Raw genomic sequence first — 68,899 nt, forward strand, 5'->3', positions numbered from 1 at the left:
ACAAGGTCCTGGGTTTGATCCCCAGTGCTGGGAAAAAAAATTCAGGGCTCACCTAAGTTGTAGCATGTATACTTCATTCTTGTTTACGGCTGAGCAATACTCCATTGTGTGGGCACACCTCATTTTGCCGATCTACTCAGCAGTCGGTGAGCATTCAGGCTCGTTCTATCTTTTGGCTCTCACGAATAATTCTCGTGTGGGGTTGCTGGATCACATGGAAACTACAGTTCACAGTTCGTGTACCCACAGAGCGTCACACCATTCAGCATTCCCAGTGGTGTCCGAGGGGCTGGATTTTCCCCACACTCATCGACATTCCTTTTTATTATTCTCGATTCCATCTTACCCTTGCCCATCCCGGTGGTGTGAAGTGTTTTCATTTGCAGGGTCTCATCATTGGCCACGTGTGTATCTTCTTTGGGAAAAAGCCTATCTAAGGCCTTTTTTCACTTTAAAATTGTTGGCTTTTATTGTTGAATCGGAAAAGTACTTTGTATGATTATCTCCCATTTTGTGTGAATTATCTTTTCTTTCTTTTTTTTTTGCAATAGTCAGGTTTGAATTCAGGGCCTTCACCTTGAGCCACTGTACCAGCCCTTTTTTGTGATGGTTTTTTTTAGCTAGGGTCTTGCAAACAATTTGCCTGGGCTGGCTTTGAACTGTGAGCCTCCTGATCTATGCCTCCTGAGTAGCTAGGATTACAGGCGTGAGTCACTGACACTTTTTAATTTTGTTGAAGTTTGTTATAGTTTGGATCTTGAATATTCCCCAAAAGCTAAAGGCTTGGACCCCGGGTGATGCTATTAGAAGATGATGGAACTTTAAGGGTGGGGCCTAGGGGGAGGTCCCTACTTCACTGAGTAAGAAGGGGATGATGGGGCTCTGGTCCTTTCCCCTTCCTCTTCTGCTCCCAGCTCATGATGAGGTGAGTGGTTTTGCTCTGCCTCTTGCTTCTGCCTAATGTGCTACCTCACCACAGGCCCGTAGGCATGAGGCCAAATAACTGTGCAATATGAACCTTTTCTCTTTATAAGTTGACCTCAGGTATTTTGTAATGGTGACAGAAAGCTGACCAACACAAAGTTCAATGTATCTATTTTTCATGGTCTTTTTGTATAGTTTTTAAACTTACAGTCTCTATTATGTTTCAGATATAGAGTAAAAAGGACAATTGAATTGAAACCACATAAATCTGCTACCAAGAATTCATATGACCATTTGACTTGCCACTTCAGTAACTGAAGCTGGAGGTTGGTGCTTTGGAAGCGGGGGTCACCCTGCCTCCTTCCCACTCATCACAAGGACAGGTGTTCTTGCCATGTAACACCTGGACTCGGTGTTCTTCACCCACTGCCCCCTCTCTCCTGCATCTCTAACTTCCTTCTAAGAGTTCTTTCTTAGCAATAGTTAAGCTCAACCAAACCTTCCCATCTTAAACACCTTCAAGTCCTCCCCACCCCTGGTATCCTTTCTCGTTCTTGCTTGCTTTTCTCCAGCTAGCCTCTGTGCCTGAAGTGCATCATGGGTAGTCTACCCTCACCTCCCTCCTTGGAAAACCTTCAAGGACTTCCTGTTTCCTGAGCTCTTCTCCTAGGAACGGCTCACGGACATGGGAAGGCTTCTATCTTCTTGAAAAATACCAGCACCTCTTACAGTACCTGCCACTCAGCAAGAACCCGATAAATGAAGATGACAATGGTGGTTGTCACATTCACCCATGACAGGGTACCAGGAGGGAAAGAACAATTCTGACAGGGTTATGACTATGAGGTTCCCTTTGGCACCCCCAAAGCTGCCCTCTGTCACCTCCTCATCTTGAGAACATTTACTTTTCTAGATTCTGTACCCAAGGGTCATTCTTTCCATTCGGTGAAATCTTGGCTATTTGTGTGACTTTGGGGATGGGCACTCCTTGGCAAGAAATGGTCTCTTCCATTGGCACTGGGGCTCTCCCCCCATTTTTGGTCTCCTCCTTGAAACTTAACAGATCCCTCCTCTGCTCAACCAGGACATCTTACATTCGTAACACCATAGCTCTCAAAGAGACCTGGGTACACTCTAGTCCAAGCCCTTGCAGGGGGCCCTCGAAGAGAGGTAAGGGAGGAATTGGGGAGGGAGACCAACATTTACTGATGTCCTAGTTTTGCTGGCAGACCCAGCCTGGCTCCTGGATCTCTATAACTTTGTCATCTCAAAGCGGGGAGACCCCAGATTCAGGAAAATGGATGCTGCTTTCTAACTTTCCCATCTGATACTCCTGTGAGAGTTTTCGGAGCACTCCCTAATCTGCAACCTGCAAAGGAGAAGGGAGGAGAAGCTGACCCAAGACAATAAATGTTTACTACACACCCACACAGCTGGGGACATAGCCCTCCCCAGTGGTGCTGAGGGGAGGGTGGAGGATAAGGGTAGAAGAGCAAGAACAAAAAAATTCATCTTGGAAAGAGGCAGCTGGCAGACAGGTCAACATGAGATCTGTGGGCTTGCATTTGAACACCCTCTGCAGGCTGAGAAAGGACGTGATGGTTTGCTGGCGGTTGGTGGAGAAGCCAGAAGCCTATGGGCCCCATCTTGCTCCGTAATATTTCGTGACCCCCTTGAAAGCTGAACTTTCCCCCAGCGTGGTCGTCCTCTCTGGCCCACTGCTGCGAAAGCTCCTTGAGTGTGCAGACGTTGTTATCGGAAAACTGGTCCCCTGGTCTCAATGCCAATTCACAACTTACAAATAAGGAGAGTAGGGTTTTGAGGAAAAAGAAATAAGGTTTATTATACGTCAGACAGAGGACAGGGAGCGTCAACCTCTCAAAGCACTGTTGCCCCAATTCTGAGAGAAAATGCCTGCCTTTTAAAAGGAAATTCCTGGGCTCAGCTTGACTGTGTGACCAGATGCGTGTCTATCACAGCCACAGGCCTTGGTTCTCCAGGTGTCCAGTGCCACTTCTCTGAAGTTGTGTGTCTTGGCTGGCGGTGTACTGCTGTGGTGGTCGGAGAGATAAGGGGTAGAGAGCTGCCTGGTCTAATCGGAGAGCAAAGGAAGTTAATCTTTGTTACTGGATTCTCCAGCAATCAGACGAAGAGAGAAAGAAAGTTAGTTTAATCAAGAAACAGAGTAAACTGACGATCAGGCAAGCTGGCTATCCAAAAAGTTTTTTCTTCTTTTGTGCCACTCTGCCTAGGAAGCTCCCCCACTCCTTTCAACAGTCTCCCTCTGGGTTTCAGGTTTCCTTAGCCCTCTGTCCCCATCTTGATCTCCTCACTCCTTCTGCCTCCTCCTACCTAGGCTGCTGCTCTGAGATACCCATGACTCCCACCTCCCTCTGCCCAGGTGACCTCACTTGGCAGCCACACCTGTGTAGCCAGCTGCCCAAGTCTTCAGAGCTGAATGGTGCAAAGGCCCCCTGAAGTTCAGTCTTGGAGGAACTTAGGATCAGCCAGTAGAGGCATCTCAAAACTCAGCTACCTCCCCAGCCTCCAGTAGTCTGCTGTCACTCAACCCACCTCCACCGGGCTTCCTCCATCACTCCAGGTTCCATCAAAACGCCCAGTAAAACCCTCCACGGGCTCCCCAGTGCCTGTGAAGTAAGCTCCAGGCTCTTTAAGCTGAGGTGGAAGCTGATTTACAAGTTTTGGGGAAAAAGAATGGATTTCTTTGGTTGGGCCACTCGGGGAGTAAAGCCAGCTCTGCCTTGTGGGAGACATTCTCGAGTTTTCCTGGAATCTGACGGGGTCAGTCAGAGCGAGGAGGTCAGGTTGCCCCCTAATGAACTGGCTCCCCAACCCTGAACTGCTCAGAGTCCTGGAGGGCTCCAGAAACAATGCTACCTTTAGGACCTGGAGGATACGAGTGTGAGGGGGTCACCCTCCCCACCCCCAGCGAAGTCTGCACCGGAACTGCTCTAATGGGAACCAGCAGACCGCGCGCTCCGGGAGGGCTGCGCGCCCGGTGTGGGATTCCTGTAGACCTCAGTGGGTCACCCAGCCGAGGGATCGTGGGGCTGGTGATGACGGGGGAGGAGTGAACCTGACCTCCCCCGGAGCTCACAGACCCGGCCTTCAGCCTCCCACCGGCTCCCGCCCCAGCCCCAGCGGCCTCGTGGCCGCCCCTCCCCTTGGAGGGACTTCGATAGAATTCGGGGTGCGCGCGATTTCCCAGTGAGGGCGATCTCAGGAGTAGCCCTGTCGCGCCTCCACCGGGGGGACCGTCCCCAAGTACCTGGACCCTTCCGTCCACCTGGTCCTCCCTTGTCCCGACCCTAGGTTCTGGAGTCAGCACCGGCGGGTGTGACAGGGGGCAGAGCTCCGAGGCGCAGCTTGGGGAGTCCGGAGGGTGGGGGTGGCACGTGGAGCTGTCCCCTGGGCGGGATCGGGGGCGGCGGGCGGAGGTCAGCCCCGGGGGACGGCGAGGGAGGGCTGCGGCAGGGGCGCTGGCGCGCAGCCAGAGGAGTGGGAGGGGACAGGTTAGGGGGTGGCCTCTGAGGAGGAGCCAGGCTGCACTGTATTGTTCCGCGCCAGGTCGCTCCGAGCGCGCGGCACCGGCCCGGGAGGGCGCGCGGGGCGCTCGGCTTCCCGGGTTCCTCTGTCCACTCCGGTCTCCGTGGGCGCGAAAAGAGGGGGCGCCTCCCTGCGCGCCCCGAGACGCTGCTGCCCCGCCGGCCGGGTGGGGTGTGCGTGTTCCGAGCGGGTCCCGAGAAGGGGCGGTGTGCGCCCGCGCACCTGGGGCTCTCAGTCGGTGGGGGCGCCCCCCCCCGCGGGGCCTGCGGGCACGGGGGCCAGTGGACGGCGGAGAGCTAGGGTCCCAGGCGACCGTCCGCAGGAGCGGGGCGTCCCGGCCCCCTGCGATGGCCGCGGGCAGGCCCGGCCCCATGGAGCCGCCGAGCGGACGCAGGACACCCCTGTCTTGTGGGGTGTAGTTCCTCTCGGCTAACCAGGCCAGCGGGATGGGGGGCAGCGGGTCGGCCCTGAGGGTCTGCGCCGACCACCGCGGGGGCATCAACTGGCTGAGCCTGAGCCCCGACGGGCAGCGCCTGCTGACGGGCAGCGAGGACGGCACGGCCCGGCTCTGGAGCACCGCGGACGGCCAGTGCTGCGCGCTCCTGCAAGGTAGCGACCCTCCCTGGCCTGTTGGCCGTCTGCCCCAGAATGTGGACCTCACTCCTCCGCCCGCAGACCCCTTTCTGAGAGTGTAGCCCCTGCGATCCCACACTGTCCTGGAGGAGCAGGGTGAGGAGCCGGGGGTGCTGGGGTGCGGTGGGCTCAGGGGCTGCGGCTGAGGCCAGGTCGTTGGTCAACGGCTGCACCATTAGAAAACAGAAAAGAAGTCACACCTATACCCTTCCCAAGAACGACTTCCTGTGTCACTGCCTGACCTGGCCACCTTTAGAAAGACATTTTCTCCAGGGCCACTGTGGTGACAATGTTGTGTCTTTTGGGTGCCTTCACGTTGTTTACCCACGTACAGACACGAAACTGAGGCTTGAGATCAGGATCTTGCCCAGGGCCCCACCGCCACTGAGGGGTGACGTTGAAATTTGGACTCATTCCCTCTTGTCCACTACCTTGACCAACTCTGTGGCCTCATCGCAGCTGTGTCAAAAGGAAATCATGAAGGGTGTGGTTGATCCCAGTTTCTTAGGGTGTTGATGTGTGTGCATGTTTGTGGCGGAGAGGAAGTATGGAGTGTCACATGCAGTAACAAATGTAACTCCATGACACTTTTATTGGCGCCTATCTGTGTTCTCATTCTGGGGAGAGTATCTTCTGAGTTCAGTGTGGATTTGGGGGTCCCTCCCAGCAGTGTCCCAATGACAGCACCCTGAAGAGGCAGCGGGGCCTGTGCACTGGATACACCTCTTAATCACAGTGGCTTTTTCTCCATAATCAGCAAATCCTGGGTGGCCTCATGCAGCCCTTCTAGCTGGGATAAGATGTTAACCTCAAAATTGGCTGATCTTAACACTTGGTTTCAAGCAAAAGTTTTAGGTAGCTATTTCAGAGCCCAGTAGGGACCAATGTTGGATTCCCAGTTACTTGGGATTTGGTGTGGATAACAGTAAATTGGCCACAAACCAATACACATGCCTTCCCTCTTCCCCAGTCTCACACACTGACAGGCACCCACATAGGAAGAGAAGAGCTGAGGTCTGTTAGAATTTTTAAATCCAGCTTGTATTGCTTCTTAAATATAAGACCAACTGGAGGGGTTTCAGAAATGCAAATTCTTGGGCTCCAGCGATCCCCCAGGAACAGAACCCTGGAACTGGCATTTCTTTTTCTTTTTTTTTTCCCCTCTGCCAGACCTGTATTGTGTTGGGTATTTTCAAGATAGAGTCTCGTGAACTATTTGCCTGGGCTGGCTTCAAACGGTGATCCTCCTGATCTCTGCCTCCTGAGTAGCTAGCATTACAGGTGTGAACCTGGTATGGAACTAGCATGTCTAACAGGCTTTCTGGTGACTCTGATGCACAGCCCACCCCACATGTCAGGTGGAGTTCTCCGCCATGGAGCTCCAGGCTTTTCCAGGCCGACTGTGGCCTGGTGGGCACTGGCTTGCTCCAGCTCTGGAGTCCAACCAAGCTTCCAGGATCCACCCTCATGCCCAGCTTTGTGTCTAGCATCTGCATTGATGGCTCTGACAGCTACTTGCCCCTGTAAGGCACTGCCATGCTCTTTTCCAGTGAGGGGTCTGAGTTGCCCTGGTTGAAGGCCATCCCCACTGGAGGAAACTTGAATGGGAACTCTGCTTGCTTCTGTTCTTACGAAGGTTGGCATTTCAAAACTTTTCAAGGACAGAGGGGACAGAGGTAGCTTTTCTTTATCCTACTTATAGATTTCACTTGCAAGAGTCACCATGGGTATGCCGTAGTCCTTTGTGTGGCCCCCAAGGAAAGCATGGTCTTGCCAGCCCTTCCTTCTAAAAGATTTTTTTTCTCAGTGAAATATTAGTAAGATGTGCGCACATTTGTTTCATACCTCACATTTTATAAATGTACATTCTGGTACTTCTTTATTGTGTGGTTAATCCTCACAACTGAGTTTAGATGGAATTTATACCAGTTTTATGGATGAGAATGGGGAGGTGCAGACTTATTTACTGACACACAGCCAGTATTTTCTACAGTGAGTATTTTCTAGATACCTCCCTTAGGTGTGGCCTCAACATTTCCCGCCACCCCACAGTGCATAGCGCACTATGGGACTTTTCCAAGGTCATATGGACTGGTCATGGCAGCCTGCCTGTGTGGATGCTGCTCTTACTGGGACACTGCTGCATGGGAAGTTGTGCCCAGGCCATGTGGCCAGCCAGAGGCAGTTCCAATCCCTAGGTTCTGCCTTGCAACCCAGGCATCCTTCCTCTTGTGAAGGGTGAACCCTTGTACAGCTCCAGGCCCACAGAAACCTCCAAATTCAAGCTTGTTGGTTGGCCAGTCCTGGATCTGCTGGGCAGAGTGGCCAGGACTGACAACGCATCATGCACTTTTCCTCTGAAGACAGTTTTCTTTCTCCATTCTCGAAGCAGAGGCAGTCAGGAGCCAGAGGCTTTGCTGGGTATCTTTGGGACATTTGTGCAAGGGGTGGGATGGATGGAGGCAACAGGGGTTGGTCCCCGGGGGGTGGCGGGGTTTGCCAGGCAAGTCGTAGCTCTTCCTGCAAGAGCTACAGTTTCGTAACTGGAGTTAGTGGAGTGCAGCCTCCTCCTTTATCATTGCTGGTGGACAGATGGTCCTCTCCACAGGTCACTATTCCCCCTTAGCATACTAGGCTGGAGTAAGTACGTGACCAAGTACATGGTGTCATTCCTGTCACCATGTGGTTGTTGGAGTGATCAGTTGTTTTGCTGTCACCAGGAGGAAAAGAAGGCATTTTTTACATTTCATGCTGCATCCAATGCATATTCCGGTTGGGGTCCCCTGCAGCCCCAGTCTGGGCCACTTGTCCTGGGTGTGAGGAAGCAGCTGGGCCTCAGAGCTCGCTCAGCAAGGCCGGTTGTGTAGGAAGGCAGGCAAGGCCGCTGTCTGGGCAGGAAACCGGGGAGCTGCCGTGCGTTCTTTTGGATGGAACTGCATCTTATCTACATTCTTCATCCCTTTGAAAATATTTATTTTCAGTTTGGCGTTTATGCTTATTCTGCACAATTCCAACAGCTAAGACCGACCACTGTGGTCCCTGGAGGCATGAAGGACTCTGGGGCTGGCCGCCTTCTGGGGTGACCCCCTCCGGCCTGGGGCTGGCCTGTCTGGGATCGTGTGGAATCTGGGTTATGGGGGTCAGGGCTGTGCCACATGGTGGCGCCAGAAAGGGCCCTGCTTCTGGCTGGCTCTGACTAGAAGACAGAGAGAGGGCTGTGGGTCAGCCTGGCTCCAGTTCAGGGATGAGAACGCTTTTTACATTGAAACACTTCGGGGCTAGGACGCAGTTGACTTCTCGTCATTATTACCTCTTTTCTCCCAGGCTGTGTGAGCATTTACATTTTTTACTGATTTTGAATCTGATTTTTCTCTTTCCACGTGGTGTAAGGCGGTCCCAACACCTCAAGCCTTCAGCAGCCCTGGCTTGGTGGCTCACTAGCCACACTTAAGCTCCCCTGATTTTCTTGGTTTAATTTACAGCTCACCCCTGCATTTGACCTTCCTGCCATGTGGATGAGTTGTTAGCAGCTGGGCCCTCTTGGATTAGCCTCTCTTGGCCTCAGCCAGCCTTGGAACACAGTCCTTAGGGGGCCGTTTGAGGAGATACCTGTGCAAATCCAGTACCTGGTTGGCCTGGCACATGTTGGCTGCCCTCCGTGGGGTCTCCCCAGCCCTCTAGAGACCCCAAAGTGGCTCCACCTTGAACTCTGTGCTCAGCACCCCCTACAGCAGTTTGGAGGGTGGGAGAGAGATGATTTCAGGGAATGTTTGTTGACAATCTTAAAATATTTTATAAATTTTTTAGTATTGGCAGAAATCTGGGCTCTCACATTTGCCCTCACGTTTTTTGCCAATGTGGATTTTAAGGGATCCTAATCCTGCATTGTTTTCAGAGCAGCCTGGTGTGTGCGCTCCAAGAGGAGTGGAAAACGTTGTTTTAATTCTGTTTCTTAGAACCCAGGAAGTTGATTTCCTTCCAAGAGTAACTAAGCTTAACTCAGGACCTAAAAAAAAAAAAATTCAATCATCTTAACACCACTCAGGAGATTCTAAAATCCCTCTTGTGCTGACACCAGCCATGTTTTAAAAACGAAGAGTAAAAACTTCTTCCACATCTCTGTCATCCCAACCACGCAGGAGGCTGACAGCAGGAGGATCACAGTTCTAGACCAGCCTGGAAAAAAGTTCCAGAGAAACTCAAAAGAAAAAGCTGGGTACGGTGGTACATACCCGTAATCCCAGCTACTACAGGAAGCATAAATAGGATTGCAGTCCAGACGGCCCAAGCAAAAAGAAAGAGACTATCTCAAAAGTAACCATAGAAAAAAGGACTGTGGAGAGCACCTGCCTAGCTAATCCCAAAGCCCTAAGTTCAAACCCCAGAACTACCAAAAACAAAACCCAAATCCTCCTCATCCCAAGTCTGCAGCAAGCCTTATATGGTGGTAATGGTTGCATGGAGCAGAGGTGCTGTTGCTCACTAGCCACTCCTGGCTTTTGTTGATTTAATTGAATTTTAAATAAGATTTAAAAGTCTTTAAAATAAGATCCTAAATGTAATAAACACCCCCAAATATGTGGGCTCCATCCCTCTGTAAAACAGTTCTCACATTCCTTCAATTCTGTTGATTTTCTGGTCCTCAAATTCCTCTGGTGCACAGGGTCAAAGGTTGCTCTCCCAGCTGGAACAATTTTATCCTGATCAGAGACCTTGAGGGCTTCAAGGGCTCCTTAATAAGGAGCTGGGCATGAACGCTAACCCCCGCCAGGGCCATAGTGAATGTCTGTAGCCATGGCACCCATAAGGTAGAACTCAGGACCTGCTACTGGGCTGGTCAGATTCCCAGGCTCTGCTCATCCTCCACTGTTAGACCCCAGCCCCTGACATCTGCTGGCTGCCTGGGCCTTTTCCACCAAGCACTGCAGCATGCCTGATTCACGTGCTTCTCCTTTCCCTGACTGCTCCTTGTAGAACTTTCTGGATCCTCAGCACTCAAGCCCTGCCCTGTCCAGCCACTGTCCCATGGTGAGCTGAGCCTCTTGACTGTAGTTGGTAGGTACTCAATGACTTTCCTCCTGGGCTGAGGCTCTCTGAAGGCAGGTGTCTTCGTCTGTCTTGTGTCAGTGTTCTTGAAACACTTAATCCCTTGAAATAATTGCAGTTCATTCTTGCATGGTTCCTGAGGCCAAAAGTCAGAAATCAAGGTGTCAGCACCCATAAGTATCCCTGTAGGGGATAATCTATTCCTTGCCTCTTCCAGTGGCTGGTGACGGCTGGCATTCCTTGGCTTGTGGCCGCATCACTCACTGCCTCCACCTCTTCTTTGGTGCTTCCCTTCTGCCTCCCTTGTAAGGATGTTCAGGGTCCACCCAGATAATCAGGGTCATCTGCAAACTAACATCCATCAATTTAGTCATATCTGCTCAGACCCTTTTCTGAGTAAGGTCATCTTTCATGGCAGTCTGATAGTAGTGGAGCTGTTGCTGCTTTCCACAGAATCCTGCCCAAACGTAAGAAAAACTGTACACAGCATCTACCACATGTAACTCATACTACGTGTCCTGCCACTGTAACTCAGTCTACACGATGGCCTGTCAGGTGGGTATTGTCACTATCCTCGTTTCAGGTGAGGGAAAAGGGCCACAGAGGTGGAAGGAGACATGCCAGGGCAGTCAGTAGCAGCCATCCAGATCCTGCCCAACCGTCCTCTGTACGTCCTGTCCCCTAGCATCGGGTTTGCAGAACACAAAGGTGAAAACCTTGAAAACAAAAGGAAGCTGAGGGAAGGAGAACAGGTCTCAGAGGGAGGGTGAGCGTCCCTGTGTTGCTCCAGGTACCCCATGATCCTGAGCGTCTCGCAGACTGAAAACCGTCATTTTGAAAGCACTAGTCTTGCTGGGTGTGGTGGTGCATGCCTGTGATCCCAGCCCTTGGGAGGTCGAGGCAGCAGGGTCTTGCCTGGGCCACAGTGAGTTCCAGGTCAGCCTGGGCTACATAGTGAGCCCCTGCCTCCAAAAAAGAAAAAAGAAAGAAAAAGGAAAAAAAAAGAACTACTTTCTTTTCTTCCTGACTTGTTTCCCTGCCCTCTGCCATCTCTCTCCAATATCATCTCTTGTCTGTAGGACATGAGAGCTACGTGACCTTCTGCCAGCTGGAGGAGGAAGCCGCCTTCACGTGCAGCGCCGACTGTACCATCAGGAGGTGGGATGTGCTGACTGGGCAGTGTCTGCAGGTGTACCGGGGACACACGTCCATTGTGAACAGGTCAGTTTGCCTGGGGCCTTGGACTCAGTCTTGTCAGGACACTTGGCTGGATGAAGGGATCAGAGATGCAGGGCCCTGCCTTGACCAGAGCTGACTGCCCCAGGCCACGGGGTTGGGAGACCTTGCAACACTGCACTGGTCCTGAACACCCCCTGGGGAGCAGGGCACCTTGACTGCCCCTGCTGGGTGCAGGGAGGGGACGCTGCAGCTGCACCATGCGCTCATGGGGACAGTAGACTTGAGTAATTGGTACCTGATGGTAGACCAAGGTCCAGAGGAGGAAGGGGATCACTTGGAAGATGCAGTAGGGATGTTTTTAAACATCCCTCCCATGTGGCTGCTGAAAGTCCCCAGCCCCTTCTTTCCTGGCTGAATTTTTTCCTTTCCTTATTGAATTTGGGCTGGAGCTAAGCAGTGGAATTCCTTTGCTGATCAGATCGATTTGACACTACTTTTGTAGTTTGTGATGATCACCCCAGGCTCCTGAGGAGAGACCCAGTACAGGGAGCCTTGGTCCTATGGCCCTTGTGGCTTCATTGGCTTGGGAGGGTCTGAGGGCTGGGATGGGCGGGCACACAGGGGAGGATGAGCTGCAGTCAGAGCCTGCCAGCCGCTGCATGGCTTCAAGCATGTTGGGCAAAACCAGCAGGCACATGGGTCATCCAGCTTGCTGTAGTACCAGGTGCCTCACTGGGACAGCCAGTGGTGTGTCCAGCCAGCCCATGCCTCCAGCAGCTGTTGTCCTTCCTTCCATGAGCAGTGGAGGTGACCAGCAAACAAGAGGTAGTGGAGAAGGGTGTAAAAGGAGAATGCAGGTCTCACAGCTCACACGGGCCTCTTCCTGGCAAGAATTTTGTGGTTGAGGGGAAGTGTGGAGTCAGCACAAGGCCATGATAGGCCTTGGGACAAGGCCATGTCCTCACGTGACCACCTTGTCGCCAGGTTGCTGATCAGGAAACTCAGTAGCTTCTCAGAAGCAGAACTGGATGATGTAAGATGGAAATCAGGCCTTGCCAGGTTTAGTCTCCTGTTTACACACAGTGTTCACATATACTCATTTGCACACACGAACACAATCCAGATGCACTCACACACAGGTGCACATTGCATACAGCATATACCCATACACACAGACCATAGGCACACATGCCCACAAACTCACACATACATACGAATACACCTATATACAAACACACATACAAATGGGCCCGCAACATATATCTGTACACACATGCATAGGCAGCATGCACGTGCATGAACTCACATACACATACAAACATGTATACACAAACACATGCACACACACGAATTCACAATGTACACATAAACGCATGTATACACAGACATACATGTGTGCATGCTACACGCGCACAGGCAACATGCTACCCACATGAGCTCACACATGCACACGAGTACACAGCATATACCCCCACACACAGGGTGCACGTACATGTAAACTCACAACATACATATAAACACATGTCTACACGAGCACACGTACACATGCATGCAGTATGTACCCATACTTACACAGGACCGCATGCACACGCAGAAGCACACATACACCCGCTCTCATCCATAGGTGGCTGTTGTAAACCCAAGCTCCAGGCAGATATTTGCACAGTTAGGTGACAGCATTCCCAAGTGGTGAAGGGTGTGAGGTGAGGACCTGGGACTCACTTCCTTTGGGGTTGTCAGGGCTGGGTCATGTCTGTGAGCATCTGGGACGCTGGTGCCTCAGTGGCCTGGCATCCTTGCCATTACACACTGCACCATGCCTAGGCAGGATTCAGTCATGCTCCAGTGCCCCTGTCCCCAGAGCGTCACCATTCCTGATGCAGAAGGGGTCCTGACCCTTGGCTAAGCCTTGCACTCCATTCTAACCGCAGCTATAGCCTCAGCCCTTTGTGGCTCCTCCCTGGGGGTGCAGGACTTCTTAACGAGGTTCTGTTTTCTGGGGGAGAAGTTTGTAGCATTCAGCAGAATCAGTAACTCGTGAATATTTACCTCAGGAAGCCTCCTGTCTGCGGCCAACCGGTTCCACTGAGTGAAACCCTCCTGGCTCCCCTACCCAAAGTTCCCTACGGCCCCTTCCATTGTGCGCCTGGAGCCCCATGGGGGCTGTGCCCTGGAGCTGCAGGTCTCCAGGTAGTGCTTGGGTAGGGCTCACCATGAGAGTTGACATCAGAGGGCTGTCCCGCCACTGCGGCTCTGTCTGACTGCCTGATATGGGATACTCTGGGCACACTCTGGAGCCAGAGTGGCAAGAAGGGCTTTTGAATTCCTTGCAGCCTCCCCAGGGCTCTCACTGCAAAATGTGCCTGCTAGCCACTTAGGTCTGAGCTATTGCCAGCTGGTCCCACGTAGTCCTGATTTTTAATGGAAAGTCCTGTGTCACCAGCAACCTTTGTACTATGAGCAAAAAGGGAGGGTGGGCCACCCACCTGTCCCCTCCCTCCTTGTTTCCTCTCTGACTCTGTGGAGCATCTCTGGGAAGGAGAGGGCATCCGGGTGGCTTCCGGGAGGCAGGGCACTTTGAGCTGGACCTTGGAAGGTGAGTGTGGTGGGCTGTAGAGGCTATGCCAGCTGCAGTGCTGAGGCTACCTCATGGGGACTGTGGATTCTGACATCCTGAGTGTTGCAGCCCTGTCCCTTCCCCTCTTGCTTGCAGGATCCTGGTTGCTAATAACCAGCTCTTCAGCAGCTCCTACGACCGGACAGCACGCGTCTGGGCTGTGGACAAGGGGCAGGTGTCCCGGGAGTTTCGTGGCCACCACAACTGCGTGCTGACCCTGGCCTATTCCGCCCCTGAGGACCTCTCTGGTGCTCCCTGCCTGGAGGCTGCTAGCACAGGGGGGCTCCTGGTGACCGGCAGCACAGATGGAACGGCCAAGGTGTGGCAGGTGGCCAGTGGCTGCTGTCACCAGACATTGCGGGGCCACACAGGAGCAGTGCTGTGCCTGGTGCTGGACGTGCCCGGCCACACAGCCTTCACAGGCAGCACAGATGCCACCATCCGTGCCTGGGACATCCTGAGTGGGGAGCAGCTGCGGGTTTTCCGGGAGCACCAGGGTTCCGTCATCTGTCTGGAGGTGAGGCCTGCCCAGTCACTACCCAGTTACCCATCCCGTGGGGAAGGTCAGTGAGGGAGGGGGGAGGAGAGAGAGTCCCGAGAAAACTCATGGGGCCCTCACCATCTAAACACCTCCCACTAGACCCCATCCCAACACTATTGCATTGGGGATTAAGTTTTCAGTCCCTGCTTTTTTGGGGGTTACACTTGGATCGCAGCAATGGGAGGTTTCTCAGGAAAATGGATACTAAGTTGGGTGAAAAGGAGGAAATTGTGAAAATGTGTTGAGATGGATGGACTTGGGCCAGGGCAGATAGTCCTGAAGAGGTGATCAGACAGGAAAAGTGAGTTTATTAACAAGGCCTATTTGAGCGGGGCGGGGGGGGGTGGTAAATGCTGTAACCCCAGTACTAAGGAGGCAGAGACAGGAGCTATAGAACAAGACACAGTCTCAAAAAAACAAAACCACCAAAGCCTGTTTACCTGGGCCTTGAGGAAACTGCTGTGTTTGGTGATAAGAATGTTTGTTTCTTCCCCCTGAGCCTGGAGTTTCATCTCTTTAAGGAGAGAAAAGAGAGTCAGCACTTTGCACCTGCTGGTTTTCACGTGCCTTTAACTCAAAGCCATCCTTATGCCAAGGCAGCACGTTTTGGGGCAGTCCATTCTGCCAGGCTTCATACTTTCCGGGTCCCGGTTTCCTCACCTGCAGGTTTTGGTGGTGACATCAGCCCTCCTGGTCTTCCAGGGGCCGTGAGATTTGGAGACGGCACTTGTGAAAGTGGCGTGAGAATCTTGCCCGGAACAGTGGGCCCCACACTGACCCCCCAACTTGCTGGAGTATGTGGGGGCAGGGCTGTAGGTGGAGAGGGTGAGAAGGCAGAGGGATTCCCATTTACATCTGGGCTCTGAGCTGGCCAGACAGTGACAAGGCCTCCAACTAAAAAAGACATGAGGTTCCCAGTATACAGTGGCCCCTGACCCCTGAGGCTTCTGGGCCTAACCCGGGGGGCCTTGTGAAGGAGGCAGATGGCATGTCTTTCCTGTCCCTTTGTGGTGTTAGGAGTATGGTTTAAAAACTTCAAGTATGGAACTTTTCAAATGTAAAGTATAAAGAACAGTAAAACACACAGAGGAATGCACTCTTGAAATCAAAGGTTAATGTTTTGCCTCTAAAGAAATAAAACATGAATAAAGGAGCCTCCTAACAGTTCCACCACTCCCAGTAGCACCGAGAGCTGGGAACCAAGTCTTTTATACATGAGCCTCTGGAGGACACTGAAGATCCAAACCATAAGCCAGGAGTGGTGGTACATGCCTGTAATCCCAGCTACTGGGGAGGTGGAGGCAGTAGGGCCTTAAGTTCAAGGTCATCCTGAGCAAAGTTAGCTTGAAACCCTATCTGAAAAACAAATTAAAAGCTAGGGATGTAGCTTAAGTGGAAAGTGGAGGCACTGGGTTCAGTCCCCAGTACAGGGAAACAACAAAACCGCCCATAGCAGCCCAGCTGAGGCACTGGGCTAGAGAAGAGAGAGGCACTGCTGGGTCCCCGCAGCAGGCTTTGCTTGCAAAAGCCCTGTTCCACCAGCCCCACAGGGCTGAGTCTCTTCAGGTGAGTGCTAGCTGTGAGCACACTGTGCCTGGGACATTTGTCCTCAGGACACCTGCTGGGGGGAGATTATCTGCTACCCAGAGTAAACAAACTAGACAAGTCACTGCCCATGGCTTCACTGCAGACAAGGGGTAGATGCAGGATTCGAACCCAGGACAGGACATCTCCAAAGCGAGTTGCAGGAGCTGGCTGGCAGGTGCAAGAGTAGAAGACAGTTGTGCAGGTGGAAAGGGCTCCCCACACCAGGCTGAGCAGGGGGCTTCTTCTGACGTTTTGCTCTGGAGCAGGATCTCAGTTCTCACTGCCGTCTGAAGCCCAGCCTTGCTCGTGGCCTGGCCAGCTGCTTCTCTTTGCACTGCCCAAGCTGAAGGGAGGTGGTGGCCCACTCGCCAGGAACCTCAGAGCACAGCTGGGCCTGGAACCTTGTCCTGCTGTCTGCTTTGATGGATCCTGCCTTGGGAAGAGTCTCATAGGTCCTGGCTTTTGTGACGAGGCCCTTTGGCTCTTCCTGTCAGAGTCTGACTCGTTTACCCATCTACCTGGGATCTCCTTTCCCCTCCTCAGCCACTCTGCTGCTCCCACGGGCGTCCTGTCAGAGGGCCGACCAAGGTGAAGAGCTGGCCTAGGGCGGTGCTCACAGCTCAGCCCCGGCCCATGGTGGCTCAAGGTCTGGGCTTTGAGAGTGTGCTGGTGGTCAGTTTCAAGCCTAGTGGCCACAGGCCCTGCATCAACAGGATAGGCTGTCTGGGGAGCAGGAGTGACTTCCCTTCGTCCTCAGCAGTGCGGCTGCTCGGTCACCATCTTCAGAGTGAAAGCCCTGTAGCTGTCAGGAACTGTGCTCCTGGGTGGTGCAGGCAGTCAGAGGTCTGAGTGCAAGTGTTCTGGAATCCTGCAGAAGCTAGCTTGGTTCCCTTGGAAGTAGACTGGTCGACTCAGGAGGCTACACCAACTGAGGCCAAAGGTGATCCAAGCAAGAGGTCAGAGCAGGACTACGAGATGCGGTGACCTTCCACAGGATCTACCCAGAAGCCTTGCTTCCAGGAGCAGTCACACTGTGTACCCCAGAGGATAAAAAGGTTCCATCTTCTCTAGCCACAGAGATTGGCCAAGGCGTTTGACCTTGACTGTGGCCAGGGTGGCAAGATGAGGCGGGTTACTTGAAGCCCTGCCCTCTGGGATTTGGAGAGGGAGGTAATACGAGGAAACTGAGTCAACCTATGGAGTTGAAGTGAAAGTGGCCCAGGGTGTGACCAGATGGAGGGTGGATAGGAGAGATGGGTTAAGGATGCCCAGTGGCCAGCATGAGTGGCCCTCCGTTGGCTTCCCCCCAGAGAAGGGCCCTGGACGCCAGATCTACTTCTGTTTCCTGGCCCTTGGGCCCTGGCAGTGCTGGCTGAGGGCTCTTGGCTCCTGGGCTATCAGTGACCCCAGGTGACTGCATCGGAGCTGTCCACCTGTCCTGGGCTTCTCGTCCATGTCTCTGCTGACATTTGGTCCAGGGGAAGTCACAGCATTTCACTCATAGTCTTCCTGGGTGCACTTCTTGAGCTGGTGCACCCGTCCATCCTGTCAGGGCCCCCTCATCTCACAGGGCCTTTCCTTTCCTGCCAGTCCGGCACCCGTAGATGGCTGGGACAAGCCTGTCTTTGGGGCTTGCTGAGTCCACCTCCCACACTCAACCCAGTCGGTCATGGCGTTTTAGCTCTTTCTCCTTGCCCTTCTGCAAGTGAGAGTCCTGTGTGGAGGCCCTTTTCTGGGAGCCCCCTTCTCAGCTGTGACAATGGGAAATGGTCGGTGCTGTGTGGGTGGTCTGTTCTCCTCCTGCTGCTGGTGTCTGTGGGTAAAGCACTGTGGTCAGTGCCTTGTTTACAGCAGGGTGCAGATGGCAGCGGCTCTGCCTCAGGGCTGGGGTCTCTGCCTCCTGTGCCCACCCTGCCCTGTTAAGAGGGCAGGCTGCTACCCTGGGGTACTGAAGTGGGCTCTCCAGTGGGGCCTCTGGGGCCTTTTGGTGTCACCCACCATCTCAGCACTGTCATAGAGGGATCTGGGGTGGCCTGGCTGCCAAGACTGGCACGCTTGGTGGGCCAACCCTTCCCCGCTGCTCCTCCAGCTCGTGGACCGGCTCCTATACTCGGGCAGTGCCGACAGGACTGTCAAGTGCTGGCTGACCGACACCGGGGACTGTGTGCGCACATTCCCGGCCCACAGGCACAGCGTGAGCACCCTCAAGTACCACGCAGGCACCCGTAAGTGACCTGGCCCCTGCCGCCCCCAAACCCTCCTCTCTCCTGACTTGTCCTTCCGCCTCTGTCCTGCCTGCGTGATTTCCCTCACAGTGCCCTGGCTGCCTATTGAGGGTCTTTGGCACCCAAAGGCAGCACTAGGGCCTCCAGTGACACGCTCCTCCTGCTTTTTGCAAAGACCCAAATAGGGCCTTGGGGCTCCTCCCCCCTTTACAGGAATGTGGGAAGACCTGAATGTTCAAAAGTCCTGGGGTCAAGAACACATTCTAATTCTCCAGGTGAGACAGTGACACCCTTTAATCCAGCCAGACTCAAGGCCCGTGGGTTTGGCCTCACTCAGTCTTAGGTTTGACTATGGAAAAATTCACAAAAAATGGAAGTTTAAATGAGGTCATGGTTTATTTTCTCTCAGATAAAAGACTTTCAAAGACTAGAGGTCTAGGATGGAATGGGCAACCCCATTCCCCACAAAGTCACGAGGCATCTGAATCCCTTCTCTCAGTTGCTTCCTCCTTCTGTCTTTAATGGAGAATCATGGTTCAAGATAGCTGCTGGGGTACCAGCCATCATGTCATGTTTTAGGCAGGCAGGAAGAAGTGAGGGGCAGTGGGGGTGAAGAGAGAGGGAAAAAAGAAAGCTCTATCTTCTAGCTAAGCAGGTTCTTTTAAGATGGCCTGGAGGCCCCACGCAGAGACTTCTGAGTATAGCTTTTTGACCACTGTGTCTGCAAGACAGGCTGAGTCAGTCTTTTGGGACATTGCTGCGGAAATGAGTAGAAAGAAAGAAAGGCAGAATGACTTGCTGGGGAGACCTGTCTGTCCCACAGGTCTCAAATTGTCACACATCTGGGCCTTGCAGGCTCTGTCTACACTCCAGGCACACTGAGAAAAGGCAGTGCAGGAAATTAGCCCATCCTCCCCATACTCCCAGTTGTTGCTCCCAGGTCCCCAAGTCCTCTCCCAGCCCTTCCCTGCTTCCTCCCCAGCATCACCTTTCACCATCTGTGACCTTCACCATTCCACAAGCAGCCCCTGGACAGGCACAGCAGCAGCCGGCCCTCTGCGGAGCTGGACCCTAGCACTGGGAGAGGGGAAATGGGAGGGAAGAGACAGTAGGAAATCAAGTTGGCCACACAGAGAAGGTGCTGGATGAAGAGAAATGTGCATTTCTGAAAACAGCCTGATGTGTCCTCAGGGTTTAGGTGTAGTTTTTCCTTCTTCTGGTATCCAGGCCTCTAAGTGTGGTCCTGGCTCTGCTCAGTCAGGATCTCTAATTGAAAAGCAAGTGCGGCCTACTGTCACCTGGAGCGCCTCCCCTCCCCTTGGCCTCAGGTGGCATGGACCATGAGCTGAAGTCATTCTTGGTGGCCTGACCTATTGCCCAATGCGATGGACAGAGCTTGGTTCTTGGTCTTTGCCAACAACAGGATGACTAGACTTTACTCCTGACCCTCTTCCCCTCACGGGGTGCCCAGTGGCACTCTGGATTTCTGGACCCTCTCTGTGTGAGGAGGCAGGAGAGGAGCCAAAGAAACCCAGCAACAAAACTGCACGTTCACCCTGGAATTGTAACAGAGAGGCTGGGAAAGGCAGGTGAAGGCAGGAGTGGGTAAGGAATAGTGAACCAGGGAGCCGCCCCAGAGAGGTGCTGCCTTTGGCCTGGCCCTGGCTGCGTGTGAGTGTGGGGCACTGGGCAGCTGCCCTTCTGGAGGGCTCCTGCTGCACAGCCCTCAGAGGGCTGGGAACTGGCGTCCTCACGGGTGCCCTCTCTGGTGGCTCGCAGGTGTTGGTGGGTAAACAGCCCCGTGTCCTTGCATCCCAACGGGTCTACAGCTTCTCCCCAGGGCGCTAGCCACACAGTAATATGCCATGTGGCTTCCTTCCTGTGAGTCCCCATTCCGAGATGCTTCCTGGAGTGCCTGCCGTGCGAACTGGAGGCGTCTAGTCCCAGGGTCAGGGCTGGTTCTGGGGGAGCCAGATGAGGACAGTGATTCCTCCAGTTAGCCTGCCAGAGCCAGCAACATCACCAGACTGGCTAGAAGTGGAGTCCGTGGCTCCCTGGATTGGGAGCCCTGGGCGGGGCCCAGAGATCTGTCATGCACTGGAGGGGGCGCACAGGACTGGGTTATGATGGAGGGCGGCCGGATGGGGAGTGACAGCCTTCTAGTCCAGAAGTCCAGCAGAAGCCTGCTAGTGACCCCCAGCGGGTCTGGGCTTTGCTTCAGGCCAAGTCCCTTTCTGGGGCGGGGGTGGGGGGGGTGGGGGGAGGTGAGTTTGGGGCGGTCCCTGGGGAGAGTCCAGAGTGCCACTGTATGTCCACAGTGTTCACAGGCAGTGGGGACGCCTGTGCCCGGGCCTTCGACGCCCAGTCGGGAGTGCTGCAGAGGGTGTTCCGGGGCCATGCCTTTGTCATCAACTGCCTCCAGGTAGGACCCTCCCTGCCCAGCTCTTTGTCCCCACTGCCCCAGGGAAGTGAAGGCCCTCCACCCGGGAGGAGGCCCTGGTGTCCTGCCTGGCCAGCAGCTCACCCTGCCTGCCCACAGGTGCACGGCCAGGTACTCTACACAGCATCGCATGACGGTGTCCTGCGCCTCTGGGATGTCCGGGGACTGCCACCCCCGCCCCGAAGACTGACAGCCAAGCGCAGCCTGTCGCGCCTCTTCAGCAACAAGGTGGCCTGTGCGGCCCCTGTGCCTCTGCAGCCTGCCTGAGTGGCTGGGGATGAGCGGAGAGGGAGAGGCATGCAACTGGGACAGCGTGGCAGGCCTTTCCACCTTCTCTGCTGCTGGGCTGCATAGTGGGGGCTGTGCCTGTCCTTAGAGACCTGGGGACCCTTCCCAAAGGGAGGACAAAGCCTTGCCACTTGGCGTGCTTGGGACCCTCCCAGCTCTCAGGGGCTCCATCCTGACTGCCCCCAGCCCTTGGGGCCCTTCCCCCTCTCCCACCCGCCCCCGCCCCTTCCTGCTGAGAGGACTTCTGTGCAAAAGCCAGAGTCAGGTCCTTACTTTGGCAAGTCATCTGTCATGCGGACCCTCGGAAGAACTCAAAGGCATGTCCTTAAAAAGTGCTCTTGAGTATGTTCTGCTTTCTTTTGAAAACTCAGCCTGGCTTCCTTTTGGAGGTAGGGAGGGGCTCCAGGAACCCAGAGGTGTGACCTCCTGCCCAGTTCTGCCTCACACACCTGGCCTGGGCCACCTCTCCTGGCTGAGATCGGGGGCTACCACCAAGTTCACTGCAGAGAATGGCTGTGGGAGAGGACTGAGGGTCAGGAACAGGCTCTGCAGCCTGTCTGGTTGACAGTGAGGCCCTTACTGCAGAACATCAGTCATTTTATGACATGAATCCAGGGGGGTGCCTTCCATCAAGGTTCGGCAGAGGAAGGCTGGACAGCAGGCACCTGGCCTTGTACAGAGGAGCTGGCACTGCACCAAGCATGGTGGAGGCATGTGACACAGAGCCACTGGAGCATCCCAAGAGGTGGGCCACCAGAAGAGGCACAGGCAGGAGCCTCCATCAGCATCCCGCCCCTCAGTGGCACCTGAAGGGGGTGCCACTGCCTACACCCATGGTCCCAGATGACCCCAGGTGCAGGAAGAGAAGCTGCGAGGAACAGCGCCTGACATTAAGAGCTCAGCATCTTGCTGAGAGGTCAGCCCGAGGCAGAGCACGAAGCACCTCACTTGCACACGTGTTGATTGGTGAGGTCCACTGCCCCACGTCCCGCCTGCTCTTCACAATGGCCATGCCTGATGTGGGGATCACACCCCTGCGGGCAGGAGGAAGAATGCACACCTTTTTGATGGAGCCAGATCCCCCCAGCCCTGCCCCTCAGGAAACCAGGCTGCTTGGTGACAGACGGAATGAGGCTGGAGAACCCCAGAAATGGGACCAAACATTGTCGTTTGTGTGGGACTTGGGCTCTCATAGAGACTGGGCGGCCAGGTCCTGCTGGGTCAGGATCCCTCACTATCTAGCAGCTCCCCTATGGGGCCAGAAAGAGGGCTTCCCACCAGGCTGGGGGGAGGCTGTAGGAGGCAGAGGCAGATGGAACTGACTTGCATGTACTGACATCCCACTCTCTCAGGAGCTTGCTGACGCTGCCAGGTGGTGCTTATATGGCATCATCTTCTCACCCTACCCAGCCACAGCAGAGTGTGAGTTTCACAAACCACTGAGTTAGCTCTTAATTCCACGGCACACACAATGCTCAGTGTTGAGCATATAAAGACGACCAGGGTTCCCATGAACCCAAGAGAGGTGGTGCGTGTGGTACTGCTGGATGCTCTGAACCACACCTGGTCCTCTCTGACACCACACTAAAAGGAAGAAATCAGGGCAGGGGGTGTAGCTCAGTGGTAGAGCACTCGCCTACTATTCAAGAGGCCCTGGGTTCAATCCCCAGCACTGAAAAGAAAAGGAAGAAACCAGGTGTCTGCCTGTGAACAATCTATTCAGTTGGTAAAGGGAAGAAGCCAGGAACTATCTACAGGACATCCGGACAGGAAAACAGGCAGGGTTTGGAAGTGTCACCAGGGCCAAAGGCAGGCAGAATTTGACAAGTGATGTGGGCTCAAGGACACTGGCCCAGTCCAGCACATCCCCCCACAGCCTCGGGCTGGCTTCACAGGCTTCCATCATCTACCCCAGGCCGACCCCAGGTCCTCCAAGTGCCAGGCGTTCTGCCATCCCAAGTTACACTGCACTTGTTTTTCAGGGCTCTGTGATTGGGCCCAGCAATCCTTCTTTGTTCTTCTCCTCCCTCACCATCCCCTCTTGGTGGGTTCCAGAACCATCTCCTCTGGCGCCCACGCATTTCACATTGGGCCTGGCGTCCCCCACTATCATCTCATTTGTCTAAGATCTGCAGTGTTTTCTCCTCTGGCTTTCAAAGGAGAACCTTCCAGTGGGGGCCTTAGCCTCCTTCCTCCCTCACAGCAGCTGTGGCAAGGCAGACAATGCCCACTCCCAGGACTGGCTTCCTGCAGCTGTCTTTAGGAGGGCCTGCTGGCCTTTTCCACTGCTATTAAAATAGTTGGGAGCTGGGTGCTAGTGGCTCACACCTGTAATCCTAGCTACTCAGGAGGCAGAAATCAGGAGGATCATGATTTGAAGCCAGCCCAGGCAAATAGTTTTTGAGACCCTATCTCAAAAAAGCCCATCACAAAAAAGGGCTGGTGGAGTGGCTCAAGGTGTAGGCCCTGAGTTCAAACTTCAGTACCACCAAAAAAAAAAAAAAAAGTTGGGAACCCAGAAGCGTCAACACAGGCCAAAAATCCAGGTCTGACATGGTCTTAAATAAGACCAAGGTTCTCCACCATCTTGGCTGGTGGCCGCTTTTGACACAGACCCGATGTTCTGCTTCACCCTCCGCTGAGACTCCTCCCTGGCCAAGGCCTGCTTTTTCACACGTGCCCTCTCAGAGCAGCATCCAACCTTGCTGGGGATGGAACCCAGGCCTCGTGCATGCCAGGCCAGGGTTCTACCTGCTGCCTGCTGCTGCTTTTGAGGGTAACACTCTGTTTCCTCACAGTGTTCAGAATAGAATATCTTCAAGACAGAAAACAACCGAGTTTAGCATCTTACTGTAGCTAGGCCAACTTTCAAATGGATTTTCCACTTTTTATTTCCATCAGTATCCTCCATCTTAAAAGAACAAGAGACAATTCTCACTCATCCAAACTAGACTGCTGTCCACACTTCATGCAAAATCAAACACCAGTCAGCCCTTGATGGCAGCACACAGCCCATCTGGTCCTCTTCACCGGCTCACTGGCAGCTTTTAGAAAGCTCTCAGGAACATACCTGACGCTCGATCCACCTGCACCTGGCTGGTGCCTGCATGCTGAGCACTGAAAGGATGCCCACCTAGTTCACATCCAAGGGGAACTCATGGTGCAGTGATAAATTACCGGGGTCAGCAAAAGGCTTACCAGGTCCCCTCAGTAATGGTCTTCTGTCATCCAGATATGACAAAAATCACCACAAGAACTTGGAGAAAATATATCTAAATCTCTGATAGGCCTCTTAGTTAGCAGTGAGTTTCCTATGACAGCAGCCTCAAAATGTTAATTAAAAATAAGTTGCTTTGGTTAGTATTTAAAACTTTCTCATTTAATGAAAGGGTTTCATTTTATATATGTTCAACCCTCATACAAAGTCTGATTTTTCAGCCTTGAATTTTAGGTGCAAATTTTACTGAACTAAGCATAAAACATTGGTATTTCAAGATAAAGGCATTTGCCACCATGTGGTCTGGCTACTGCAAGCCGTGACTCATCTTTATGCCCCCACAGCACTTGGGATGAAGATTTCAAGGATGACTGTTGGGGCAGCTGCAAGGGTGGTGCAGGCAGACAGGAGTTTATAAGCACACATGGCAGAGAGAGCTTCACGGCAAGGACAACTTCAGCAGCAGTACAGGAGGCGAGCTGCAGAGGAAGCCTGGCTTGAGAGGAAGAGGAGGAGACAGGCCCAAGCACATCTATCCCCTGCCTGTTCCCCTTCCCCAGGGACCACCCTGTTCTCCAGAGGTGAGCCTGCTTCCGGGATCTAGATGGAAAACCAAGCAGGGAGGTTGTTAGGGATGCAGAACTCAAGAGGCAGAAGGGAACAGCAGCAAGACCTATACCCCAAAGTCTCCTCTCTCTCCTCTCTGCCAGGCCCCCAGCAGCCCCTCCTACACCCAAGGAGGAAGCACACTTGGAGCAAAATTGATGAAAAGCAAGAGGAACAAAAAGAAGATCTGCATTAGACTTTTCACAAGGACAGAATTTATAAGCAGAAACTTAGTAGTTATTTCTCTTCATTACTTAATTTTTGTCTGCAGCTGACTTTATATTTTCTACATAGGATAGGTACTCTGCAATAATAATCTCTTCATCTTCCAGAGTTGAGTCGAGATAGTCTTCCTCGTGCTCAGGAATGTCTTCCAGTATCTCATTTACGGCCTCTGTCTCCATGTCTTCGTCTGTCGAAGCACTAGAGGTTCCTGCATTGACAAACCACAGGGATAAGGGAGTTACTCGAGGAGGGTCACCCTCAGGACGACTGCACAGTCAGTGGCCCTCTGACTGCCTCTGTCCTGAACCAACCGGAGAGCAGGAATGCCTTTCTCAGTCTCCAGGTTGGCCTGGTGTGTTGGCAGGGACTTTGCAGACCTACCTGCAGAGTCTGAAGGAGACGGGGATGGTGTGGACGACGAGCTGTCCCCCGAGAGCTGCAGGTCAGGAGGAAGACTTCCTCCATGGTGTACGAGGGTCTGAGCTGCCAGCTGGACATTGCCCCCAAACATCCTCAGCGCAGCTTCCGCCACAGCTGCGTCAAAACCCATGTACACCAGCTAAGAAGAGCAGAGGGGTGACGGCCATGACCATGAAGCTCAGCCCACAGTGCTACATGGACCACCACATTCGTGCTCCTGTTCCCACGGGGCATAGCTAGGACAGTTCTGTCTCACTTTCAAGAACTCACTTCCATTTCTGACAAGTCACTCTTTAGCCCCAACAGGCAGGAGGCCCCCAGGAAAGGGTTTCAGGAGGTTTGGGTCTTGTGCAGTCATCTCAGGACAGTCAGGGCTGAGAGTGAAGTGTTGTGCAAGCCTGAGCACAAGCACCACGTTAAGCGGCCTCAGTGTGTGAGGCAGGCACATTAACGTGCAGGGCAAGTGTGGATGGCGCAACATGGAGGACTTTCTCAGAACACAGTGCTGTCCTTTTAGGTCCTGAGCAGGAGAATGGGGCTGACGTAAACAGTGGCATATGGAAGAAACAGGCAAACTTGAGGGAGACGTCTCAGTCGTTCCCGCTCTAAGGGACTCCTGCTAATCCCACCCAGTGTCCACCTCTGTGCATGCCTGGGGCTCTCCCAGGGCAGGCAAGTCCCAGCTGGAGCTGAACGCAGGCCTTCAGCAGGCCTGCTCAGTGCTGCCACCACCCTGGCCCCCCCAGGCAGCTCCACTGAGGTGCAAGCACAAAGCCAGGCCTGTCACTCACCTGGGCAATGCTCTCCTGGAAAGGACTTCCTTGGTGGCTGTTGGTTTCAGGATCTGAGCCTTGTAACCACCACATGTGAGGATTACTGAGGAGAATCTGGAAGCAAGGGACACCCTTCCATTCATTAAGGAATCTTCAGACTGGCACCATCACGTGTGGGCTCACAGCCCCAGCACTTGTCCATCCCTGGGACAAACGGGGAGGACACTGGTGGACTACTCAAAGGGTGCCAGGAAGCAATAACAGGGTACCCCAACCCAGGCTGAGAATGGGGCTGTGTTCTGGAAGGCTCAGGCCAAAGGGCAGGTCAGAGCTGAGGATAGAAGTGGAATAGATGGGGAGCTGGGCATGGTGGCTTGCACCTGTAATCCCAGCAACTAGGGAGGCAGAGATTAGGAGGATTGTGCTTTGAGGCCAGCTGGGGAAAAAGTTTGAGAGACACCATCTCAATCAATGAAAAAGCTGGGCCATGGTGGCACACACCTGCCATCTCAGCTACATGGGAAGTCTGAAATAGAAGGGTCATGGTCCAGACTGGCCAAGCATAAAAGCAAGATCCCACTCAAACTGTAATAAAGCGAAGTGGCCCAGGCACGCGTCATTCAGCAGAGCACCTGTCTATCAAGCACAAGGCCCTGAGTTCAAACTCAAGTACGGCCGAAAATCCCCCAAAAAACAACAGCGGGAGAGGAGATGGACCCCAGTGAGGTTACTACTGGTCTGTCATTTCTGGCGATTTCTTTTAAAAGCCCCTTTGCCAAGAGGCACTAAATAAAATCAGATACTCAAATTAAAATTGTAATTCAAAAACATACTGGAACTTTGCCACTCTCTTTTTCCACTCTAGAAGCAACCTCCATGGACATTAAACTCTGCTGCAGACAGAACCTCGACACCAACACCTGGCCGTGGCGTGCCGACCTGAGCAGGTGCCCCTCCCATGGCCAGGCAGCCTGACACTGAGCCTGAGATTGGTTGAAGGGCAGCAGACCCAACCCTCGGATCCAAACTGGGAATTGCAGGGCTGGGCTCTAATATGGGAAGGACCCTGGGGAGTGTGTAAGCAGGGCTGCAGAGCGTGCCGGAGACATCACCTTCAGGGCTTCGTCCAGGTTCCCGCTGGCCTGCTGGAGGGCCTGCTTGGCCGCATGCATGGAGTACCCCATTCCTCTCAGAGAGTTGATGCTCTCCAGACGGCGGCGCTTCTTCTCTTTCTCCTCTCTCCTTATCTGGGCCAGTTCCTTTAGGAAAACAGCGAGGCCTACTGAATCATAGACGTGGCAGAAAGCATCTTGGGCTGTGCTCTGGAGGGTTCTTCAGGTCTCCAGGCCAGGTGAACCACCAAACAGAGGGGGCCTCTCTGCCTGTCCTTGCCCAGTCTGACAGCAGGAGCCACAGGGGCAGGGGCTGTGGCTGGCTCTGAGGCCAGCAGTGGAAGTGAAGACACCTCAGAGCCCTACCATCCAGCACTAGGAGCCAGGGAACACTCAGTGCTGGAGGCCCCCAGGGAACTGGCAGGACCCTTTATGAGAGGACAGAAGAACTTCCTGTCTTGGGTCGGAAGGTGTCCTGGCTTCTGGTGAAGCGCCCCAGGATTCAGGCTAAAATGTGAACTGTGACTTAACTGGGGGTGGGGGCTCCTGAGCAGTGCCAATGCTGCTGAAGCCCCAGCATACTGTGGCCAGGGTCCACTGGAACCCAGAGTGCTCTGTGGTATACCCAGCCCTACAGCAGTGCACCTGCTCTTCAGATGGGCCTGGGGCAGCTGCAGGGGCCTAACCTGGTCACAGACGGCTCTAGTCTCTTCCCTTCTCCCTCAACCAGGCCCCACACTGGGAGACTTCTACATATATTTTGTAGATGGAGATGCCCATAAAAAATGTCATTTTTCAAAGAGAGGTTTTAATGCTAAAAAGCAAGGTTGGAAGTGGGGATGTAGCTCTGTGTAGAGCACTGCTTAGCTGGTGCAAGGCCCCCGGTTTGATCCCCAGCAATGCAATCAATCAATCAAGTTTGAAACTCACTAATTTAATCCAACGCCATCATTTTGCCAATGAAGACACAGAAATCTTCCAAGAACACTAAGTGACTGGGTCACAGTCACACCAATTTGGGCAGCAGTGAGCATGGGGAAGCAGCATGCACCTCAGATCTGCTCCTGCCCAGGGTTGGCTTCAAACCACGACCCTCCTCATCTCTGCCTCCTGAGTAGTTAGGATTTCAGGTGTGAGCCACCAGCACCAGGCTTAAAGCTTTCTTTAATGTACTTGTTTTAAGCGAAGGTAGTTTTTTTAACCTGCGTTTTCATAATACACTACTACTGTTCCTGTAGTTTGACTCATGTTTCTAGGTAAGAATGCAATCCCAAACTATCACAATGGCCCTGTGGGAAAACACAGCCTCCTTTAAAATGGTTCCAGAAATACACTGTGGTGCTGTGGGATGGACAGAGATTGAGAGAGGAAGACTGCTTAAATAACCTGCCACAATGGCAGAAAGTTGAGCTGTCTGACAGTCGATGTAATTCAAAGACAAGTAACTCCTTCCTTCGGATCTGGAGTGATAAAGTGTTCCTTTGTCATTAATGCCTCTTATGGGATTATCTTCTCTGTTCTTTCCTACCAAAGGGAGCCAAGGCAATTCAGAGACAGGCCTCCTGTTGCCCCACCCTTCACAATCTCCTCAAAGGCACAGGCCTCAAGCAGGTGCAACTGAAGTGGTACCTCTCTGCGATTGGAAATGTGGGTGGCCGCATGGTCCACGTTCCCGTCACACGCCCGCAGGCCGAGCCGGGCTTCCTGGGCAGTGAACCCCAGCTGCATTAAGTTATGAACTTTTGCCGGATCAATACACAGCTCTTTAAAGAGCTGACGAGCCTACAAACAGAGATACAAGTCTTGTAACTACAGCAACAGCAAAGGTTAACACACAGCTGAAGCCTAGAAGAAATCACATCAGACTCAACATGAATTACTTTTTGTCCGATTTTACATGGGAACTCTAAACTTAATCTCTGATCACCAATGGAAAGAGACACCTCAGGGTTGGGGATTTAGCTCAGTGGAAGAGCGCTTGCCTGGCAAGTGTAAGGCCCTGAGTTCGGTCCCCAGCACCGGAAAAAAAAAAAAAAAAAAAAAAAGAGACACCTCTATCTTTGCTTGCACAACTTATCCATTACACAGCACGAGCAAACAGGCAAGGTATTGTGGAAGTGAGTGATCCACTATCCTCTTCTTTTTTGTAATAAAATTCCCTGAATTTGAGCTGTCTTCAAGTTTGAAGATTATCATCGAGTTTTTGATGCTGTACTCATGGGATTCCTCACTCCTGCTTACAGCAAGGTGTGGTCAGGTGGTTGTCTAGGTCAGGGGCATGTAAGCCAAATGGTGGGTGCCACTTCTCCTTCCTCTATTTAGGGCCTGCTGTGACTCTCTGGCACCCTCTGCTGGCAGTACAGGCACTGAGAGGAGCAACCTGGGCTGCCCCAGTGGTACGCCCTGGCCTGGCCTGCTCATCTCAAGACTACTAGATGAGAGGTGGAAGCTTCTAGTCAACTGAAGTCACTGTTCTTTCTGAAGTGCCCTTATTACAGCATCTTACCTGCACCCTAACAAACACAAATACGTGTGTGGTACACAGAAAGGAAAGGAACAGGAGGGAGACGCATGTTTCTCACAAGTCACAAACTATGGGATGTGTAAAGTTCTCCACTTGTGGGGACCAGAACAGAAGCAGGTGAGAACAGCTCCCGCCTTTCTTACCTTGCTGAGATACTCGCGGGCCTCTTCTCCATTTCCACTGTGGTAGTTTCGGATTCCCTGAAGCAAGTAGAGTCTCAAAAACAACACCTTCTCCTTGCCACAGTTTCCCTGAAGTTATTGGGGAAAAAGGATAAAGCTGTCTTGCTTCTACAGGTGCACAGTGGTCACATTTGTAATTCCCTTTGTCACACAGAGCAAATGGTAGTACTAAAGTGTTCACAGTGTCACTACTGATGACAAACCTCAGTGACTACTTCCCTTCCCCTTGCCTGCCACACGGGAGAAAACTGAGGTCAGGACAATTGTCTCCACCACCTAGGTTGCTACTACTGAGTGTAGATAAGTGATCGATTTCAGGAGGATGGGAGTCTATGACTAGCAAATTGTTCCTCTGAGCTGAATATGCACCAAGAGACATCCAGATTCACAAAGCAATTAGTGCTTGCTAAAAGTCTAGCATACAAAGAGCACTTGGGAGTGCAGACCACTCCCAAGACAAACTCACCTCTGGCAGCAGTCTAAACACACTAACAGGAATAAAAACAAGTCCTAGAAATGGGTGACATGAGACAAGTGACAGTGACATACTTTGATGTGGACCAGTCTCTGATGGTTTTCTCCGTAACAATTTTTAAAGCACTTCTGGGCCAAGTTTAGCTTTTTCTCTGCGTCGTCAAGGCATTCCAGCTGTTCCAGGCGGAAGTAGCACCACACTATGTCCAGCTGGAGCACAGCGTAGTTATCCACCATGTCCAGCAGCTCCGTGCAGCACTCACTGCAAGGAGAAGGGACCATGTCACTGACCTGCCGCACGGAAGCCTGTGGGCTTAGAATTCCTTCCCGTGTTTGGTGTAGTTTCAAAGACTGACTGAGGAGGCTGTATTTACGATCTGAAGTTTTCCAGTGGGAAAAGTGCCATTAGGGAACAGCGGCCTGAGCCACCTGCCTCAAAACATGGAAAACCAAGCTTTCAACAGTGGCTTCCAACCCTGGCTGCAAGCTAGGCCCACCCAGGCCTGAGGAACCTCTCTCTCCTCTTCTGTTTTTCAGAAACACTGACCCTGCCTAGACCACTAACAACAGAAAACTTGAGGCAGAGGGGGGACTGTGACACAGAGGCTGGATGCTGTATCTCTAAAATTTTTGTTGTTGTTATTTACCCTGAAAACAGTGGTCTCTGCTAGGGGTGTACATAGTCCAGTAGGGGGCAAGAAAATGTATTAGAGCAATACTTTTGTAGTCATTTCTGCTAGGTTTGAGGGTGGTGAGGAGGCTTGTGACACGGAGAGGTATCTAGGATGGCGGGGACATGCTAACAGCTCCTTGTCTCTGTAACATTCCTATTCCTTGTGAATAGTTTGGTACATACACCACATTTTACACACACATGCACACACAGGTCCAGGACTTGGTAAAGGGCACTTTCTCCAAATCTGATGCAGTGCCTGAGAACCTGACTTTGGAGAAGTGGAAGACTTGAGCGGATTGAGGTCTGATTTTACACTTAAGAGAGATTTCCTAATCTGTCTCCAAGGTGTTTGCCATTCTACGACAGAGAATGGCGTCCTCTCATTCACAGGAATGCAATGGGCAGTTTGCCACTTCTCCATTTTTTTTTTTTTTTTGGTGGGACTGGGGTTTGAACTCAGGGCTTTGCACTTGCAAAGCAGGTACTCTACTGCTGAGCCACACCTCCAGCCCATTTTGCTCTGATTATTTTGGAGATGGGGGTCTCATGAACTATTTGCGTGGGCTGGCCTTGAGCCCACCATTCTTCTGATCTCAGCCTCCTGAGAAGCTAAGATTACAGATGTGAGTCACCTGGCTCCCTTTTTATTTCTTCCAGGTGTGAACTGGCTCTGTCATGTTTAATAAGCATCCAGACCAAGGAGGGAAAGCCTTATGTCAGTCAAAACCAAAATCAATGTGTGCTTATCTCAAGCATAACCCAGAACTGAATATATGTGCAGTAAAAACAAACAAACAAAAAAAAAACAAAACTATTCCTATTACTAGGGTATATTTTATTCTACCATTTCAAGAAATCAACACCTATACATTGTAACTGTGAAACTGTTATAGCCCTAACAGTATTTGAACCTGATCATTTCAATTGGGAAAAACTGTGTTTTAGAGTATATTTTTATTAATACTAATTTGATTTATAGTTTTAGTTTAATATTCAGTACTGTCAATAAATTAAAATAGATGCACAACGCTTTTTTGTTTGTTTGTTTTTGAAGGCACAGAGCCTGTGCTTGCTAGGCAAGCATTCTACCACTTGAGCTACATATCCAGCCTTCTTTTCGTTAGGTTATTTTTAGGCAGGATCTTACTTTCACCCAGGGCTAGCCTTGGACTCTGATCCTTCTGCCCATAGTCTCCTCCTAGCTGAGACCACAGGTGTGTGCTGCCACCCTGCCTTGCTGGTTGATATTTGGCCTCACTAATGTTTTGCCAGGACTGGCCTCAAAAACCTCCATCCTCCTGATTTTTGCCTCCTGAGTAGCTGGGATTACAGGCATGAGCCACTGTACACAGCAATACTTATTTAAATAAAACCTGCTAAGCCCAACTTTAGAAAAATTAAATCCAATTTGGACTTAAAGTTGGTTATTTAATATAAATTTATTATGTTTGTCTTATGAGTTTAAGACTCTTATGTAAAATAAGACAGATAATAATTTCAAGAAAGGTAAGCTAAGCTTAGGTATCTTTTTTGAAGAAGGGTTGGCTAAAAAGTCATTTTTACATTTATTACTATTTTTCAGGATTTGGGCTGTCATGTGCCTTGGTTTAGGTTTTCCCCCATATTTTTTGTACTTGAGGTTCATTAAAGTTCTTCTGTCTGGGAGAGGGGATATAGTTTTCATCAAACTGGGAAAGGTTTTGGCCCTTATTTCTTCAAATACTTCTCTGTGCCACCTGCCTCCCTCTCCTCAGGACCTCCAACTGCCTGAGGTTGCTCCTCAGCTTGCTGATGCTCTAGCATCCTCCCTGCCCCAAGTCTAGTCTTTTTTCTGTGTCATACTGGAGAGTTTCTACTACCTGCCTTCACAAATTCACTAGTCCTCTCTTCTACAGTGTCTGTTCTGTAGCTAATCCCACCCTCTGCACTTTTCATTGTGAGCGTTGTATTTTTTAGCTTTTAGGTTCCAATGTGAGTCTTCTGTGTGTATCTCATGCCTTTATCTGACATGGTCAGATAAATGGAATATTCAATATATGGACTGTAGTTACTATTTTAATGTCCCTGCCTACTAATTCTAGCTTCTTTGTCACTTCTGGATCTACTTCTGTTGATAGATTTTTCTCCTCCTTATAGGTTACATTTTCTTGATTCTTTATATCCTGCTAATTTTTAACTGGACACTGGATATTTTTGTGTTGCTAAATTACTGAGTTTTGTTAGGGATGTATTTAAGTTACTTGAAAACAGTAACTTAAGCTTACTGATCACTGGAAGGTTTCTGGCTCTACTAGGTGGGACTAGAGCCACTTTTTGGGCTCCAGAGCTGAGGCAACACATTTCTGACTGCTCAACTGCTGCCCTGTTATTACAAAGTTCTCCACTCTGCCTGGCAGGAACACAAACTACTCCCAGCCTCCGTGGTCACTGAGGGCTATTCTTGCTGCTTCTTTCTGGTGTCCTTGCCCAGCTTTGGGTAGTTTCTTCACATGTGTGTGCTGATCACCACTCACTGAAGACTCAACAGGGACCCTCTGAAGCTCTCTCCTCCCAGTAACTTGGACTTCAGACTCCTAGCTCCATCTCCTTTACTTGAGACCACATGGCTCTGCCTGCATTTATCCTCCCTGTGCTGCCAGAGCTGTTGATTTGTATACATTAAAAAATTTTGGGGTACTTCAAGTAACAGAGTAAATCTGGTTCCTATTACTCCCTTTTGGCTGTAAACAGAACTTCTATTTTTAGCTTTAAACAAGAAAAGAGGGCTGGGTGTGTAGCTCAGTGGTAGAGCACCTGCCTAGTATGCACAAAGCCCTAGGGTTCAACTCTGGACATCACAAAATAAATGAATAAATAAAGTATTCTTGGCATAATACAACACACATCAAGATGTAGGTAAAAAGTTGTGATAGAACATCTAGCTTACTTGGAAAAGATAATACCACCACTGGCTCACATTATGGCAGGTCTCCTTCACAAAAGGGGAAATCACACAAAAATATGCTAATACACTGGCCATAATAAACAGATCCTTGGGGAAAAACCACCATTCTCTATTGCTGGATTTCAATCTGGAATGTCCCCAGGGTCCCTTTAGGCTTAGTCCAAAGCTTGGCATTGCTGGAAGGTGGTGGAACCTTTAAGAGGTAAAGCCTAGTGGGAGCTTTCAGGTTATGGGGGTGGTGGATAAAAGGGACAAAGAGACACCGGTTTCTTTCTGTCTCTCTTGGCGTCCCAGCCACAATGAGGTGACCAGGCTGCACTCCTGCCATGATGTACTATGCTGCCACAAGCCAAAGCAAAGGGCCAAACACTCACAGACTATAAGACCTCCAAACTGTGAGCCAAAACAAACGCTTCCTTTTCGTAAGTGAATTGTCTTAGGTATTTGTTACAGTAAAGGAAAGCTGACTAACACATCTACTTAAAAAGATACTGACAGTAATTGTTTGACTTTGTGTCTACTACTTACTGAACACATACAATGAACTGAAGATAGTTATTCTCAGTCAGAGGTCCTCTGAGATCTGAAAATTATGTCAACAATTTGTCCAGGGTAAAAAGATAGAGAAAGGCTCACACAGATGAATCAAGACTGACCATTTCTTGTTAACAGGGAAAGCCAGCTTATGAGTTTATGGAAGTTCAAATACTAGTTTTTATTTTTATATGTATATTTGAAATTTTCTACAATAACAAGGCAGGAACAACTCTGGAAGAAAATGAAAACTTTACCTGAATTTTAAGGACTCAACTCATAGAGTCTATCCTGCAGCACAAGAGTAATACTGACATCCATAAAGACGCAGAGAGAGATGGACAGAGTAGAGACTCCAGGTACCCCTGGCTCTTGTTCTTGTTTCTACTGTTTCCAGCCTTATCCCTCTGCTCCTAAATGTTTGGAACAATAAACTCCCTCTGTGTATGTTAAACTTGGGATTTGTTCACTTAAGACCTGAAGGTGTTGACCAATGCAGCTGACAATCTACAAACATTTGTGTTTATCTTTTTGACATGTAGAGGATCATCTTAGAAATTCACCAAAATGAAAACAACTTCATAATGAGGTATATCAAATCTACTTTTCAAGTATTTAATGAGCCAGATTACAGCCTCTACGTACCATGTCCCACTAAGGGGAACCAGGTTCCTTGGGATCTAGCTCTGGTCTAGGAGACTGTCTCTGGGCTCCAGAGATAAGCATCTACACAGACTATCAAGACCTGGGCAAAAAGACAAAGGGGCAAGCTACCAGCCAAAGATGGCACATCAAATGTGTTAAAATCCTTCAGTTAATATTGATACTTTTTGAAAAGAATAGAAAAAAAAAAACTTCATTGGTCACCTTGGGGGACCAACTCATTTATTTTGAAAAAAAGGAAATATAAAGAAAGGAACCAAGAATTTTGTTCTTCTTCCTGTGCATATACCTCAGCATAAACAAATAGTTGACAAAGAAAAATATTTCTTTTCAGAGAAGTGCAGAAAGAACAAGAGTGTCACCAGTTTGCAGCCCCGAATGTAACTGGATTTGAGGAATGATCTCAACATCTATCCCAAGATCATCAAGTGAAAGGTGACGGGAAGAGCTATCAGACAGTCCAGCATGCATCATTTGGGGTACATTCCTACATGCTTCTTGTAAAAACAAGTACGTGTGCTTTCTGTACAGGATAGAAAGGCCAATCAGAGATACAAAGGTAAGGGATAACTCACAATTGATCTACACTCTTTCATATCAACCACTGACTTGGATAAAAATGTGAGTTTAAGGTTACAGGGATGGAGGGGCTGTGGGTAATCGGGCCATCTCCACTAAGTACAAAATTGCCTACCAGAAGTATTTGTCAGCATCCAAAAGGCATGGCAAGGCTATTCCATATTCTTTTCTTTTCAGGAAAGCTCTGCCTTTCTCATGGTATCCCATAGCTAACATTAGGGCCTAGAAAAGAATATGGATTTAAAAAAATCACTTTAAAATATAGCAAAACCAATTATATTACAAAGCATAGCAAACAAATAAGGGTCAAAACAAAACCAAACCACAATTACAGCCCAACAGAAAGCCCAAATTAAGAAAACGATAATCAAAGCTGCACTTCATTTAAACACCAAAGCAAAGCTCTCACTTTACGCAGCTCATGTGGTTGTAAGCAACACCCAGCCCTTGTTTTCATCAGTTTATTTTGGTATCTGCTGATCTAGATCCATTTCCAGTGCTCTGTAAAACCAAACCAGTAATTCTTGTATCCTTATACCTGTATGATCCCAGCATTACTCAGGAGCCTGAGGCAGGACTGTCACAAATTTGAGGCTAGCCTGGGTTACACAGCAAAACCCTATCTCAAAAATATTTTATAATATAAAATAAGAGCATTCATTTCACTCTCTTTCTCCTTCTTTCTTTCTTTTTTTGGATATGGGTCTCCTTATGTTGCCCAGGCTTGACTTGAACTCCTGGACTCAAGTGATCCTCCCATTTCAGTCCATGGGCATGCTGCCATACCTGGCTATCACTTCCTATTCTTAACCATAACTTTTTTCTAAAGTCTGTCAACTCTAGTATCTGCACAAAAATTTTTAAAAGTTTGCCATGGTTTGGATAAGTGTCCCCAAAAGCCCAAATGTTAAATAAAGGCTTGGTCCCCAGGGTGGTGCCACTGTAAGGTGGTGAAGCCTTTGAGAGGTGGGAGGGCCAAAACTCACTGGGGACTGCCCTCAAAGGGAGACTGTGGGACCCCAGACCTCTCTTTACCCCATCCTGTTTCCTGGCTGGTGAGGTGCATAGCTGTCCTCTGCCACACGCTTCCACGCTGATGTGCCTCACCACAGCCCCAACGCTATGGAGCCTCCAGAATTGTGAGTCAAATTAAAGCTTTTCTCTTCATAAGTTAATTATCTCAGGTATGTTGTTATAGTAACAGGAAGCAACAAAGGTGATCCAAAAATTTTTGCAGTTCATTAATTTTTTTAAGATTTGAATTTTTACATAACTTGGTTTTCTAAAGGTTTTCCAAAAAGATCTAGATGTCATCACTTAGTGTACAAAAGCGGTGGGCAAATAATCACTGATGCTTCAAAAACCAACCTCAATCCACAGTCAAACATCAATCCACAAAGTTCTGTTATTAAAACTTAATTTTAATTATTAACTTTAAAAAGAGCAATTCAAATAGTGAGGCCCACTCTAAATTGTATCTTAAAGATAGAAAAAGTAAAATTAACTTGTCCCCTAATCACTAGAGCTCTTCATTATAATGAGCTACTGGGCCTGACTCAGTGACAACAAACCCGAGAGAGGGAGTGCCATGCACACGGCACCAAAACTTACTTTCCTTTCTGATGGGGGAATTCTGATTGACCTGCCGGTCTGGTTCGCTATGTCTAAGTATGGTGTAGTTTCTGGATCCACCACCATCTCAGCTGCAGCAAGACCAAAGGAGCTCCATTAATTTAGGGTTAAATAGCAGTGACAGTGACCATGTCCAAAACGTTAGACTGTGGGACCCCCTCCCCCCACCCTATTCATGTGGCTCGTGGCCACCTTCATACACAAGTGAGGTGACAAGCCCGAGGCTGTGGGTACCTCTCTCTGCCAGTATCTCTAGTCCTCTCTTCGTCCTCTGAATTTGTTTTTCTTTTAGCTCAGCCTCGTTTTGCTCCTCTTCCTCCACCTGGGAGTTTTTCCTCACATCCTCTTCGGACTGCTTTAGCTCAAGCACCATTGCCTTTACGTTGTGACTAACTCCTTGCTCTTCAAGGCTTTTCCCTGTAACCATCAGATTGATGTCACACACATTTACTGGGCAGCAGGCCATTCTTGGTGTTAAATGGAATTCTTTTACCTGCATTAACATTTGCAAACCACAATACCACATAACTGGTAGGAATGTGCTTAAATCTGGTTGTGTGACTGTGTTACTGTTACTGTCAGCCTTAAAATCATCCAACGAGAACAGAACCAACTGAATTCATCCTTTCCAATTTTCTTTATGCTCACTCTAAGAAGAAAACCGAAGCAACAAATATTTGAGAACCTTCAGTAGGGACAGCACTTTGCTAGGCAGTATAAAAGGAAAATGAGAAAGAATAACTAACACACAAACTTTCCTCTAGCTGGAAAGATGACAAACCTAAGTTGAAGCACCAGACAAGAAGCTGAGCACAGTGGTGCTGTGGAAGAGGGATCTGTGGTCATGATAAGAACAAAGACCAAGGAGCTCCTGCCCTTTTCAATTTGGTGGCACTGAGGGAACCAAGGCTCTTCTAGGATGACTGTGGCCAGTGCTCCCCAACCCATAAATGTACCTGTGTGTCACTTCCTGCATCAATACCCTCCCACTTCCAGAGGAGAGACCCTGCAGTGCTGAACAAGGCTTATCTCACTGGGTTTCTCGCAGCAGCACTCCTGACATTCTGGGCAGAAGCCTGTGACATGGGTGCTGTTTTGGGGACTGTCTGATCTTCAGAAGCATCCACTGAATGAGAAACACAACCTCTTCCTACCACGAAATTTTGACAACCAAAAATGTCTTCTACCAATGTCAAATGTCCCCTGCATGGCAAAATGGCCCCTGGTTGAGAAGCACTGATGTAATGTTCCTTGGGGCCCTTGCCAGCCCTCCATCCTTAGGCGGTTCCTCTGACTCAGTTCCTCTGACTCATATCCTGGGGCTCTAAATGGAGGCCTTCTCAGCCCTGTACTCCCTACAGCCTTCCATTGCTCCTCACTCACTTGGGGAAAATTTCCATGAACCCTGAAGCTCCCCTCAGCACATGTAAGATGTGCATTCTAGAACTTCAAAAAAAAATTTTTTTAAAGAAAATCATCTTATTCTAATTAACACAATAAAATCACAGCAGCTTTAAGAAGGCCACATCTGTAATCCTAGCTACTCAGGAAGCAGAGATCAGGAAGATCACAGTTTGAAGGCAGCTTAAGCAAACAGTTTGGGAGACCCTATCTCAAGAAAACCCGACACAAAAAGGGCTGGTAGTAACTCAAGGTGTAGGCCCTGAGTTCAAGCCCCAGTACCTCAAAAAAAAAAAAGTCACAAAAACACCTGCCCTGCCCCAAATGCTGTACCAACTCAGTGAACTCTAGAGTCAGGACAGCTTCCAAGGCCACTCTGAAGCAATGAAGCTACTGAGAGCGAGAGGATTCACTTACAGCTTTTCGCTCTGTGCTTCATTCTCGAGTACGTCTTTACACTGATGTAACTGGTCATCAGAGACGATTTCCATCTCTGCAACTTGAACTTCTTGGTTGGGTTAATCCATTTGAAATGCTACACTGTTTCAGTATCTCACTGAAACTCTCAGAGCTTAATGTCACCCTGATTCTGGGCACACACCAAAAACTGTTTTATCTCATAAAAGGGCGGGCCACCAAAGTGCTGCTGTGTTGACTGGGTTCCCTGGGGCTCCGAGTAAGTGAAGTCAGGCCTGGAGGGCTCAGTATTGCTGCCTCCACTGGAGCCTCCAGGGACAGCGTGACCCAGTGTGTACCTGACAGGAGAGCCACAGTCATGCCAACTGTAGTGGCTGTCATCTGGGCTATCAACCCTGGCTCAGCAGCAGGGAGCCAACTGTAGTTGGTGGGGCTCCTGCCAGCAGCTGAGCTGTGGGCATTGGCCTGGGCACAGTTCTCATAGGAGGGGCTCAGATGGCTGAAGGGGCCATGTGGGGCGTATGGCTTCAGCTTCCAAGAGCCGTCCTAACTGCAGTACAGCTCGGTGTCTAGAGGTGCCAAACTCCCCATTCTAGAACAATTTATCTGACTGGTAATGAGCATCTCTCTCTTCCCACCTGCACAGAACAAGCAATGAGTACTTATTAGAAAGTTGTTTTCTACTCTACATCTTTGTTTTCTTAAACTTCTAAAATAATTGGTCTTGGATTATAACAAAGCTAGGAACTTTTGAGCACAGGAAAAGCAAGAAAAAACGTAAAGCCATCATTTCTAGTTTAGATTGATCTGCATTCTCTGCCATACATACCTAGCTGAAGTTGTTTCTTATTTATGACAATCTTGATGTAATTTTCTTGTAACCCAAAGACTTCAGCTATTCTGTAAAATAAAAACAGTGAAAATTGTAGAAAAGCAAATTTCTTATCACTATCCATTTAAAAGATTTTAATCATATAGCCATTTTATACCTTTTGCTCAGAAACACCCAGGATCTTGACTTACTGACTCACAAACATTACTTTACAATAAAGCCAGCTCACTAGGCTAATGTAAAACTGTATGAGCCAGGTGCTGGTGACTCACCTCTGTAATCCCAGCTACTCAGGAGGCAGAGATCAGGAGGTTGTGGTTCGAAGCCAACCCAGGCAAATAGTTTGCAAGTCCCTATCTCAAAAAACCCTTCACAGAGTAGGGGGGAGAGGGAGGGGGTGGGGAACGGGGTGGGGGGAGGAATGGCCTAAACAATGTATGCACATGTGAATAAATGAAAAATTAAAAAAAAACAAAAAACCTTCACAAAAAAGGGCTGGTGGGGTTGTTCAAGGTGTAGGCCCTGAGTTCAAGCCCCAGTGTCACACACACATAAAAAGTTGTCTGTGAGACAAGGGCCTTTTCTGAACTTGTTTTACTGCTGTGTCCTTAGGAACTGGAGACTATGGGACTACCTATCCATGTGAGAAGGACACTGGCGGCATGTCAGGAGACAATCCTCTCCCAGGGTCTCCTTGGAGAAGCCATGACACAGGTTGTCCCTCCTACTGGGGCCCTAATGAAGGATGCTTTCTCAAGCCATCCTTAGCCCTGATGTCAATCAATGGAAACGATGAGACAAATCAGCTGAAGAAACACAGTGACAGGCTAGCCCGGGAGGTGCTCCAAACACTTACCACTTAACACCGTACAAAACATGAAGCAACAGGCTGGGTCTCAAAGTTAGGATTTTGCTAGTATGTGACAGGCAGGTATGTATCAGATATATATTACAGAGAGGAAAATAGCCTGAAATCGGCTAAAACACTTTGCTGAAGGTCACAGCAAGTTATCAGTGAGCTAAAGAATAGAGCTCACAACTATCTGCGGAGTACCAAACTGTCTCCTATTCTGTGAGCATCCACTCATTCAGATGTGTACCCCGCACCTCCTACGCCGCAGGCCCAGAGTTCCCGGCCCAGCGCTCCTACAGCTACACTGAAAGCAAAGAAAAGAGGGAGAATCTTGAGCACTCAGCCTCCTCTTAAATGCCAGTGTGAGCCCAGCTAAGATTCTTTTCCTCACAGTCTTAATTTTCTCTGCTATAAAATGAGGATATGGGGAAAGGTTCAAGTGATAGAGAGCCTGCCTAGCAAGCCCAAGGCCCTGAATTCAAACTCTGGGAAAAAAAAAAAAAAAAAAAGAAGATAGGACTGGCCCTACCTGGCTTTCAGGATGGCCCAGGAAGACCAAAGAAGCTCACGTAAAGAGGGGCAGAGCACCTGCGACACGGAGCTCACAGATACTTACTTAGCCCTCAGGTCTCTGCCAGTAACATGCAGTCGGGTCTCCAACAAGCTTTTCTTATCCTATTTAGAAGCAAGATAGGCAAAATAAAATGCACTTGAACACTTTTAGGAGCTCTCACCCTGCCTATGAAAGCAGAAAAGCTGGTAACAGAGAATATAAACTTAGGTCCCTGGTTAAGAACCAAAATGCTGCCTCCCTGGAGAAGCCTGTTGAACACTAACCCAGTGACCTAAATGTCTTCCAGGAGACAGCAGGTAGGACTGCCAAGTGCAGTTTGTCACATGGCCAGTCATCCTTATAATTACATTTCAGAACATTTTTATTCATCATCCCTCCAACCAACACTGTGTCCCGCACCTCCACATTTCCTCCCCTTTTCTGCCCAGCCCCTGAAGCCATTTATTTATTTCTGCCTCTACAAATTTGCCTGTTGGGGACATTTCAAATAAATAGGATCATATATATACGACCTTTCAGTCAGCAGGCTGTAGACGTGTCAGAATTCCATCACTCTACTGCATGTTGTTCTCTATTGTGTGGTGTGCCACATTCACTTATCCATTCATCCCCTGATGGACATTTGGGCTAGTTCCTCCAGCTTTTGGCTGTTATGAGTAGTGTTGCTATGAATATTCACATGTACTTTTACATATATACATTACTTCTGAGAATGATTAACACTGGTCAGTCCTGAGAGGCACCTTTAAGTAGCCTGGCCACAGTAACACTTCTGGGCATGGACTCCTGAGGATGTGGCTCTGAGAGGAGGTGGCCACACCCACATATTTGGGTCCTGTTAGAACAGTCATTTGGTTGTCCTCTGACTGCCATCAGAATAGGAACAGGGTGGGTTGGCAGAGTGGCTCAAGTGATAGAGTGTCTGCCTAGTAAGCATGAGGCCCTGAATTTAAAGCCCAGTACCACCAAAAAAAAATTATATACAAAAATTTAATATAAAACTTTTTAGATAAATTTTTATAGAAAAAGGATGAATTTGTTTGAGAAATGTCCTACTGCTCAGGGCTCTAGAAAGCCTGATCCCCATTTGATCCCCTAGTACTTCTAACCACTAAACTAGAAAGGGTAAGAATGTGACACACAGCTCTGTGACATTTTGAAGGTTCATGATTCCTCTTGGCCTGCCTTGGGAATATGAGCTAGTTTAAGAGTCCATGATATCAACTACTGAGCATGTAACTTAAAGGAATTTTAACTTTGTAGTTTACAAAAGCAATGATTTATTTGATTGCATACTAAGGCTGGAAAGTGACTCACTCTTCTCAGTCTTGCAGGTAAAAACACCTCAATTGTAGCAATCCCAGTTGTTTTATAATTTTCATTTCCTGACCCACGCTCAATTGCTTTGCAACGTATCTCTTCTATTATCTTTTCTACTTCACTTTCACAACATTCTAGCTTGTCAGAGTACTTCTTGGCAAGGTCCTAAGAAGAAAAATCAGAAAATGTAGCTCAATATAATATCAATGCAAAAAATAAAAAATAAAAAGCAGCAAAGCCCAGGAAAGGGCATGAGGACTCTAGGGCAATAACTGATGACTGGAGGTCCCTGTATTACTGAAATCCACTGCAACTCTTAGAGGATCCAGGGAAAAACTAAGCATCTACAAATAGACAGTAGAACAGGCTCAGCAGAAAAAAGTGAAGTAACTGGTATTCTCCTGTGGGAACAAGAAAGTAAACTATGACTTTTGTAACCTTAGGGTATTAAGAAATAGTAAGTAATTCAACTCCAAAAAAAAAAAAAAGAAAAGATTTTAATTATTCCAACTTGTGAGGATAAAACAAGTTAGACTTAAATAACTTTTTAATGGAAAATTTTGGATCACTGGTACTGGTTGTAAAGTTATTTGCAAAAGAAAGCTGTAGAATTCAGAAAGAAAACTGAAGATTTGAGGTTCCTCAAAAAAAAGGATGCCAACCAGTTTTTACTTATAAGTCTCTATGTTTCCTCCCCCAAAGTATCTGCACTGGGGCTTAACGTCTCACTAAATATCTCATAAAATGATGAACAATGAAGACATTGAAGCGCACAGTTTTGTTGAATATACAACATGATACAATGCAGCACTTAAAAATGATGGTGCAAATACACGGTTATGATAAGGGAGATATTTGTGATATATATAAAGCTACAAACCAGAGTATTTTTAAAACAATATAAAAGCTACAAACCAGAATATTTTTAAAACAATATAAATCTATTTGTAATACATTTTAATAGTCACACAGGAAAAGACTAGAAAAATACACCAATACTGATGATCTTTATGCATTTTTAAATGTAGTTTTTGTATTTAATCACATTCCTGGTCCACACCAAACATAGGACAGTGGTTTCATAAAATATAATGCAGCTCAAAAATGTCTACTGCCTAGGACAATGTAGCCATCTGAACATCACAAGGTAACACGCTGAGTGTCTGTGGTGATGCTGTGTAAACCTTTGATGACAGTCATAGAAAAATATGGCACATGCAATCACATACAGTACACACCACTTGATCATGACGGCAATGACTATGAAACCGGTGTATGTATTTACTCTGTTTAAAGATTATTTTAGAGTGCTCTACTTATATTTAAAAAGTTTACTGTAAAGCAGTGTGAAGCCTCATACCTTTCATGGAAATCACCTAACAACGCGTGTCTCACTCATCTGGAAGTTAAGCAAGGCTAACCTTGTGAACATACAGGTTAGGCAACCCAAATTCAAAAATCCAAAACTTTTGAGTACCAACATAATACTTAAAAAGTTTTGACTTTTGGATTTTGGAGCATTTTGGATTTCATTTCAGATAAGGGATGCTCAACTGGAAAAGCCTACGCAAATATTCCTACATCTGAAAATCCTGAAATCTGGAACACTTCTAACCCCAAGCATTTTGGATAGGGTTACTCAACTCCTATGTACATTTTCTAACCCAGGAATATACGTTATTTTTTATCACTAGAAAACATGCAAGTCTTTTAAGTAAAATACTTTTTAAAATCACTTTCTGCAATTTCTAGAAATCCTAATTACCTAATGAGGGTACTTTTTTCCCCTCCTGACACCAACCAATTTTGACACCAACTGGATATCTTACAGTTAATTCAGCTCTGACATCAACTACCCAGAGTCAGCATTAGACCCCCACTAGTCTGAAAGCCAGTTCCACAGAATGAATGCCTTCATGTCAGACACAGATGCCAAGCATCCAGTTGCCAAGTTACCCACACTTTTGCCTGACTTGGCTACAAAGTAGAGGGTTCCCATCATGCACTTCCAGTTTTGATAATTTGCTATAATGACTCACAGAACTCAGGAAAATGCTGTAGTTACAATTATAGTTTACTATAAAGAATACAAATGAGCACTCAGATCAGAGTGACTAAGGTGAGGCCTGGAATGGTTCTCAGTGGAGGAGCCTCTGTTCTGCAGAGTTGGGTGTACCATTCTTCCAGCTCATGGAAGCGTTTTTGCTAAGTTAGAAATTCCTCAACCCATCATTTAAGGGGTTTTATGGAGGCCTGCTAACCTGGGCATGAATGATTAAATCATTGGTCACTAGTGATTAACTAACTCTCCAGAACCCTTTCTTTCCCCAGGGGCTGGAGGGCAAGGCTGAAAGTCACAAGCTTCTAATTAAGGCTGGATTTTTTGGGCAACTAGCCCTATCCTGAAGCTATCTAGGGGCCACCAAGGCTCACTAGGACAAAAGATGCTACAATCATCCTTACCACTCTTTTAAGAGTTTTAGATCTACCAAGAACTAGGGACAAAGATAAAAAGTTTTTTCTTATCAAGTCCCACCAGTTTCTGAGGCAAGAAGCCTAACAAGAAAATGCAGAAGGTGCACTGCAAAGACAAAATGCAAGGCCTCTCAGGGACAGGAGAACAGAAGGATGGAGACCCTGATATAGTCTGTCACCTCCTGATGAAATTATGTCACCCCACAGAACAATTTAATGCCCTCAGGATAATTTATACTCCCTGGTAAGTGTTACCTCATGTTCAAGATATCCAGACATAGAAAGCAGAGAAGCTGGTGCTAGGATGTTCTGATATGAGAGCGTTTTATCCACAGCATGTAAAGTTTTCTTGCTTGGAAAGGCAGGTAAATTTGAATTTCTTGAAACATCACATAAAATACTATTTCTGACAAACCATAAAAAATAGAGGCACAATTGTTAGCAAAATATATTTTGGAAAAATGAGCACTGATGGCCACAGTATAAAAAAACTGGGGGAGGGGAGCAAATGTTTTATAGACGAGGATTACAGCAAGGAGGCCTAAGAAGCAGCCAAGTCTGCATTCTGACCACGAATCTCAGCAACACACTGGGTCTGGTCCTGCTGCATGCAGAGCGGTACAAAACCAGTCCCAGATGAGCACTTTTATGTAATTCTGTGAAGATGTTAAAATAGCACATGCCTCATGGTTTGAATATATGTAGGGCCTCTCAAAAGCCCAGGGTGGCACTCCTGGCAGTGGTGGAACCTTTAGGAGGAGGGGTCTTACAAAAGGGTCCTTAGGTTATTGGGAGCAAGCCCTTGAAAGGGATTGTGGGATCCCATTGGCCATATCCTCTCTTTTCTGTTTTCTGGCTCAAGAGGTGAGCAGTTTGCTCTGCCCTGAGCTCCTGCCATGATGTGCCACCCTTGTCATGGGACCACTTGATCTTAACGAGAACTTCCAGAACCATGAGCCCAAATAAACCTTTTTCTCTTTATAAATCAATTGCCCTGGGTACTTTGTGAAGGAAAGCTAACTAATCCAATGCCTGAGAAGTTAGATAACATTCTCCCATAAATGAAATGACAGTAAAAGGGAGGGGAGTATAGCACTTGCCTAGTATGTGTAAGGCCCTAGCTTCAAACCCCTGCACCACCAAAAAAATTGTAAATATATATGAACAAAATAAAGGCCAGTGAGAGCCACCCAGACTAAAGGTGGCAGTAATGCTAACACATGTAAGCAAACTGAAGTGAGATGATGGTCTCAAAGGGTCTTGGACGTCAACCACCACATCTGACTCCACTCGGAGGGTTTCCATGAGAGACAAGTTGCTTATTAAAGAGGTGAAAGAACTCCAAGCTAATTTACCTGGTACATGTGAAATGCACTTTCCTGATCCAAACAAGCTTCACTGCTTTCAACTAACCGTAACCCCAGATGAGGATTACTACCAGGGCGGAAATTGTCAGTTTAAAACTGAAGTTCCTGATGCATACAATATGCATCTAAAAGTGCCTCCCACAAAAATCGTATGTTCTCCCTCATATGTGGACATTAGATCAAGGGCAAACACAACAAGGGGATTGGACTATGAGCACATGATAAAAGCGAGAGCACACGAGGGAGGGGTGAGGATAGGTAAGACACCTAAAAAACTAGCTAGCATTTGTTGCCCTTAATGCAGAGAAACTAAAGCAGATACCTTAAAGCAACTGAGGCCAATAGGAAAAGGGGACCAGGAACTAGAGAAAAGGGTAGATCAAAAAGAATTAACCTAGAAGGTGACACCCAAGCACAGGAAATCAATGAGTCAATTATCAATGTGAGATAAGCAATGTGGTTGCTTATCTCAACCAGCAAAACCCCTTGTTCCTTCCTATTATTGCTTATACTCTCTCTACAACAAAATTAGAGATAAGAGCAAAATAGTTTCTGCTGGGTATTGAGGGGGTGGGGAGGAGAGGGAGGGGGCGGAGTGGGTGGTAAGGGAGGGGGTGGGGGCAGGGGGGAGAAATGAACCAAGCCTTGTATGCACATATGAATAATAAAAGAAAAATAAAATAAATAAATAAATAAATAAAAAAAAGTGCCTCCCAAAGCGAAATGCCTGACCAAGATCTGGCACCTCAACATCACAGACAGGGGAAATATGTTTAAGTTTACTGAGAGAGCATACTATGGATGGCACTGGCTGGGCTCCCACCAGAACGTTAAAGGATGTTGTTTGGGGATTAAACTCTTTATTTACTGATCTTTTGAATTTTGATGATCCACTGAACATTGAAGCTGCAAACATCATTTTCGAGATGAGGACTTCTGGAATAAAGTAGATGACTACATCAAGCCTTACGACAGACGATAAGAGGAGACAGTTGCAGGCCATGGACTATGTATCACAGTTTGTCTCTAATGTGAAACAGCATGAGGTAGCCCTGCTCCCCATCCTCACACTCCCTCAGCCCCATGGGATTGTCCCAGTCCTGTGACCATGTTGTCCTGAAGAAGACCATCCTTCTGACTGCCCACTGTAGATGGCGAATGCAACACAAATACAGCAAAAAAGTGTTTGGGCCTCTAAAGAGTTGTCTGCTTCCCTTACTGTGTTTACTCTCTTGAAATTATGCTGTCTAGGCTGCCAGTGAAATCCCTCAGAATTTGTAATGACCTCAACTTTGAGGCTAGCGCTTACCTCCCTTCCCCCAACAAATCAGTGTCCTGGGTAACTCACAGATTGGCAATAAGAAACCCGCTACAAACTGTGACTGGATGCACATTCTTAGCTTCTTCTGTGAATGTTGGCCCTGCCTAGATGTGAAGCTTCCCAGAATGCATTGCCATTCACTGTAGATCTTACTGAAATGCGTGTTTTATTTACCATAAGTGTATTTTGGAACAGATTTGTAATTTGTACAATTTAATGCTTTAATTATTTTTTTCTATTCTCATTTAGTTTGTATTTTCATTGTATAGAGCAGACACAAAGATGTTGGGTCAAGCAACTATTGAAGAGAAATACAAAGACACTATGAAAGACATAAAAAAAAAGAAGCTTTTGGTGCTGGCAATTTCAGATGACTTCAGAATATTATTTATCAAGGAAATTTATACCATTGCTAATTGTTTATGTCTTAAAAGAAAAATACCTTTAATGCCAAACCAACTTCCTTATTTTCCTCTGTATATGGAGGTTTCCAAAGTTGAATCCTGTCTTCCCTTAAAAACTGGGTCAATTTTGCTTGAAGATACTTCTTCTGTGCCATCCTTGAAAGCAAAATGTATATCAGCAAAACCCCACAACCCATTTTAAAATGTTTTACAACTCACCTAACACATCCAGATGTTTTGTACAGTAAGCAGAGATCCCCTCTACTCCCACTCCTTCTGGTTTACACTAAGCAACAAGGGTTTAACTAGGTATAGACATTCTAAAAATATATACATAGACATATGTATTATGTATAATTATATATTGTGCATAATATAAAATATATATTACAAAGTTGCTAATATGTAGCAAGGATTATTATACCTCTCTGTTTTTTTTTTCTTATAATTAAAAAAATTTTTTTTTGCAGTGCTGGAGAAAGAACCAAGGGTTTGTGCATGCTAGGTAAGCAGTCTTCCACTGAGCTACATCCCTACCCTCTATTTCTTTCTTCTTCTTCTTTTTTTTTTTTTGGCAGGGGAGAGGAGGTAGCAGTGCTACAGATGGAAAGCAGGGCCTTACAAGTGGTAGGCAAGTACTCCACCACTGAGTGGTATCCCAGCCCTACTTCTATATATATTATGTTACTGTAGTTCTCTAACCTAAGAGAAAAGACAAGTAAAGATAAATCTCTTATGTAACGACTCTTTAAGCAACGCAATATAGAGCTTAAAAAGTCTCTTGTACTTTGATTAGTTCAACTCAAAACAGAAGACCACCACTCTAGTAGCTAAACATAATGAAAAGCTAGCTTGAACTGCAAATTTATCAATAATAGTCTCTACTAATAATTTCTGAACTTTTAAAATAAAAGAGCTTACAACACCAAAAAAAGTTTCTCATGGTATTTTGTTTATTATCATATTATTTGTGTACTGCAGGTATACTGTGACATTTATAAAAGTTCTTACAAAGTATCATAGTTGAATTCACTCCCTCTATCATTCTCCTTTATCCCACTCCCCAAAATGGTACTTTGTGATAGCACAATACCTACAAAAGCTATTCCAAACCAGCACTGGTTGGATCATCATTAACAGCTGAGAAAACTCAGGTCCCAGGTTTGTAAAACCAGTTGGCCAAGTTAACAAAATTAGCCAGTGCCATCACTAGCACTGAGACTTCTGCCTATAATAGTGGGCCCTGCACTCTGTCACACTATCCCTTGCTGCTTGTCACAGGTAAGTAATCTCTCTCTCCCAAAGAGGCACAAGTCACAGTGGAGCTTTTGACTCATTCCACACTAACACAGTGATTGCAAGGAGAGTGAGCGGCTGAGAGCCAAGCAGCTGGCAGGAGTAGTACAGTGCTTGGGATCTGACAAATCCTACAGGAGTAAGAAAAGTAAAAGGTTATTAGCTCTTGAATGATGAAGATGAGTTCCAGAGAGTGGAAAATATATGAATTAACATAACCTAGATCAACCTGTAAGTTTCTTTCTTTCTTTTTATCAAGGGCCAGTATTCTACATCCTCCCAAATCCTACTCACCTGATTTGCAAATCAAGTATGGTGGCTTAAGTGAATCCCACCAACACATGTTTTTAAAAGAAAGTTCAAATCTATTTTATGTCAGCTTGGGAGTGAGAAATAGGGAATCAGGGAGGAAGAAGGGAGGGTGGAATAAACACAGTCAAGAAGGTGCTGTGTGCATCTCTGGTGACCCAGGAAAGAATCCTAGTTTTTGTTTTTTGTTTTCTTTTGTGTTTGTGGTACTGGGGTTTGAACTCGGTGCCTCACACTTATTAGGCAGACACTCTACCACTTGAGACACTTTTGAGCCACTCCACGGGTCCTCCTGGTTTTTCAAACTCTAAAAACTTACAGCAAAGCACATCACTACTTAGCTTTTCAAACACCAATAACTTAAAAGACCATTTTGCATACTACTCATAAGTCTTCAGAAGTGCTAAATAAAATATCATAGCAACCTCACTGGGAAGAGGGAAGGGATAATTTCATGGGCTGCTTCCTGGAGTCCAATTATTTGGAAGGCTGAAAACACAGCTCTCAGAGATCCTAACCAAGTCACTACCTGACAGAGGACCTAAGGACCCAAATTTGTGTCCCACACTCCAAGGGGCAAATCAATAGCTGCAGAGTCTCCATCACACAAGATTTAGTATTTTTAAAAAACAAACCACTGCCTTGAAACTTACAAAAGTTCAGTTATAGACAACAGAATGACACATTAAATCCAGTGAAAAGGAAAAAAGATTAAATTAGTTTTCTATTCTAACTGGAGAACTGAAAGTTTGAAGGTTCACATTATAAAAGATGAACTCCACTAGTGTTACCGCTCCAAAATGAAAGCAAAACGTGATAAGCCAATCCTTTAAAAACTGCACTTTCACTTTTGTAATCAATCTGAGCTGCCTTTAGCCATAGCTTTTAACGACACATTTCACCTTAGGAAAATAAAGATGAACGAAAGATTCGTGTGCTTAAAAAATAAGAGAAAGATAGTGAGAAACAGTGAACCAGGTCGTCAAGGTTCTAGAAAACCAAGGGTTTTCTCACTAAATAGCAATCTGGCTTTGACTGCAAATCAGACCCAAATGGTACGTTCAGGACGAGTGTTACGATTTAACCATTTGTTGCGCTAATTACACTAAGAAGTATACAATGTATATACAATGTACTTATTCCTGCCTGTCTCCAGCAATAATGCGCTCACTCCTCTTTTAAATGCCCCACCACCCGGCCCAGACCAGCGCAAACCAAAGGGCCCAGAACGGCCAGTGCGTCCGGGAGTCCGCCGCCCTCCAGGCCCCCGGCTCCGCAGGACCGCTCACCTGACGCGTCCGGTCGTGCCGGGAACGACGTCGCCGGGCAGTGACAGAGGCCGGGGTTGGGGACGCCTGTCGCTACCCGCTCACCTGCGCCACAGCAGCGCCCGCTGCGACCTGCCAAAGCGCCCGGATGCAGTGGCCACCGTTTGTTTTCATTCCGGGTAAGGCCGTCCCCACCCCCGCTGCCGCGCAGCCCTCGCGCAGCCCAGAAGGAGGACTGTGGGCGGGGCCGAAAAGGGGCGTGTCGGGGCGGGGCTTAAGGGGGAGGGGCTAAGGCGGAGGCCAGGCTTGGGTGAAGATTGGGACTCTGGGTGGGTGGGGAAGGAGGCGGAGAGCACGGCCGGGGGTGGGGCTTCCTGGAGAGGCGGGGCTACGGCGGGGTAGGCCAGGGGCGGGGCGGTCCGTGGGTGGGGCTTGTTATTGGCAGAGGCGGGGCTGTGGTGGGGGCGGGACGATGGTGGGCAGGGCAGGCGAGGGTGGGGTGATAACAGCGTTGGGGCGGAGGTGAGGAATGGGAGGGGAGTGTGTGGGGGACGAAGGAGGAAGGTTGGGGTGGGGACCGAGACCCAAGCGAAATTGAATCTGGCTTTGTTTCTCCAAAGGCCTTGGAAGAGGCCAGAGCACATTGCAGGAAGACCTGTTTCCCCCGAGAAAGGGGTCTGGACCTACTAGGGCTGGAACAGCCCCGCACCCTTCCCGGTGGCTGAGCGCGAACCCCTAAACTGACGGATCCTTTCACTGCTTTTCATTCCGCCAGGGTTCTCCCCTCTCGGTGACATTAGGATGCTTCCCGGAATTCCCAGACCCTTGCCTCGCGCTCCCCTGCTACCGTCCCTCCTGATAGGTCCCTGACGTCATAGGGCGGGCGGAAAGTCCTGAGGTATCATTGAAACCAGGTCCCCTGGCCCATAACTGCTTGCAAAATCTCCCTGCTTGCAAAACCGCAGAAAACTTCCTGTTTTTCAACTAGCTGTAAGTACTGAGCCTTTCCACCTGGTGATCACTGACAATCAGGCCCCAACAACCCAGTTGTTCTCTGAAACAGATACCCTTCCCCCTTTGATGGATGGTCCCTCCTGTAACGCCCACCACCCAATCTACCTGGGCTGCTGCACTCTGAACACGAGAGTCAGCCCGGCAGTCTGGCCCCCAATAAATCTTTCCTTTCTACGTGGTGCGGTCCCTGTTCGGCAGTTCCTTACACCTCCTATCACCACTATGAACGACAGTGTCTGCGGCTCTGCCCCTCGCTGTGCAGTGGTAAATACCAATAAACCCACGAACTAGCAGTTCCTTATGTCTAGGTGAGGAAATGAAATAAACCAACTAGTCATAAAAAAAATAAGGGCAAGTTGCAAAATTCTCTGAGAACCAGGGCAACCCCCCAGTGGTTGAGTACAGAGATGTGAGCCCTTTGGAAGGTAGACAGAGAAAGTAAGATAGAGTACATCTCATTCCCCCTGGGTAAGGCTGTTGGCCCCATCCTCTCTAACTCCAGTTACCCATCCTTGGACCCACTCTTTCATAGGGGAGCTTGAAAGCATAAGTTCTACCCACAAGCAGCTGGCTCCTACCAGCGCCTGAGGTAGGGGGTGGGAGCTGTGCAAGTCTATCTCAAACGGATGTGTGCGATGTGACATCCAGTGAAATTATCATGCAAAGACCCATTAAATACTGCTTTTATTAAGATAGCTCCACTTAAGCAAATTAGTCTTGGGGGGGGGGTTTGTTTGTTTTTTGTTTTTTGAGATTTTAAAGAGTATGGTTGTAAGATCCTGGATATAGATGGCTCAGTTAGCAATGTCCAGTTCCAGGAATATGGGTGAGACCACAATGGAGTGGAGCAAGATGGAGGAGTACAATAAGGATGTTATTGAGCTAGTCCGGGCATGCAGTGGTTACCTGGATCTGTCTGTAGAGGAAGAAAAGGAAAAGGAAGAGAGAAAAATGTGAAAACTCTACAATGTATAAAAGGTCACCCATGAGAGATGAAGAGGAGTTTGTTCCAGGCATGGGAGGCTTGATGATGGCCTGACATGCTTTCTAAGCGCTGTGCTAACTGGAGTGTACCCAGGAGGAGTTGGGTTATTAAGTGATTGCTAAGCCTGTGTACTTGCCAGGAGGAGTTCTCATGGAAGGAATTAGGAGGTGATCCTTCAGGCAGATCTGATACTATTTCCAAAATATTTTGTGGAAACTGAAGAAGAGTGCAGAATAGTACTCATTGCCCAGTAATTTTCCACTGTTCACTACATTTTTAGCAGATAATATAAAGAAGTGAGGTCCAGCTGGGTGCAGTAGTTCATGCCTATAATCCTAGCTACTTGGGAGGTGGAGCTTGGTGAAGATGGTAGTTTGAAGCCAGCTTGGGGAAAAAGTTGGAAAGACCCCATCTAAATCAATAAGTTTGTCATGGAGGCACTTGCCTGTGCACAGGAGGCATAAGTAGGATGATCAAGTTTTAGGCCAGCTGGGGCAAAAACTCAAGACTCTTAAAATATATAACTAAAGCAAAAAAGGGCTGAGGTGTGGCTTAAATGGTAGAGGGCCTGCCTAGCAAGCGTGAGGCCCTGAGTTCAAACCCCAGTACCACCACAAAGAAAAAGAAAAAGGAAAAAGAAGTGAAATCCTAGCCAAGCAAATAGTACCCTATGATCCCAGCACTTGTGAGGCTGAGGGAGGAAGATTGTGAATTTGAGTCCACCTTGGGCCGTATAGAGAGACCTTGTCTCAAGAAATAATAAAATAATAAAAAATAAAAACCCTTTGAATCTGGGTTGGCCTACTGATTTACATAGGCCAAAGGGGCCTTAATTAGTAAATGTGATACAAGCAAAGATTTGGGGGCTCCGGGGTGGCCCTCTCTTGCTGCAGATGCCATGTGAAAGAGCCCCAGCTAACCTGTTGGAGCATGAGCTCCAACAGGGAGCTCATGGAGGAAAAAAGGAACCCTAGTAAGAACCTACCAATCACCAGACATGCCAGTAAAGCTATGCCAGACCATTTGGCTTCCAGCTGCCCACAGACACTTGGGAGCACAGACCAGCTGAGTCAACCCAGAATAAACTGGTTATTATCTTAAGTGTCAGGCTTGGGAATAGTTTGCCATGTAGCAAAGCTCAGACAGAACTCATTATCAAGGAAAGTCAGCTACACCAGGTCTTATTTATTAGACTGAAACAGTTGGCCGTTTTCTAACAGTAACTGTAAATAATTTTTATCAGTTTAAATAAACAAACAAGATCACTTGCCAGTTTGTTTCTTTGTGACTAAGTAACAAACACTTTGCGAAGTACAACTTGATCCTTTCCCTGCAGATAGGACAACATACACATCTTTCTATAGCTCTGTCGTTACTATATGATTTTAAAGTTTCTCTGTAGTTACAATAACTTGTGCTTTTACTTTTTAAGCGGTTTTATTGAGATATAATTCATATACCTTACAATATACAAATTTGAGTTGTACAATGTTTTTTAGTATATTCAAAGAGTTGTATATCCATCACCACAAGTACTTTTAAAACACTTTCACCTCCCCCTTAAAGAACTTGTACCCATTTGCAGTCACTTCTCATTTTCCCAAATTCTCCAACCTAGGCACACCACCCCTTACCCACTTGCCTTCCTCCTGGCTCCTGGCAGCCACTAGGCTACTTTCTCTTTCCATGGAGTTGCCTCATTTGGATGCTTCATAAAATGGTGTCAAATAACATGTGGTCTTTTGCAATTGGATCCTTTCACTGAGTATTATGTTTTCACTGTAGCATGTTTTAGTACTTTATTACTTTCTATTGCCAAATAATATTCTATTGTATGAGTACACCACATTTTGTTTATCCATTCATTAGTTCATGGACATTTGGATTGTTCCCACTTTGGGAACGTTATGACTAATGCTTCTGTGAACATTAGTGCACAAGGCTTTTCATGGGAGAGCATGTTGTCAGTTCTCTTGGGCATTTGACTAGGAAGGCAATTACATATGGTAACTGCATTTCATCTCTTGAAGGATTGCCAAACCGTTTTCCACAGCAACTGTGTCTCTTTATGTCCTCACGTCCAACATGTAAGGGTTCCAATTTCTACACATTGTCACCATCCTAGTGAGTGCAAGTGGCATATCATCGTGGTTTTGAGTCACATTTCCTTACTGACTAGTGGTGCCGAGCGTCTTGTCACCTGCTTAGTGGCCGTTATCTTTGTTGGAGAAATGTCTATTCAGATGCTTTGCCCACTTAACAATGAGTTCATTGTATTTTTATTACTTATATCTTATTATTGGGCTTAAGAGATTTTCATATATCCTAGATCCCAGTCCTTTATAAGACATATGATTTGCAAATGGCTTCTCCCATGGAGTGGGTTATCATCTCACTTCCTTGATAGTGTCTATCAAGAAGCACGAAAATTTTAAATTACAATGAAATCCAACTTGTCTATTTTTTCCTCGTCAGTTGTGCTTTTGGTGTCACTAAGAAACCGTTTCGTAACCCAAGATCATGAAAATTTACTTATTGAGTTGTATACTTTTTGGTCATTCATTTATATCTAAGATTCATCTCTAGATGATTTTTGTATATGATATGAGACAGGAATTCAACTTCATTCTTTTGCATGTGGCTATCCAGTTGTCCCAAAGCCATTTGTTGGAAAGTTTCTCCCCCCTCCCCCAACACACAATTGAATTATCTTAGTGCCTTTGTTGAAAATCAAGTTGCCCTAAACATGACGGTTTGTGTCAGTTGCCTTTCATCCATCTATACATCTGCCCTTGGGCCAGGAGTGTCTGGATTACTGTAGTAAAATCTGAAAACTTGGAAGTATTATTTTCTCAAACTATTTCATTCTTTGTTCTTTTTCAAGATTGTTGTGACTACTTGAGTCACTCGCATTTCCATAGGAATTTAGGGATCGTCCTGCTAATTTCTGCAAAAAAAAATTTTTTTGAGAGATTACATTGAATCTATATGTATTTCACTTTTCTTGGCTTAACCAAAGCTACGTTTAACCAAAATCTCTTACTCAATTCATCTTGTTACTGAGCGTGGTATTGCATGCCTGAAATCCCAGCTACTCAGGAGGCAGAGACAAGAAAATAGAGTTCAAGGCTAGCTTGGGCAAAATGTTACCAAGATCCTGTCTCAAAAACAAGGCAGGCATGGTGGCACACTTCTGTGATCCCAGCTACTTGGGAGGCAGAGGTAGGAGAATCAAAATCAAGGCCAGCCCAGGCAAAAGTTAGCATGAGACCCTATCTGAAAAACAAACTAAAAGCAAAAGGATTGGGGTATGGATCAAGTTGTAGAGTGCCTGCCTAGTGAACATGAAGTCCTGAGTTCAATCCCCAGTACTGAAAAAAGATCATCTTGCCTACTGTTTCTCCTCTATAACAAATTGTACAGTTCAGATAAATTGGTTTGCCCTTACTTCAGCACATGAAGTTTGCATATTCAACTCCACAACTAAGTATTTAGTGCTTATGATATAAATCAGGGGAGGTGTTATAGTTTGGACATGAAGTGTCCCACAAAAGCCCATATGTGGAAGGTTTAATACCTGAGGCAGCAGTGTAAAGAAGAACTTTTGCGAAGACTGGATCATGAGGGCTGTGACTCCATCAGTGGATTAATCCACTGATGGAGTCATAGTTGGACTGCATTATGGGAAAGTGGTAGAAAGTAAAAGATGGAGAGAGTAGGTCACTGGGATCATGTCCCAGAAAGATATATCTTATCCCAGGCCTCTTCCTGTCTCTCTGCTTCCTGGCCTCCATGAGGTGAGTGCCTCCTCTGTCACCATGATGCTTTGTCTGACCACAGGCCCACAGCAATGGAGCCAGCCAACCATGGACTAAAAACTCTGAAACTATGAGCTAAAATAAACCTTTCTTCCTCTTAATTTGTTTCTCTCAGTTGTTTGTCCCAGTGATGAAAAGTCAGGAGGTGATTTTGAAGAGCAAGACAGAGAAAAGAAGAAAGGCAAAGAGATTAGGGGGGGAAAAGATCAGATTCTCAAGAAAGAGGTTTCCAAAGTACTTTAGAGTAAGCCAACTTAATTCAGAACCAAAAAATTATGGGGGAAAAAAATTAAGCATTGTTCATTTTAAGTGTTCATGAGGATATAGGGAGATGGAAATTTTTATAAAAGTGTTGGAAGTAGAAATTGATGCAAACACTTTGAAGAATTTAGTGTGTAGAAAATCTTAAGACTGCATGTGTAATCTAACACTATTTTATATTTATCTACACATGCATACATATATGTATAGATACATGTAAATATATGTACATACATGTGTGTATGTATAGATAGACAGATATCTGTGTGTCATGGACTGTTGGCAAGTCTTTGGATTCCTATCAAGATGCCTCCCAGTGCTGATGTATGGATCAAATAAACATTACAAGACCATCCTAGCCACACATGGCATGAAATTTACTTGGAAGGATACAGAACAGTGCTATGAACTGAATGTTTGTGTCTCCTCCACCCCATCCCCTAAAAGAAGTTTGTATGTAGAGATCCATCTTCCAAGGTGATGGTGTTGGGAGGTAAGGCCCTTGGGAGGTGGTCAGTTCACGAGAGCTCTGCGTTATGAACTGGATTAGTGCCTTGGTAAAAGAGGCCTGAGATAAGCACCTCCTTGAGTCCACCATGTGAGGACACAGCACAAAGACACTGTCTATGAATCAGAAAGTGCCTCTCACCAGACTGAATCTTCTAGTGCCTCAACTGTGAATGTGCCCAAAACATTTTTGTTGTTTCTAAGCTACTTGATTGAAGGTGGTTTTTGTTAAAGCATCACTTTGTACTAAGACAGCCCATAGAGCAGCACAGGGTGCTCTTGGCAGGAGGAGTGTTTAGGGAGGTCTATGGAGCCATCCACAGTGCTCTGCACTTCTCTCTCCACCCTAGGCCGGTGGCACAGGGGCAAGGAAAAAAGACTTTCAGAAGACAGGTTCAAGAACTGCCCTGACTTAAAGGGTCACCCCCACAGCCCACATGTCTCTTTCAAGGAATCCATGACTTCCCACTCCTTGCAAGGGACATATCTAATTATAAATGCTACTCTGTGCCAGGACAGCCCAGGAGTGGGGTCCCCACCAGTTCTCTAGAATGTATTTGTAGTTTCTTCCAGTCCAGGTGGGATTTAGCAACCAGGGACATTTGCCATAAGCAGTGTCCCTTGTAACACAGCTCACAGGCTACCTTTATCAGATTTCCCAAGGAAAGGGCTAGAAAGTTAAACCTCATGCAGGAGGGAGCATTCTGTTAACCATGGACCCACAGATTCAGAACCAGTGGAGTGGTTCTCAAGTAGTGTTCTCTTTTAATTTTATTTTGAAGGAAGTGGACTAAAGATGAGAGCACACCACGTGCAGTGAGGACAAGAGCTATTTTACAGGCTTTAAAGTGTTTACATAAAATTGTCTATCATGGAATAGATAACTACACCATGACATATCGATGCAGTGGAGTACTTTACGTGATATACCAGTTTAAAAGAATGCATGGAAAGGTTGATTGCAGTGGCTCATACCTATAATCCCAGCTACTTGGGAGGCAAAAATTGGGAGAATCATGGTTTGAGGACAGCCCAGGCAAAAAATTTGTGAGACCCCCCATCTTAGCCAATAGCTGGGTGTGATGGCATGTTGTTCCAGCTACACTGGAAGCATAAAGAGCAGGATTAAAGTCCAGGACAGCCTGAACATACACATGAGATTCTGTCCCAAAAATAACCAAAGCATAAAGGGCTGGAGGATATGGCTCAAGCAATAGAATGCCTGGCTAGCAAGCACAAGGCCCTGAGTTCAAACCCCAGAACCATTACAAAAAGAAAGAAAGAATAAATAAGTATACAGGCTGAGTGTGGTGACTCATATCTGTAATCCCAGCAGAGAGGGAGAAGATTGTGGCTGGAAGCCAAACCAGTCAGGAGGTAAAGGTAGGAGGATCAGGTCCAAGATCACAGACCCTATCTTAAAAAAACTAAACTAAAGCAAAAAGGACTGTGGATGTGGCTCAAGTAGTAGAGCACCTGTGTAACAAGCACAAGGCCTGAGTTCAAACCCCAGGCCCACCAAAAATGGGGAGAGAGTAATGGAGTACTTACAACTACTAAATACTACATATAAACCTACAAATCCATGCTGAGAGAAGCCATTCACAGAAGGCCACATATTGTAGGGCTCCATTTTTATGAACTGTCCAGGGAAGATGAACCCATAGAAACAGAAAGTAGGTTAGTGGTTGCCAGGGGCTGAGGAAGGGATTGAAGTGACTGACAATGGCAATGGGACTTTCTTTTTGACATCATGACAATGTTCTAAGCTAGATTCTGGTGATAATTGCACAACTCTGTGAACATGCTAACATCTCTGAATTGTACGCTTATTTAAAAGGGTGAGTTTTATAGCATGTGATTTATATGTCAGTAAAGGTGTTATTAAAATAAAGGCAGTGGACTGGAGGAAACAGGCTGTCTACTCCATTTATGTCTGTTGTAATAAAGTGCCAGGGACTGGGTGATGTATAAAGAAAAGAGATTTGTTTCCGCCAGTTCTGGGAGCTGTAAGTCCAAAATCATGATTCAGGCAAAGGCCTTCTTCCTGCCTCATCCCATGGTAAAAGGAGAGAGGGTAAGAAAGGAAACGGGCCAAATGCATTCTTGTATCAGGAACCTGCGTGGAAGATAGCAGCCTTAATCCATCTATGAGGGCAGAACCCTCGTGACCTAATCGCCTCATAAAGTTCCCACTTCTCAAAATAGCTTCAATGGTGATTAATTTTCCAGCACATGGACTTTGGGGCATGTGGGGAGTGGATTAAAGCCTTTGAGAACTGGACACAAGCAAGGCAAGATGCAGTTCATTGCTTTTATCTATAGGCTGAGATAGGCACAGCCCTGCCCACGAAACAGGGAAAGGCAGAACAGCTGTGTCCCCTAAGTTGTGTTCAGAGAAGCAGGAACGCAGGTTTCTCCTGTTGCAATGTCACGCCCTTCCCCTGCTCCGCCCTGTTTGCTGCTATAAAAGACCCCTGAAGGAGGAAGAGGGCCATTTTGCTTTTGCCTTTTGGGGCTTTACTTTGGGCTTTTTGGCCTGGGAAGCTTTTGGAAGGGAAAAGAATTGTTGAAGGAAAAATTGCTGAAGGGAAAAGGGAAAAATTGCTGAAGGGAAAAGAATTATTGAAGGGAAAATGCTAAAGAGGGGTTGATAGAAAGTCTGCACCGAGAACTTTAACTTAGGCTTCAGAAAGCAAAGCTGAGAAAGAACTTCATGCATAGCCTTAGGAAAGCTAAGCTAAAGAAAAGCCAAAGAGAACAGGCGACAGTGCACAGAGCGAGTCTAAGGACGACACCTTAAGAGTTGTGCATGTGCAGGTTGTAGGCTCGGCTGTTTGCATGTTTGAGCACCGAGGTTTTGAGAGGGATAAAGAGAGGTGGGACAGTGCAAGCCTGGGGCAAAAGACTTTAAGAGCAATTGAGATAAAGATAAGCCGAGAGCAAACATGGGACAGTGTGAGCCTAAGGAAAGAGGTTTTAAGCAAGGTTTTAAAGAACTGCAAAGGAGTAAGGCCTTAAAGAATCAAGATAGAGAAAAGAAGCAATGAGGGTTGTGCATCTCCAGCCGGGCGTACAACACACCTGACCCCAACTTTGTCAGTCTGTCTATCCTGTGTCTTTTCTGAATCTCCAGTTGCCCCTAGTTAAGCCAGTTAGGTCCAATAATAACCAAGGAGTGAGAGAGAAAACCTCGCTCCAGCAAGGGAGGAAGCACATGAAACACCCCCTTCAGGGGCACACATTCAAACCACAGAGCAGGCCAAAAGCTAGAGCAGCAATTGCCAGGGGTGGGTAGAGAGGACTCGACAAGGATCTGCCCTTGTTACTGTGCAAGGACAGCCCCTGCAAGATACAGGATTCCAGTTCCCCAGGTGTGTAGCTTAGAACAATACCTCAGATGCCTGCTCCACGATCTGAAGGGGCTTTGCCCACCTTTGGATTACTGTCTCCCAAGGAGAGGTGAGGCAGACCCCTCATCCGGGTGGCCTTCCATTCTCTGGTGGGGAAATCTTAAGTGGGAGGTTGGTCCAAATCTATTTTAAGGAAGAAATGTGGACCCAAAGGCGCTATGTCAGCTGGTACCCCTTGCTTGTCATGGAGATGACTCTCACTCTAGAGCAGTTTGGTTCCCCCTTGCTCATCTCCAGACTTGCAGGTCTCATCCATGGGCCGAGCAGAGCATAGGAAACTGGTCAACTTCTGTGTCTTCCACATCGTGGCATCCTACCTCAAAGTTCAGTAAATGTATATTTGAGAGCATTACCCACCACTAAATATAAATAGATCTTTCTCATTCCCTCTAATGGAGCATTTTGCATTTTCTCTTAATCCTGGGGTAAGGAGGCATGCATGCAGGAAACTTAAATTATGACAAGGATGGCATCGCAAATGAATGGAGAAAATTCATATACTGTTTATTAAATAAACAGTAGAGGGAAAACCAAACTACTAGCTGCAGAAAAAAATGAGTTTAATCCATACTCTACAGTTCACTAGGATGAGTTCCAAATGGATCAGATTATAATGTTAAAAAAAAAAAAGAAACCATAGAAGTTCTAGAAATTAAGGAGAGAAGAAAGCCTTGTTTTTTAACTAAGACACAATATCCCAAAGCTATAAAACAAAGTGTTATCCAGCTTTTATTTTTCTGGTTGGATTTTATCAGTCTGTGTCCTCTCCAACCCTGCTGTTTAGTGACTCCAATTACAGTTCTGATTTGTGTTTGTGCTTTGGTTGCTATGAGTTTTGTAGTGACAAAGAATGAAAGAACTTCTGCGTATCTGATTTTATTTCTGCGTGTCTAAAACCAGGACATCCTTAAACACATGACAGTGAAATTCAGTGCCCAAGGTTATCAGTTCTTGCTGGGACAATGAAAAGTGGCAGGTAGCTTTGGCAGTTCGCCTTCATTTATAGTTGCTTTGACCAGAACCATACACAAGCACTGGGATCAATTGTGTGGTAAGCCAATTGTTTATAGATGAAGAAGTGGGCTTTAAGGGCTGGAGAAGTGGCTCAAGTGGTAGAGCGCTCTGCCTAGCAAGCATGAAGCCCTGAGTTCAAACTCCAGTATTGCAAAAAAAAAAAAAAAAAAGGTCTTAAAAAAGAAAACAAGTTCATTCTTAACGGGAATTTCCAGGACTGGTTATAAATTGGAATTTTGGGGGGAGTTTGAACGACTACTCACTTTCATTGTAGTGGGAGTTCAGTTTTACTACCAATCTTTAACAAGGGCTTCCTTCTTTAACCCAAACTTTAGACTGCCTCCTGAGTCCTTTCTGAGCCTCAACCAACCTTGGGCTTGCTTCTCTGTCCCTGTAGAACCCAGCTTGAGCAAGAATCCTGCTAAGTCAGTGAGCAAAAGTCCACCACCTTTGATATCTAACCACCCTCAGTGACTTGTCACCTTGGTTCACCTTCAGCAAGCATCCTATGAAGTCCCTTTAGCCAGAACCCCTCTCCTCAAGTTTCCTCTTTATCATTTCACCCACTGAGCTCCAACCTGCTCCTTGATTTGAAACCCTTCCCCCTTGTCCCAGCTGGAGTTAAGGCTGATCTCTCTCCTCTTGCTGCAAGACCCCATGGCAGGGTCTCTACACCTGTCACCACAGCCTCCTTTGATGAATATGGTCTGCCTTTTCTTCTGTAACAAATAATGTTTTTCTTTCACACCCTATTTGGAGTCATGGTCATTTCATTCAGCATCTTTGCTGGATGAGAACATGACAAGGATAGAGAAACCGAGCAAGTGGTAAGGACAATTTGTTCCCACTTGATTGGGGAAGTGTGATTGCAATCATCTGAGCGATGACAGAAGCTGAAGAAGTTATGAAAAGGTTGGAGAGGAGGTTTACTCTGATTCCCAGGAAACACGAGGCTAGATCTCAGGGGAGGTCATGAACTCCTGTTGCCATAATAACTATCAGAAAGGGCTTGGTGAGATCACTTGTGACTAAGGTTGAATCATTCTGGAAGTATGTAGCCCTGGTTTTGAAACTCTGACATGGTCTCATCCCAAATTTTTAGTCCAAGTTCACCTGGGTATGTGATGGTGAGGTTTTAACTATGAAAATATAGACACAAGGATGTTACAGGATATTTTAGGCCCCAGGCCCAAACTCCTGGGTTTTTATAAGTCATATCCTGCCACTTGCCCCCAACTCACCAAGCACAAAAGGTGAGTAATTGTGACAGAAGGCGAAAGGAAGTTGATACATGGCACGGAGAGCCATGTATCAACCATCTTCAGCCATCTTCCCTGAACAGACATTTGCTTTAGATTTAAACAGAAGAATTGGGGACAGGGATGAGAGATGTGTATAGTTTTTAAACAGTCCTAGTCACAGGTGTGTTCAGGTGGTCAAAGTAGCTGGTGGCAGCCTCAGGACTAGTCAGGTGGGGCCTTGTTACAATAGGTCTTTAATGCCTGGCATGTGGTCCAGTCCTTCTTAGATTCCAAAATGGCAGCAAAAGAGAGAATGGCTCAGAGCAAAGGACACAGATACAAAATGGAGGCTGGAAGGTGCTCTACCACTTGAGCCATACCTCCACTTGCTCTGGCTATTTTGGAGATGGGAGTCTCATGAACTATTTGTTCCAGCTGGTCTTGAACCACAGTCCTCCTGATCTCAGCCTCCCAAGTGGCTAGGATTACAGGTGTGAGGCACCGGCACCCGGCTTCCTTTCTAATTTTAACACCCACTGGCAAGAACCTTCTGCTCCATGCTGAATAAAATAATGTTAGTGTGCATTCTTGCCTTGCTCTGGCCCTACATTTTACCACTAAGAATAATGTTTGGTGTCGCAGCCATGTTTCTGGTCATCCTTTCTAGAAACAGCCGCAGCACAATGTTGGTTTAACCCCCACTTTCCTGGTCTCTCTGCTGCCCCTTTCAAGACTGACACAAATCAACAAATCACCAGCAACCAGACTTCTATAATTTCCTCATGGAGGTAAAAGGAGTCCAAACACGGTGATCAGTTAAGACAGTCTTTCAGAACGCTGGGCCACCATCTTGATGGGTCTTGCTGGTTTACCCAATAAATCTTGTCCTCGCCCCAACAACTTGGCCCTTTGAGTATTGAGTAAACAGATGTGAGTTGGGTAACCACGAGGGTTTCCTGCAGATCAATGGTTCTCAAACTTTTAGCAGAAACGGAACCCCTAGAGTTTCTGATCCTGAAGTCTGGGTGAGGCCCGGGGTGTTTCACACTAGCTCTCTGGAGATCATACCTCGAGACCCAACATCGCATCCATTCTCTCCATGTCATGTTGAAGAAGGTCCTCTCCAAGCCAAGGCTGCATTTGAAAATCACTTGGGAAAGCTGCCTCAACTGCTTTTGTGACATGAGCTATCTATCACGTAGAATTTCTCTTTGTTCTCCAAATCTGTTGAGTTGATTTTTTGAACTTGTTTTGCTGGGATCAATTTAATACAGTCTGATATCATCTGTCAAAAAAAAAAAACCCAAAAACCAAAATGGAGGCTGGAATGCCAAACTTCTCTCTTGCTTCAGTTAAATCCTGGGCCCAAGTAAGGAGTCAGTGCTCCTCGGTAAAAGCAGTTCAGTAAAAAGGTACCTGAACTTTAGACAGCGATGAGGGGATGAATAAAACCATCCAATGAAACTATTGGATTAAATTCACAATAAACTGTGTCTTATTGTTTAACTCATTTTAATGGATTAATTAAAAGAATTTGACATACCATATTAGCCTTGCAATTTTCAGGTCACCAGGGAAGCAAGGAAATGGCTAATCATTGCCGTAGGCTTACTGTTTGGAGAACCTTTGTGCAATGCTAGAGTAACTAGCTTTCTTAGTTTTTGCTTTTTAAATTTAATTTCAGAAAGCAATTATAAATCACATTATGCATGACAATTAAAAGATGAAATCAGAAGTCTCCCACCAATGCTGACTTCTAAATGAAGCTTATTTCCTAAAATGTTGGGGAATTTTCGTTAAAGGTGTGCATTTTCTTTTAGCACATTAAAGACGACAATTCCGTTGTCTTTGGGCTTCATTGTTTCTGGCGTCAGCTTCCGAGAGGAAGGCACATGTCTTCTTTTCTGGCTCCTTCTACGATTTGTCTGTGCTCTTAGCTTCCAGCAGTCCTACCGCACCGCACTAGGTGTGGCTGACTTGCTGAGTCTGTGAGCTGATGTCTTTCAATTTGAGAAACTTGGACTCTTGGCTATTTATCATCTCATCAAATGACTCCGCCCCGTTCTCTTTCTCTGGAAAATTGATTGCAAGTTCATAGACCTCTTCATCCCGTCCCATGTCTGTGATGCTTGTTTCTGTATTTCCCCGTTCTTTCTGCCTGGGCTTCAGTTTGCATGTTTTCTACTGATATGTCCGCAGCCCACTAATCCTATCTTTTGCTGTATCTAACGCACAGGATTCATAACTTCATTTATAGTGTTGGAGCCAATGTGGTTATTTTTCTGGGATTTACTGTGTCTAGAATTTGCCTTGAATTCCCTGCTCTGGGGCCACAAGCAGCTTTCTGCAAGCTCAAAAATGTCACAGACTTCCAGCTAGGCTCTGCAAGGTTTCCTGTAACTGTGACCAATCTATAGGGGGGGTAGAGGGGAAACTCTGTACCAGCTTGTTTCTCTGTAACCAGCTTGTCATTCTGACCACCTGGGAACCATCTACTGCAAAAAACCCCTGGTTACATAAACCACCTGGGGGGTATATAATTCATCTCCTGACACTGATTGGGGCTCAGGGTTTTGAATAATTATCTCCCCTGAGTCCGCTAGCATAATAAAATTCCTGCTTCCTGCAAGATGGTCTCAGTGACTTTGTTTCCCTCACTGTTTCCTGAAACGGTAGTACTTTCAGTTCTAAAGTTTTCATTTTGGGCTGGGCGCTGGTGGCTCACGCCTGTAATCCTAGCTACTCAGGAGGCAGAGGTCAGGAGGATCATGGTTCAAAGTCAGCCCAGGCAAATAGTTTTCAAGACCCTATCTTGAAAAAACCCTTCGCAAAAAAAGGGCTGGTGAAGTGGCTCAAGGTGAAGACCCTGAGTTCAAGCCCCAGTACCTCAAAAAATAAGTAAATAAATAAATAAATAAATAAATTTTCCATTTTGTTTATTCATTGAATTATTTATTTTGGGTATCAGAAATCAAAACCAGGGATGCTTTTCCCCTGAGATATGCATCCCCAGCACAGGATTTAGTTTTGTAGATTTCAATACTTAAGTAAAATCCTCTACCTTTCCTGTTTCCTTTCTTTTTTGGTGGGACTGGGATTTGAACTCAGGGCTTCCAACTAACAAAGCAGGCACTCTGCCACTTAAGCCACGCTTCCAGTCCATTTTTGGTCTGGTTATTTTGGAGATGAGGTCTCTTGAACTATTTGCATGTGCTGGCCTCAAACCATCATCCTCCCTATTTCAGCCTCCCAAGTAGCTAGGATTGCAGGCATTAGCTACTGGCACCTGGCTCCTCTGTTTTCTTTTCTCTCTCTCTCTCTCTCTCTCTTTTTTTTGCAGTACTGGGGCTTGAACTCAGTTTTGTGTCCACTTCACCTTGAGCCACTCCACCAGCCCTACTTTTGTGAAAGGTTTTCCAAGATAGGGTCTCACAAACTATTTGCCAGGTCTGGCTTCGAACTACAGTCCTTCTGATGTCTGCCTCTTAAAGTAGCTAGGATTGTAGACGTGAGCCACTGGTGCTGAACGTGTTAATTACTGTTATTTTTAAGTTGGGTGACTTCAATATTTGGCTCATCTCTGAGTCTGTTTCTATTGTCTTTTGTGTTGCTTTATTTTTTATGCCTCTGTACGTCATTTTGAGATACCAACCATAGTTTCGAAAGTTTTGTTAAGGCCTGGGACATGGCTCAAGTGGTAGAACACCTGGCAAGCAGGAGGCTCTGAGTTCAATCTCCAGTACTGTTTTTTTTTTTTTTTCCTGGTGCTGGGGACGGAACTCAGGACCTTGCACTTGCCAGGCAAGCGCTCTTCCACTGAGCTAAATCCCCATCCCTCCAGTACTGTTTAAAAAAGAAAACTGTTTTCAGGGCTTCAAATGTTCTGTTCCCCCATGGAGGGTCTCCCCTTTCCAGTGCCTCTAATCCAAGCAGGGTCTGTCCTGAGCCAAGACTGCGCTGAGCTTCTGGGAGGGCTGGGTGCAGCTATCTCCTGCAGATTCCAAAGCGGCCCCGATGTGTACTCTATAGCAACCCACAGCCCCCACTTCCCATCCAGCACCCCAGCAGGCCTCCACCATGGATCTTGACCTGCAGGCTGCCAAAACCTTCCTCTGCTTTCCCCAGGCTTGCTACAGAAGCTCTAGCTGCTTGCCCCACACAAGCCTAGAATCCAGCAAGTACCCTTGGAACTCCCCCTTGCTCTCTGCCAAAAGTTATGCTAGTTTTCTGTCCCTAACAGCGGCCCTCTGCGGCTTCACAATCTGGATGTCAGCCTCCTGCCTACGTCCAGACTTGGCAAACGCCCCCAGGGTAAAAGCAGCTCACCACCGACTCACCCCTTGGTCTCCCCTCTGCAAGTCCTCTGCGGCTCTCCTCTGCTTCCAAATTGATGGTTTCTGACTTTTCTAGCTGCTGGTGGACACTTTGGTCTGCAGCAAGCTGGTCAGTCACACCCAAGAAGGGCCATTCGATTTATTGCCTGACAACCATGAAAACCAAAAAGCAAAAGTGAGAACAGTTTTCTTTGCTCCTCACCACAGAGAAACCTTGGGAAAAAAATGTGACCGGAAAAGACTTTGTCTCCCAGCCAGCTTACTGTTATCATGTAATGCCCCCTTGCCAAAAGGAAAATCACAACACATTTAAGAATTGATTGGCTTTTATTAGTGATTCATGAATTGGGGTGGCATCTACTCTAAATATTGAGAAAAGGCACTCTGATGAGCTGAGTCCAGGAGACGGGCTTTAGAAGCAAAAGGGCTGGAGACAGCAGAACAGAACAAAAAGTGGATTGGTCCTTTCAAGTTGCTTTCCTTATGGTTCAAACAGAGGGGAAGACTGGGGATATGGCTCAAGTGGTTGAGCACCTGTCTAGCAAAGCCCTAAGTTCAAACCCCAGTTGGGGGTGGGGGAAACAGGGGATTTCCTGATCATGCTGGCCAAAACTGGTCTACTTGGGAATTTGGCTATTATTTCTCTCTCCAGATTTTTCAATATGTCAGATAAACAATTTAGTTTTAGTTTATCAACATGGAACTTTAGCATGAGTGACTCCATTTTGTCTTGGTCCCTTGGGATCTAGTGCAGGAGCTTGGTCCAAACTGTAGCAAGGACTTAAAAGGCCACTTTTCTTAAAAGCACTGACTCTTCACTTGGGCCTGCAGTTGTCTTCTTTGTTACCTTAAACTTTGGGTCAGATT

General features: G+C 47.4%; 2 protein-coding genes, 1 long non-coding RNA gene and 1 pseudogene across 3 annotated transcripts; 2 read left to right on the forward strand and 2 right to left on the reverse strand.

Moving 5' to 3' along the window:
• Window positions 1–2,767: 2,767 nt before the first annotated feature.
• On the reverse strand, window positions 2,768–4,386 carry LOC141418742 (uncharacterized). The gene is made up of 3 exons (XR_012443392.1): window positions 4,214–4,386; window positions 3,499–3,612; window positions 2,768–3,016 (listed from the first exon to the last, which is right to left on the reverse strand). It is a non-coding gene; the product is annotated as an uncharacterized lncRNA (long non-coding RNA).
• On the forward strand, window positions 3,892–26,970 carry Wdr86 (WD repeat domain 86). Its single transcript, XM_020162002.2, has 6 exons — window positions 3,892–5,100; window positions 11,250–11,391; window positions 14,063–14,483; window positions 18,184–18,319; window positions 20,638–20,741; window positions 20,859–26,970. Exons 1-6 carry the CDS (start codon window positions 4,938–4,940, stop codon window positions 21,024–21,026), a joined length of 1,134 nt encoding a protein of 377 aa, XP_020017591.1. The 5' UTR covers window positions 3,892–4,937; the 3' UTR covers window positions 21,027–26,970.
• Window positions 23,914–51,619, reverse strand: Nub1 (negative regulator of ubiquitin like proteins 1). The gene is given in 16 exon segments (XM_074060498.1): window positions 23,914–25,303; window positions 25,477–25,654; window positions 26,307–26,402; window positions 27,401–27,547; window positions 29,030–29,182; window positions 30,068–30,175; window positions 30,656–30,842; window positions 36,092–36,198; window positions 37,588–37,679; window positions 37,843–38,025; window positions 40,256–40,326; window positions 41,728–41,786; window positions 43,003–43,170; window positions 48,611–48,728; window positions 51,551–51,582; window positions 51,584–51,619. Coding segments are annotated over 16 exon segments (1,914 nt in total). The 3' UTR covers window positions 23,914–25,124.
• Window positions 46,403–48,180, forward strand: LOC141418726 (NEDD8-conjugating enzyme UBE2F-like; annotated as a pseudogene).
• Window positions 51,620–68,899: the final 17,280 nt, after the last annotated feature.

This window comes from Castor canadensis, chromosome 2, assembly GCF_047511655.1.
Source record: "Castor canadensis chromosome 2, mCasCan1.hap1v2, whole genome shotgun sequence".
NCBI classification, from domain to species: domain Eukaryota; kingdom Metazoa; phylum Chordata; class Mammalia; order Rodentia; family Castoridae; genus Castor; species Castor canadensis.

Excerpts from the sequence above, each read along its gene's own strand:
- Wdr86 (XM_020162002.2), top strand. The coding sequence starts at position 4,938 with ATGGGGGGCAGCGGGTCGGCCCTGAGGGTCTGCGCCGACCACCGCGGG. Across the intron at positions 11,392-14,062 it reads CACACGTCCATTGTGAACAG|GATCCTGGTTGCTAATAACC; the intron begins GTCAGTTTGCCT and ends TCTTGCTTGCAG. Across the intron at positions 14,484-18,183 it reads GTTCCGTCATCTGTCTGGAG|CTCGTGGACCGGCTCCTATA; the intron begins GTGAGGCCTGCC and ends CTGCTCCTCCAG.